Genomic DNA, 60,948 nt, shown 5'->3' with positions numbered 1-60,948 from the left:
TCACTCACAGGATAGGAATGGGTAGGAGGTAATTCATAATAACTACAGTAATTGATAATAGACTGTTGATGTACCTGTTAACAGACTCTTAAATAGCTTGTCGGTGCTGTAACTTGGTTAGCTAAACAAATTTTTGGGTTTAGTTCCTTTAGCCCATTGTGTGCCTCTGTAACCCTTTTCCATTACCACCTCACAGGATGGGAATGGGGTGCATAATATCTTAAAGTAAAAATCTGAAATGCAGATCTCAGGGTACTACATACAGATCACTAAGAAATGAAGCATTGAGACTAATCCTTGTCTACCAGGAACCAAGAATTTGGCTCTTCTACAAGGCAAGGGAAGCTTAAAATTGGAGTTCAATCTAAAACTGAGAAAAAATCCAACCAGAGAGAATAAGCACACCAAAATAAGCAAATGCATGACAACAATTGGCCAACAAGGCAAATGATCATTGCACGGGGGGAAAACGTCCAAATTGTGATGTGCCTGACCACCACATGGTGGAAGCCCAGGTCATCTGAGGCTCCAGCCAACATACCTGCCTCTTTGTGTTAAAAAGATTTAGATTAAAATTCTTGTCTGGTCTGATATTACAGCCTAGAAACTGGGCAAGACTTAATATAGATACTAAATTAGTTGATATACACAATATTTTCTATATGGGTACCGTCATGAAAATGCATTAACAAGTGCAGCAGCTAATTTTTGTTTGGTTTGTTTAGACATACTGTACTATATTACCAAACTCTTAAAATAAATTATTACTGTAAATCACTCTTATCATCATAATTATATCACCTATTTTTTTTCTTTATTTTACTGATTTCACAATAAAAGGGCAATAACACCAATTGGCATAAGCCATCAATGGAAGATTTGGTTACCAAAAATAAACACAGTACAGTATGTTATATATATATATATTGTATATTAATATTAAATAACATGTTATTTATTGTTATTTATTTATACTTGGTGAGAAGTCATCATTGCCTTGCAAACTTGCAAAATATTTAACCACTAACTGCACATAGCACCTTAAGGTGGTTGATGGGTGGAGCAAAAAAAGTTTGAATTTAGCAATATTTTAATGTTTTTTCACTCTTTTTGCGATTAGAAATTAAAATTGTTAATTTGGCAATATTTTGATATTGTTCTCACTTTTAAGTTTTCAGTAATGTTAATAACAGTAATTCATTAACAACTGCACCATGAAGCTGTCACATGAAACGGGTGCAGTGCAGGGGTTAATATTGAACCTAACTATACAAACTGTATACAGTACTAATACAATTTAGGCAATTATTTATTAAAATAAATTTTGAAGGTTTGTCCTCAATTTTCAGATTACCACAAACCATTAACCTAATGTAGAAATTTTCCATATTGATTTTGTCAAGGATTTTATGGGAAAACTTAACTGATTCAAAAAATAGGAATTTTGTTACATACAAGATTATACAATTTTTACAAAATAACCAGTTATATAATCTTTTTCAAACCAGGCCCATTAACTTCATGCCCAAAACTCTTTTTCTATGAAATTTTGTTCAAGCCTAAACCAAGCCTATTAAATAAATATTTAATGCAATATTGTGTGTTGTAATATGTTACAAGTTGTAACATATTACAACTTGTCCTCTCAAATAATACATCGTATTATACATTTGTATTATACTATAATACATTCATATTTTCTATGCATGGGTAGCTTGGTTAGGTTAGGTTTGGGCATTTTACTACCCCATTTTCTGTCTGTTGTGGCAGCTTGTGAGGATGGTCTGCATATTCACTCCCAGAATGACCCATACTCCATATAAAGAAACTCGCCGTTTTCAAATGCATTACCAAAAACAATTTTGTTTTCAAAACAGTCTCATTAGCTTTCCCCATGTCTAAATTTTTTTCTTTGACATTTCTATAAACTAGATTGGGCCATATTTGAATAAATAATGATCTAATGTCCTGTATGACTGAGTGAAACTCTTGTAATCAAGATTAAAGCTGGCCATAAATTTATATTCCAGCTATTCACAAAGTGTGGAAAATGACAGTATAAATGTTATCTCCCTTAACCCTTAGACCGTGCATATTGGGGGCCTGGTACCGAAAAATATTCAAATTATGTAAAAAATAACTTAAAAATGCTCAACATGTCTCCAACTTATTGACTTCAGTGTCGTGAAACTTTCATCAAAATATTTTCAGAAATGGATTTTAGACAAATTTTTTACAAATATAAGCATTTTGTTGATAAGGAGAACAGCTCCTAATAACTGGATCTGAAGGATTATACAGTAATAGAGATGCAAGCACCTGTCCGACGCTCAAAGAAGAATAGTAGTAAGAAGTGTCCACAAATTGGATATGCAGTTGGTGCCTTTATATCATTGCTGAGTAATACATAATAACAGAAATAATAATGAATAACTATGTTAATGTGTTCTATTGTGTTATATATCATATAAATACATAATCCCATGTTAATATACTGTATGTTACTTTCATCAATGTCACAAAAATATTTTTTAGGGGATATTTTTTTTTTTAAGATTTTAGTTTTTTCTCCTTTTGTTTATTATCTGATTTTGCTGTAACCTTTACATCCTGAGAATGCATATGGGAGAATGCATATGTTTTCCTACCTATGTGAAGATTGAATGAAATTGGTCAACAAAAAAATCGGGCACAACTCGCAAAACTTGGGACTTAATTTTTGGGGGGCCGATTTTTTCTCTGATTTCAAATTCTATTTTCTTTGTCTCTCTATGTTGTTTTGATGATTAGGGACCATATTAGGGCTTTTTCACTTATATAAAATATACCCCAAATATATTCCTTAATATAGGGATAATTATAAATATTTTTGTGTTTTTTTGGGGGGTTACTTTTTCTTGACTTCATTTCAACACATATTGACCTCCAACTTTCACATATTCGAGTATGAATGCCGAACAATGTTTATTATAACATATAATTAAATTAACAAATTAAAAGTACCTTTATTCATTGTTGATAACTTCAACTTCAATTATCTCTGAAACTAGAGTTTCAACTTTGAGTGGCTTCTAAAATCCCAATTTTTGACAGATTCTCACTATTTTGACATATTGTGTGCTCAGCTCTCTGTTCTACAATCCCATCAGAATGGTTTTTTCATAAACTTTATACATTTGGAGTTATAATTTTTTGGGGTCTAAATTTTCTGCATACTGTATTTCAAATGCCCTATTGATGATTTTTTTTACAGTAAACTGTACTGAAACCTATATTCTAATTTGATGAAAATGAAGATCATATGCTATTCTGAGAGAATAATAACATTAAATGAACAATTGTGATAGTTCATATTTTTTATTCTGAATTGAAAATCTGAAGTTTTCAATATTCAATTTTTAAAATTAGTTTTGATTCTCTTGTTTTTCAAGTTACACTGTGATCATTTAGATAAAGTGGGAGCATTTGCCTAGTTGATTATGCAAAAAAAAAAAAAGGAAGGTGTTTGTGCATGTTTTAAAAACTTATATGATTTGACATAAAATAATTTAACATATGTATTGCACAGTCTAAGGGTTAATATTCCCCTAAGTGCAGTTATAAAGATTATTAAAGATGGGTGTGATACTAGGAGTGTGGGGCTACAGGAAAGCCATTGAGCATTGATAAAACAAAGTTCAATGCTTGATTTTAATTTTTGAGTTTTTTTTGCAGTTTCATTTAGTACCATTGTCCCACAGACCCAAGTACTTTCAATGAATGATCACAAATATGTTAAGAGGTTTCAATACATAACATTGGTAGCAAAAATTATATTAAGAGATCTCAATGCATTTCCCGTTAAAGTTTGGGAGAAGAGTGTATTTGCTATCACTGAATATATTGTACACACCAAACAAAAACAAGGTGTTAACTGGGTTACCCGCTCCACACAATCATGGGCACCAATCCTGGTGCCCATTATTGAGTGGAGCGATCATAATGCAAGGACCCTGGAGACCATATGCGAGTATTTCCCAAAATATTTCAAGTTAATTATAATACAGTACTGTACTTGCAGGAGAATATTCATGACAAAATAAATTATATATTAACATATTAGTTTCCACTTTTAACAACTACGTAAACATTGAAGTTTCCAAGGGATATGCAAATAATAGGCATATAGTATTTTGCCAATGCTTAATACTCATGGACCACTATATACTGCCAAGGAAAATAATTTTCACAGAATTAAAGACAAAATAAACCACTGCAGTGCCAAGTGATGCAGCTAATACATAAACAGATGCCTTTTGCTCCTTTTCTCTACACCCAACAACACTTGAAGTTCAGATTTTCATCCCAATCAAAAGTAGTAGTTCATAAAAGAAAAAAGTTCAAAAGTAGTAGTTCATTGATTTTCATCCCAATCAAAATAAAGTAGTTCATGGCATCATTTCAGTATTTTAAAATACAAAATACAGTACATATTGAAATAATGCAATAATTTACATGCCACTTATATTTAATTGCAGTTACTACTATTGCAGTTACTTAAAGTTGTATACATGTACATTCACATAAAGTACATGTTCATCATTGATCACTTGAGCAACATATGCAATCAAGTACTGTACTTAATAAACTTCTCAATAGTAAAAAATATATAAAAATAATTTTAACAGATACATAAATAAAGTTAAATAATTTTAACTTTCTTCATAATTCAGTATTAATTGATGATACTGCATCACATGGCAAATGATGTATGATAATTTCAACATGTTCTTATGTAAATGACATTCATTAAAGATTTTACATTCAACATAATATAATTCAGGTAAATGTATTAGGTATTTTGTGTAATGAACTAGGCCCCTCCTCTAGCAAGGAAAGCTTGCCCAATTTTAATGCAAGGACCAGACTAAGGTGTTTAGTCAAGCTATTTATAGACCAAGTGAGGTTAGGCATGGGGATATAGTTACATGAGAAAGGCTCTTAACTTGCTTTAGAAGCTTAGGCTCCCTAAGACTACAAGCCCAACATGATAATCACTTGACCACGAAATCCATATATAAAGCCCCATAGGATAACCACTCTGCTTATTTACTTTGATTAGTCAGTACTGCGATGGTCTTGCATCATGCCTTATTGGCATTCGATCCTCGATGATCTAAGCTGTTGAACATAGTTCTTTCAATCCATCCTCATATCACTTTAAAGTAATAGTCATACTGACTATGCACTTTCTTCTGATAATTTCCTTACCTCAGCTACTAGCTCCTAACTACAGCCCCACATGATAACCATTCTGCCATTATACCACGCCCATAATTTATATTTAACCCAAAACTTTACACTCTTCACAAAAACTATATCAGTTTTATCACTACAGTATTATACCCGAAGAACAAATCACAATAATGTAGAACAACTCTTAACCCATTACAACAACAAAGTGATCAACTTTTGGTTTGATCCAAACCATTGTTACATTTTGACTTGATAATGGTCTAGGATGGACCAAAATGCCAATTAAATTTATCCATGAGTGGATTCATGTTTAATGTTTCTACTACTAAGATAGTGTACAGTATACAGTTTAGTTCTTTTAAGAAAATAATTTTATACCTTTGATTATGCCAACGTTCAAACATTATGCATATTTCTGTATTGTCTAATTATAGTATTTCATACTATTGTTCCTATTGATTCAATTCAACGATTGGTTCTACAGAAATTAATTTAATGCTACATGTTGTCTTTAGAATAAAGCCATGGCCAGATTTTTAATATCTCAAGAAACTTTGAATAGACAAAGCTTCTCTTCACCAGGAACTGAAAATAAACTGCACACAAAAACAACTAAAGATGACAGGCAACATATGGCACATCACCATTTCTCCAAGATTTCCTTACAAAACATGTTACAGAAGCAGAGTCTCATGTAGTTATTATGAAAATGATGCTGAACAATTAAGAATGACTGAGAGATCCATGCTTTAAGTGCCATTTCCAAGAAATAATTTATATATATATATATATACAGTGTACGCCCAACAAAAATTTAACGACTTTAAGGGTGATCCAGAAGGGGTTGCTTCCCTTATCAGAACATGGATTTAAAGTTAAGTTTCAAAACTATTTTAATAAATTATTGTGGTAATTTACTGTCTGATAGAAGAAAATGGAGCACTATATACAATTTTATTGATGCATATGATGCAGTTCTAGCAGAAAATCATAGAGATTTGTGTATGAAGTTCAGCTTTATTGATATATGAAAAAGAAAAGGTTAATATGGACAAAAAGTTAAAATTTTGGGAATGAAGACGGAGGAAACACTATACGTGAAAATAGTTAATGGATAAATGATATATTAGTTTAAACACCCAAGATGTAAACTTTATTAAAAGAAGAAGCTTTGCAAGCAAAGTTGAGACTAGAGTGAATCGGGGAAGGAAGGTGTCTGGTACAACGACTATCCAAGATAGGATAAAGAAAATACAAGATGTAGCCAGAGGAAAATGAGAGGCAATGGTGTATCATGAGGATGAAAACTAAATACAGTACATAATTGGAACAGTAGAAATGGATTGCCTAGAAAGTATGTGTGGTGAGGAGAATAGACAATCTTAGAAAGGATGACATGTAAAAATCAGTAAAACAATCTTAAGGCAAGCATGCAAGTTGTGAAATAAATAAGTAATCACCTTGGTCACTTTCACTTCTGTTTGCTACCACATTCTTTCCTCTTGTTTTTTCCCGAGGAAAAAGATTTCTAAAGTTTTAGATGCTTTGAGTGTGTCCTTCCATCTGCCCAAACAGGTACTTCAGCTGCAGTTGGCAGCTCAGGTTCTAGTTTGGTTTTAGTCCAGCCCTGTACCTGCTTTCTCAAATTCCTGGATGGAACAGAGGTTCTGGTGTGTCAGATGCCCAGGCACAAGTGGATCTGCTGTGACCTCTACTGTGTCGTCAAGGGAGCATTCTCAATGCTCACCCAGGTCTGGCGGTTGACGGGATTCATCCTGTTAGCCCTTTTGTGGTACATGCTGGAAACAGCAAAGTGGGGAGGACATCAAAGTTATTTCTGGTATGCTTTTTCCCAGGATGATTGAGCATTTCTTTCATGTGGGTATGGGGTGGGGATGATGTTTGGCACAGGTGGCTTCAGAGTGAAGTGACAAGCTGACTGGAACCTCATGACTTGGCTGCCACTCTGTAGCATTCAGGCGTGGTAGGACCAAGGTGGCAGTGATTATGCCACCTTGATTTATGATTATGAAAGGGAAGCAAGTTTACCTCATTTCCTCCACGCAGTTAATTATTTTGTTGTACTTTGGCTTTCTAAGGGTCCCCCCCCCCCATTTTTGTGGTTGATCCCTGATCCTCTTTCCTTATGGAGAGATCCAATTTCCAGCCGTGGTAGGTGACAATTGGATTTTAGAGGCCTAGTGTGTTGCATTAAGGCATGGTAGATCCAGAGTTAAGGTTGAGGAGCTGCAAAGAGGTTCCTCACAAAACAAGTTCAAAGTCCTCAGATTTAGGTATGTGTATAGATATAATTCAGCCACAACTGAATGATGATCGATTGAATAAATCTATGTATTTTAATTAAAGGGATGGAAGAGAGGAAGACCAAGAAGTTGAATAGACATGATGAGTGTTTCTGGAAGCAAGGTTTGACTGTATGAATAGAACAAGATATAGGCAAGGTCATAGCAGTTTGTGAAGAGGGAGTAAATATTAGCTTGTCTGTATATGACAACTCGTGAAGATTATCACTGCTGCTGTGATGATCTGCTAGAGTACAGAGGTATGGGTTCTCCATGATGCCAAGTGGTGCGAGAGAGGTGGTGAATAAACAGATGTCATCTTTTACCATCTTCAGAACAGTATTTTCCTCTACTGCACCCTACCTTTTATGGGATGGGATCTACCCTCTTCAATTAAACGGGATACGAGGTAATGACACTGAGGATGATATCACACGCTATACCATTCCTTGTTTTGCAAAGGTATTTTCTTCCATTTCATCAATGAACACATTGTAACAAAACTAAATGAAAATGTGAAATATTCAAACATACTCAATATTTACTGTGGTAGAATATATCCAAATAGAGGTACAGTATTTGTTTTCATAATGTATACTTAAAAATACTCCATAGTAAATGTGAGACTCGATTTGCTTAAAATGCAAAACTAGAAACAAATGAACAATCACACATCATGTTAGTTCCTTCTCTTCCTAAACTGGTATTAAAGGTAATATGTTTAACCTTGTATGATAAGTATTTGTTAATATGCAAAATCAGCAAGTAATATTAGTTTTTGGCTCATCACAATCATAGAGATGATGGCAATACAAAATATAGTATAGTAATACTTTATATAAAAATAGTTTTTTCAAAATTGTACACTTTTAATATTTTCATTTTAACATCTTATTTGTATGTTTAATATAATGAGGCACATTATATAATACAGTAATGCTAGGAAGAACAATCATTAACATCTTTACGGGAACACGAAGAGCAAAACAAGTATAAAAATAGAAATTGACTGCTGTATATAGTGTAATAGATGGAGAGTGGCATACTGCATGAATCCTCCTGCAAGTCTTACTTAATTGATTTCACACATTTTATATGATGATCAACTGATAAAAGTTGAAAGGCTAGCCATTTATCAATTACAAATTTAATAGATATCCAAACTTTTCAGACACTGAATTTATCTACCAACTTAAACTGGTAGTGGGGATGGATGTTAAAGAAAATCTACACTGACAAACACATAGTGTTTTGACAGTTTAGTGCAAGGGCTAATGATTAAAAAAAAAAAAAAAATACAAAGTCCCATACAATGTTTGGTACGCACTGGTGCTCTGTTCAGCCGCAGTGTAAGGATTGTCGTCATCCTGCGATTTTCACGCGAGGTGAAATTGAACCAGTTATAGCAGGGCACAAGAGCAAGCTTCTGTTTTATATGGTTTTGATTTTAAGTGAAGAGTTACTAAAGATTTAAAAATATATTTGCACCATTATAATAATAATTTGTAAAAATTTCAGTACAATATCTTATTTTACTCTGTATTTAATTACCATTTCTGACACAATTTACAATGGAATATACAGCTATGTTTTTAATCATGCTTAAGATTAATCATTAAGACTGGAATGCACCACTATCATTGTCCACTGTTGTGATCTATTTCTTATTTATAGAGTAACACAATATAAAATGTATATTTGTAGAAAAGCCCTGACATTGCAGCAATGAATAAATATTTTAATCAAAACTGCAACTCAAAGAAAACAATATCGCATTACAATATGAAAATATATCAAACAGTATCACAGTTTCTGAGAAGGATTACCTCTACTATTGTGCTACGTACAAATAAAGCATTCATTAATAATCATGTAAATTCAGGTAACAATAGCTAATTCATTATACAGAACTTCCTTACTGACCCTGAAAGTTTAAATGAACCAAATAAAATGTGTAGTTGATGCAACATGTAAAGGAGACATTAACTGATAAAACATTTTTTGTTCAACAAATGTTAAAACAATAAAAATTATCGTTATTTGGTCTTTCAATGTAACAACATTGAAGAGTGTTACGGTTTATACCGAGATTCACAAGCAGGGGCCACCACGAGACCTGACCTCACGTGGAAATCGAGAGATGTACAAAACATTGTGATATAGGTAACTATAATCACTTCCTCATTAATGACCCTCTGAGATTCTACTGTCATTAAATATTTAAATTTATTATTATTCACGAAGACCACATGCAATAAATTTTACGATAAATCTTATAAAGTCATTAAAAATGTCAAAGTACTTGTTAGACATATCAGTAAGTACAGCAAGTCTTGTGTTACATCTTGTACATCTGAACAAAATACAACCCTTCAAATGCCCATAACAGTCAGTAAGAAATAGCATCTAAACAGTTATTATAGTTCATTCAAACCTGTACTTTCTAATCAATTTAATATATTACATTTGCATTCCTGGAGCCAAAACTCACTGTGAGTCACGTTACATTAACGAATAGACATAATTTCAAGTACAAGCAATGAAGCATCTCATACAATAGGGTTGACATCATCATCATCATTATCTGCCAAGCTTATGTCTTGACCTCTCCTGCCAAAAATACGTAGTCGTGGAAGATTATCACACATGCCAGAAAATAAACCAAGCTTACGATGTGCCAATATTAAGGCAACCACCACGAAGAGTAGGAAAAACGTGAGGCCTAAACCCAAGGTTAATCCCAAATGGCTGCTTGCTGGCACTGGGGAGAAATATAGAGTAAATATGTACTGCCAATAAAAGGAAAAGGAATTAAATACATTAACTCATTAACCTATCACAAATATATGCTGAAAAGAAAGTTAAAATTTAGATGGAATAATAGAATTAAAATAGAGAATATATCAGTGTGCAGGTAAATTCAGAATAAGCAGATGACTATATACACAAATATATTTAGAAGTTATCCCAAAATCCAGCAGTGAATCTAGGCACATAACTATATTAGATTAAGTAATTAATAACAGAGTTCAGAATTACTGTACTGAAAAGATTGAACCCCCTCACCCTCTTTCCTAAAACTTGCAACTTGTCCACATCCAGGTCAGCATTCAATCCTCGGCCATCTAAGTGCTTGGGCAACATTTCTTTCTTCTATTTACCCAAATCCTTATCCTGATCCCTTTCAAGTGCTATATTGTTGTAATGGTTTGGCACTTTCTTCTGATAGTTCCCTTTCCCATTCCCCAATCCACATAATAATTATTCAATTTGGAAGATCACATTTTGATTTTTGTTGTTAGCCCCGCATCAAGAATTTGGGACACCAAGTTCGACTAGGACCTCACCGAGTTGATTTTTTTTGTTTGTTTATGGTCCAGCATGTGATGTGATTAGTGTAAATATTCATGAACATAGCAGACTGTGCCTTCTAAATGCATAGGCACACTGGGCAGTTGCCCAGTGGGGTCACATGGTGCCATATTGTTATTGTTTACGAGAGATCTCTTGGCAGAATGGATAATTATTTGACTTCTTGCTCAAAAAGGCCTGGGATTCAAATTCCCCTTTTCAAGTTATATTTATAATATAAATAATTTGTGCATAATTACCTGATGGTAATCCCGCAGTTTAAAGGTCGGGCGGGATAATGATCTGGTTAAAGGTCCCAGTGTATTACTTTGCCCAGGGCATACAATGATGCTAAGATTGCCCTGGTAGTACGTGGTACATGTTAACTGCAAACAAGCAGTGGAGGTGTGTATTGAGAACATTGTGTGTGTAGTGATAAGAGTATTCTCGGGATCACAAATAATGTTTTTCCTTAATTTTCTAAACTACAATCACCCCTTACAAAACATGATGAATGGCTGCAATCAAGTGCCTGTTGTTCCTGGGGTTAGATCTTATAGTGCTAACACAAGGAACACCTGAGGGAAGGAAACAAGATGCCAGATAGGAAGGATAGGAGTAAGGGGGAACCAGGGAGGACAATAGGGAAGTAATGACTAACATGATAGAAGAATGCCCAATGTACATAAGCTTGGTTATATGGAATATGTTAACATTAGAGTCCCAGTGAAGGAGCAGCAGCTTAAAAATGACAATACCATTACTCAAATAAGGAGAGTATAGAATCACTAACATGAGATGTGGAGGAGAAGAGAATAAAGGAGAAAGTGATAGGAGGGCTACAGAGGTAGCTTTCCTAGCAAGGTAACAACTTGACAAGCCACTGCATTGCTCACCTGGTTTTGGCAAAAATGTCATAGTGCAATTGTCAAGGACATATTTTTGTTGTTTTTATAAATGTTCAGGTAAACATATGCAGATGAGGAGTCACAAAAATGTGGCCGAAATATGTTGACCAAACCACATACTAGAAAGTGAAGGGATGACGACGTTTCGGTCTGTCCTGGACCATTCTCAAGTCGATTGTGGTCCAGATTGTGGTTAAGAATGGTTCAGGACGGACCGAAACGTCGTCGTCCCTTCACTTTTTAGTGTGTGGTTTGGTCAACATGTTCAGGTAAAGTTAATGTCAAAATGTTTCCAAATTCAACCATTTTCATTTCAAAACACAATGAGTGATGAAAACATTAAAAAACATTAAAATACTGTATAGCCTAATTACAAAAAAAAAAAAAAAAATAGCACAACTCTCAGAGCACTTTTAAGGCACTCTACACAGTGCAGTGGCTAGAAAGGTTTACAAATCTGTCTGTCCAGCTGTCCTCCGTTTTTGCTTCGTAGTCCTCCCAATCTATTGTAATTACCCAAGTGTAGTTACAGGATGAGAGCTATGCTCGTGGTGTCCCGTCTTCCCAGCACTCTTTGTCATATAACGCTTTGAAACTACTGACGGTCTTGGCCTCCACCACCTTCTCACCTAACTTGTTCCAACCGTCTACTGTGTGTGTACTCACCTAATTGTACTCACCTAATTGTGCTTGCGGGGGTTGAGCTCTGGCTCTTTGGTCCCGCCTCTCAACCGTCAATCAACTGGTGTACAGATTCCTGAGCCTATTGGGCTCTATCATATCTACATTTGAAACTGTGTATGGAGTCAGCCTCCACCACATCACTTCCTAATGCATTCCATTTACTAACTACTCTGACACTGAAAAAGTTCTTTCTAACGTCTCTGTGGCTCATTTGGGTACTCAGCTTCCACCTGTGTCCCCTTGTTCGCGTCCCACCAGTGTTGAATAGTTCATCCTTGTTTACCCGGTCGATTCCCCTGAGGATTTTGTAGGTTGTGATCATGTCCCCCCTTACTCTTCTGTCTTCCAGTGTCGTGAGGTGCATTTCCCGCAGCCTTTCTTCATAACTCATGCCTCTTAGTTCTGGGACTAGTCTAGTAGCATACCTTTGGACTTTTTCCAGCTTCGTCTTGTGCTTGACAAGGTACGGGCTCCATGCTGGGGCCGCATACTCCAGGATTGGTCTTACATATGTGGTGTACAAGATTCTGAATGATTCCTTACACAGGTTCCTGAACGCCGTTCTGATGTTAGCCAGCCTCGCATATGCCGCAGACGTTATTCTCTTTATGTGGGCTTCAGGAGACAGGTTTGGTGTGATATCAACTCCTAGATCTTTCTCTCTGTCTGTTTCATTAAGTACTTCATCTCCTATTCTGTATCCTGTGCCTGGCCTCCTGTTTCCACTTCCTAGTTTCATTACTTTGCATTTACTCGGGTTGAACTTCAACAGCCATTTGTTGGACCATTCACTCAGTCTATCCAGGTCATCTTGTAGCCTCCTACTATCATCCTCTGTTTCAATCCTCCTCATAATTTTTGCATCGTCGGCAAACATTGAGAGGAACGAATCTATACCCTCTGGGAGATCATTTACATATACCAGAAACAGTATAGGTCCAAGGACTGACCCCTGCGGGACTCCACTTGTGACGTCTCGCCAATCTGAGACCTCACCCCTCACACAGACTCGTTGTCTCCTGTTGCTTAGGTATTCCTCTATCCACCGGAGTACCTTCCCTCTCACTCCAGCCTGCATCTCCAACTTTCGCACTAGCCTCTTGTGTGGCACTGTATCAAAGGCTTTCTGACAATCCAAAAATATGCAGTCTGCCCACCCTTCTCTTTCTTGCCTTATTTTTGTTGCCTGGTCGTAGAATTCAAGTAACCCTGTGAGGCAGGACCTGCCATCCCTGAACCCATGTTGATGCTGTGTTACAAAGTTCCTTCGCTCCAGATGCTCCACTAGTTTTTTTCGCACAATCTTCTCCATCAGCTTGCATGGTATGCAGGTTAGGGACACTGGCCTGTAGTTCAGTGCCTCCTGTCTATCCCCTTTCTTGTATATCGGGACTACGTTAGCTGCTTTCCAAATATCTGGCAGTTCCCCTGTTGCCAGTGATTTGTTATACACTATGGAGAGTGGTAGGCTCAGTTCTCTTGCTCCTTCCTTTAGAACCCAAGGGGAGATTCCATCTGGGCCTATAGCCTTTGTCACGTCCAACTCTAGTAAACACTTCCTTACTTCCCCACTGGTAATCTCAAACTCTTCCAGTGGTTCCTGGTTAGCTATTCCCTCACTTACCTCTGGAATTTCTCCTTGTTCTAAGGTGAAGACCTCCTGGAATTTCTTATTCAATTCCTCACACACTTCCTTGTCATTTGTAGTGAATCCTTCCGCCCCTATCCTTAATCTCATAACCTGTTCCTTTACTGTTGTTTTTCTCCTAATGTGGCTATGCAACAATTTAGGCTGAGTCTTTGCCTTGCTTGCGATGTCATTTTCGTATTGTCTTTCTGCCTCCTTTCTGTGTGTGTGTGTGTGTGTGTGTGTGTGTGTGTGTGTGTGTGTGTGTGTGTGTGTGTGTGTGTGTGTGTGTGTGTGTGTGTGTGTGTACTCACCTATTTGTGTTTGCAGAATTGAACATTGGCTCTTGGACCTCACCTTTCTAGCCACCGGTTGTTTTAAGCAATGACTCCTGTCCTATTTCTCTATCGTATCTACTTTTTCAAATTATGAATAAAGTTTGCTTCCACAACCAGCTCTGTTAGCTCATTCCATTTCCCCACTACTATCACGCTAAATGAAAACTTTCTAATACTGTGGGGCCTCGAATTACGATGGTAATCCATTCCCAGAGACAGATCGTAAGTCGAAGCGATTTTTCCCATAAGAAATAAAGGGAATTGAATTACTCCGTTCCCCACCCTCCAAAATATTAACTTACAAATATATTTTATACTGAATACAATTTTGTTCTCTAACTACAATACAGTACATATGTTTATCTTACCTTTATGGAGGACTCTTGATGGGGGTATGGAAGTTGGTGATGAGGGGGGGGAGGAGGAGTAGAGGTGTTATTGTTTGGATGGGGAGTCCCCTTCCATTATAACATCAGGCAGTGATGACTTTTCTGGGATACACTATCATGTTTTGCCTGCATACCACTAGGACCTGCTTGTGGCTCACTGCTTGCTTGTCTTACTAAGAATCTGTCTAAAAACACTTGTTTTTCCCTACATTTTAACACTTATCTGTAGTAAGACATCACATTGTCATTTAAAAGGTCAATGCAACAGCCTGCTACAGTTTTATCTGGGTGAGTTTTTTTTAACAAAACTTTGCAGTTCTTCCCATACTTCACACATTTTCTTAATGAGGAAGGGATATATATCCTTTACTGACTCAACTCACAACTATTTTCTTAGGTTGAATCTTACCACTGACTTTCTTGGGACCCATGGCGTGATATATAATAATCAGTTTTATATTCAAAGAGCAAAAAATCACCACAAAAACGGAATTTCTTATAGGCGTGATCGTCACTAAGCGGGCAGCTCTAGTAAACTGAGGCAGGTTGACCCGCGTGACCGGGAACCACGGGCTCAGTCGACCCAAACGTGTACCAACAAATATCATAAGTCAACGACACTATTGTAAGTCGAATCGCATTTTTCTATCAGATTTACATCGTAATTCAAAATTATCGTAAGTTGGAGCAATCGTAAGTCAAGGTGCCACTGTATCTCTGACTCATCCGAGTCTCAAGCTTCCACCCATGTTCCCTTGTTCTATTGGTGTACAATGTGAATATTTCGTCTAATTCCACACTGTCAATCACCCAAAGTACAGTATATTATTTGTCTTTATCATGTTTCCCCCCCCCCCCTCTCCTTTTTTCTAGGGTGGACTAGTCTCACATAAGCAGTGCAAAGTGCCCTAAATGCCTCTTTACTCAGGTTCCTGAATGATGATCTAACTTTTGCTAGCCTAGAGTATGCTGCTACATCGCATCAGGCTTGGATACCCATGTGCATGGGAAATAGGCTTACAGGTTCCAGATGATGAGAGGAAATGTCAGCACTGTGGAGAAATGCCCGACAGACCACTGGAACATTATCTAACACAGTGCACAGTTACAAACTCAATAAGATTTCAAATTAGATTCAACAGAGCAGTTGTTGTTAAACACATGGGGCAAAATCTTACTGAAGCAACCATACGAGTCATAAATACTCATACTCTGCCTAAGTAAAACAGAACCAAGTAACACTCAGTGGGCCAGCCAGAGGCTTAGGGCCCGTGCAGGGGGGAAAAAAAAAAAAGACAAAAAAAGGACTTTCCGTCAAGTCCTCGTAACATACCTGGTAGCACCGATGGATCGTCCTTTTCACATTTGCCAGTTGCTTTATTCAAAACTAACTGAGACTCACACTTGCAGACACCAGTAGTACTAGTACTTGAGGTTTGTACACACACCTCATGACTGGAACATGTCAACAGAGCTCTAAGTTCACAATCCTGGAAAAGTGTAAATTGATGCATCCATAGAGCGACCAACAAACAAATACTGTACAAGTAATTTAAGCATACGACTTTCAAGATTATAAAGTATAATATTTCTGCCAAATTATAAGTCCTATAATCCATAGAAAGAAGTATTCATTATACAGTGGCGCTTCGTTTAACGTGTTTAATCCGTTCTGGCAACGAGCTCGTCATGTGGAAAACTCATCTTGCGAAACAACAACAAAACTGTCGTCGGAGGTTTCCGAGAACCAGCAGGAACGCTCGAGCGAAAGCTCGTCAGTCGAGACATATTTTCTGCGAGCAGCTTGCTCGTTACTCGAAATGCTTGTAACTGGAGCTGCTCGTCACTCGAGGTTCCACTGTATTTTCCAATATTTTTCTTCACACTAGCTACTTGCTGAATATTACGAAGAAATTCCACATCCTTACAAAGAACTTACTAGACTGAAATATAGATGTTAGGATAAAGTTTTTTTTAAATAAGTTAGCAGCATAAACCTGGGTGGCATAAAACCGAGTTTTGAACATACTGGATCAGGTTAGAACCTGCAACAATTTGTATAAGCTAGAGAAATATAATTTTAGAATGGTTGTAGGAAACTAATGCTTTAGAAATGGCTATGGTCGAGTGGAATAATTACTAACTTCCTTACTAACATTATTGAGACAAACAGTTTAACAGGTTTCAGGAATTGATTGGACATGTACATGGATGAGGGAGGGTAAATATAAATGGGTCGTGCCTAGTATGACCAATAGGTCTTTTGCAGTGCAACTTAGTTCTTATGTTCACCACCCACTGTAGAAGCTGCAGGAGTTGAGCTTTAGGGCATGGTGCCAGAGTCCAAGGATCAAAAACAACAGGTCACTAGAGCAAGAAGCCAGAGAGGCTTCTCTCATAAAGCAATGAGAGGCAGCCAAAGAACATAAGGTGTGAGGTACAGTAGGGTAAACAAACCAAGCACGAACCACAATCAGACCCCAGTAAAATGCACACGACACATTCTTGACTTAAAGGGAGGAATGAGACTGCAGCCAAACATTGAGATTGCATGGTATAAACATCAGGATGGTGCTGCAAGGCATGAAGCTCTGACAAGGTTACCAGTGGTGAGCACCAAATAAGAGGAAAGCCATTAAGAAAAAGCTTTTTGAAAAAAATGACAAATGGAAAAGGTGAAACAAAGTGAGGGCCAAATTCAATAATACTGTAAACTGAGTTCTAGGGGCACATGTACTAGGCAACTCAGATTGATAAAGGAAGAAAAAAAAGGAGATAAACACCAAAGCCCAGCAAAATAGGCTCTGCCAGAGACAATCTCTTAAGATGAAATACTGTTGGGAATGAAGCAGAGGTCTATGAACACCCATGATAAAAATGTCACTAGCACCAAAATTTAGTGCTGTTCTAAATCAACTTTGTAAGCAGGCCTTATTGGGAAAAAATCACCCCCTTTCTGAGGAGTAACTTGAGAAATGGCCGAATTATGAAGCCATACCTAACTTAAATATTAGATGCAGGCTCATGTGTAGCTGAACCACTTGGTTATAGGAAATATAAAATTTTATCACTTCCTTACTTGTACAGTACTGCTTATCCCATTGTAATTTCTAATAAATAGACAGTGGCCTGTATCCATGTTATTAAACTTTAGGTTAGGTGAGGGGTTCATAATTCAGATAATTCTTAAGTTACATTGTGTCTATTCCATATGGTTCAGAATAACACTTGTTTCAAGCCAAGTTACATTCATAAATCAATGAAACGAGTATAATAAAATTGCACAAAGGCATTTCACACATAGCTCATTTTCTAATTACAGTACAGTATTAGCATTTCATTTTGTTATGTTGTACAAGATTAGGTTATGTTGGATCAAAGTAAATCATATACACCTCCCCACCCCCCCAACAAATTGATTTGTTTAATGAAGTGACCTGCTTCCTATTGAAAATATCTATGTACAGTACTATACATTGCTTAATCAAGTTAAAATTATAGAGTGCCTCACAATTATACAAAACTGGCTCACTTCCCCCAACCAAAATAATAAATAAACTATGCTATCCATTGAGCCAGACAGAGAGGGCCTCACTTGATCAACTACAGCATACGATGAAGGCACAAGCTGCATCAAGACCAAGATGGCAAACGTGGCACACACGTTGATTCCGGACATCTTCCCAATCACCGCAGTTCTCGCCCAGTGCCACAGTTCCTCCAACCAAAATCTTTTCATATCCGGCCAGTTGACACCTGCTACGTTGACCGTCCTCTTCCTCCTCCTCCAGTGGATCAACGCACCGCTCGTAGGTGCTAGAGTGCCATTCTGGGCAGGCAGAGAGAAGAGAATGGTAACGTAAGGGCACAAAGTCAGCAGCTCGGCCTTGTGTATTCTGCTCCGTAGCCAAGTTGTTTACGAATGAGGAAGTCAGAGAAAATGGTAGTGTAGCGGGGAGCACGGGGCGTCTGAGGGGGAGACTCCTCTGTAACTGGGAGCACGGGGCGTCTGAGGGGGAGACTCCTCTGTAACTGGGAGCACGGGGCGTCTGAGGAGGGGGGGGGGGAGACTGTTGCAGGGAGTACGGGACCTCTGAGGGGAAGACTTCTCTGTTGCAGGGAGTACGGGGCCTCTGAGGGGGAGACTTCTCTGTTGCAGGGAGTACGGGGCCTCTGAGGGGGAGACTTCTCCTGTTGCAGGGAGCACGGGACCTCTGAGGGGGAGATTCCTGTATAACAGGAAACACGAGGCCTACGAGGGGAAACTTTTCTACATCAGGAAGCACTAGGGAGAGACTTCTCTACATCAGGGAGCTCGAGATTTCCGAGGGGGAAGGGGTGGGAAAGACTTCTGTAGCGGGGAACACGGGGCGCCTCAGTGGGAGACTCCTCTGAAACAGGAATTACGGGACCTTCGATGGGGAGACTTCGTTGTACTAGGGAGCACTTTGATCTCAAGTGTCATCGGATTTTTTGTATAATCCATTATCAATGTATAAATGTTCGAAGTACCATTTATTACAGTCCCCGTGGTGAAGTGGTAAGACACTCGCCTGGCGTTTCGCAAGTGCTTTGTCCTGGGTTCGTATCCTGACCAGGGAGAATTTACTAGGCGCAAATCCTTAACTGTAGCCTCTGTTTACCCAACAGTAAAATGGGTACCTGGTTGTTAAACAATTTGGTGGGGTCGTATTTCGGGGAACGTAGGATTAAGGACTTGCCCGAAACGCTATGCGTGCTAGTGGCTGTACAAGAATATAACTCTAGTATATATAAATAAATAAATAAAAAGTAAGGCAAATGAGATATTGGGATAGATTATTAGAATGAAAGGATTAGCAATAAAACACTTGGTGTTATTCTTCATCTATATCTTGATCTTGCTAGGTCCCATATTTAGATTTTATTAGATTATTGGGGACAGGCAGTCTGTGCATGTATATATATATATATATATATATATATATATATATATATATATATATATATATATATATATATATATATATACCTAGTAGCCAGAACGCACTTCTTGGCCTACTATGCAAGACCCGATTTGCCTAATAGGCCGAGTGATTTTCTTTATTTGCAATAAATTGTTTCCAATCAAGTAGTTTGCACATTCATATATAAATTTGAGGGTCCCGGTATATAATAGTCGGGTTCGTTCTCGATGCACAATCGAGAATTTCGGGTTGGAATCCTGGGCGGGACAGAAATGGTTGGGCACATTTCCTTTCACCTAATGCCTATGCTCACCTAGCAGTAAGTAGGTACTCAGGAGTTTGTTGTGGGGTTGAATCCTGGGCGGGGTCAGTAATTCAACCTTGAAGGAGAGACCTCGATATACGCCTAACGTGTATGAATACATACAAGCTTCCTGTCCCCCGACACAATGAAGTATATTCATTACCAGCGAGCCTTTCGGTATGGGAATGTTTATAACTGTGACTCGCTGGGATTGTCTGAACAGATTAGCGAACGCTCCCTAGATTAATTTGAATCGCTGATAGTGTATGTTATTTGGCTGATGGATGATACGATATGTTTACCGATTACACAGTGGGTGGGGGAAAGAAATCTACACTGACTGGCGATACTGGGAGAGAGGGAAGCTGGAGTTGAAGCTGACCCCTGCTAATCCAAAACGTGGTGGAGGGCAGGGAGTGCGGGAGGGGAGGAGATATTATTCTCTACTTCCCGAGAGCAGGAAGCCGCGCGCCGCAAATCTAAAAATTGCGCACTACAATCTCCGGACTCTGAACCATGCGCCCGAAAAAAAATATGAAAACTGCAGGCTTGTCTCCTTCCCCCCCCCCCCCCCTACTACGTTTTTTCAACTCGCGTGTCACATTCCATTTCCGTGCCTTTATATTTCCCATCCACTGTATTGTAGTGTTCATACTTCTGAAGGTGTGTTGATTAACAGGACAACACTCGAGTAATTTCTCGTTTCAGTTTCCCTTCGCTGTTATACATTTTCATATAGTTCATCACGTGGCAATTTCTTCGTGATTTACGCACACACATTGACAAAGTAGATGTAGAAGCAATGTACAAATTAAGGAACATTAAAACGAGAGGACATAAATGGAAACTGGAAACAAATGAATCATAGCGATGCCAGAAAGAATTTAGTCGTAAGTGGAACGGATTAGATGAGGAAGTTTTGAAGCCAATTCGACACAGCTTTAAATGTAAACATGATAAGAAAAACGAGTAAGAGTTACTGTAATGAACTATTGATAGTCGGAAGGTAGAAAGGCGTAAGAAAGACAATAGTCTCCAATACATGTGCTTTGCTAATATATTCATAGATTCCCTGGAAACAGAACCATTTCCCAGTACCATCCCCATCACTGTGAAGTGGCTTTGCCCTGTTGACGATGTGTTGACAGTTTCACTGTCATTCCTACCCGGATAGTTCTATGGATTGACTTAATGATGGATCTGATATATACAGCTTATAACACACACATAAAATGAGATGACTTCAGTTCCTAAAGAGATCAATAATGAACAATGTGACATATTCAAGTTTAATATTTACATCAGACCTGCCAATAAAAGCGACCTCATACAAATTTAGTCTGTTTGTCTAACAAATAAAAGCGACCTCATACAATATTAGTCTGTCTAACAGATCCTGCTAAACAATCAGTAGTCTGTTTTTTTCTCTACCAGATCTTGCTAAAGAAAGAATTTAGCAGAGCCAGACATGACAAGTCCAGCAACTGTCGATAGGCTACATACTCACCCCCAGGAATGGACGTGTTCTCACATCCACCTCATCCATCCTTGACCAAATCCAATCTAAAGCTTTTTTGTATTATCGCTGATGCAGCTCTCTCAGTTCCTCTCTCCATCAGAGTCCCGCCTAGTTTTTCTTAGCTTATCGTCGCTACCATGGTCAGAGCTCTGATGAAATGTAAACTATCATCCTGCGTCTCATCGCTCATGGAGCTGGGTATATGTACGCGCCACTTCACGGCTGGCTTTTTTATTTTTGTTGATTGTTGCCGCCGAAGGCGGCTAGTTTATTGTGCACCCCATACTCATCCTGTGAGCGGTAGGGCAAAAGCATTACAGAGGGCACAAAAGGGCTTTATCAGACCTCATCTTAGATTATTTCATAAACAGTTTCATATGGCCACATCCTGGACACACACGCACGCTCGCTCGCACGCTCTCTGTACTCATCTAGTTGTGCTTGCGGGGGTTGAGCTTTGGCTCTTTGATCTCCCCTCTCAACTGTCAGTCAACTGGTGTACAGATTCTGGAGCCTATTGGGCTCTATCAAATATACATTTGAAACTGTGTATGGAGTCTGCCTCCACCACATCACTGCCTAATGCATTCCATCTGTTATGCAACTGCCTAATGTATTTTGTGTGTGTGTGTGTGTGTGTGTGTGTGTGTGTGTGTGTGTGTGTGTGTGGTCCTCAGTGACAGGCCTGACCAAGAAGGTAGTGACGAGCAGGACTGGTGACTGTCAGAGAGCAGTGCGACACAGACGGCGAGCCAACCAGGTGATCAGACGAGAGTGCTCTCCTTGCAACACAGGTCAACCATCGTCTCGTTCACCCCGCCAATTATTGGTTATTGGAACTCATAATGGCTCTCCGCTCCAGTGGTCTCGCTACGCAGGCGACATTTGCCCTGCTGTCTTCAATTTCCATTTGCCCGGGATGGTAGGGTGTGAAGGTTGAAGGGGGGGGGGGTGAGGGAAGATGAAGTGTTGATGGTCGTTTGTAGCGTAGATATAGTGATGAATGTGTAGTGAAGATGGTGACAGTGACGAGGAGAGTGTGTAGTGAAGATGTGGCCTCCACTCCATCATATATATATATATATATATATATATATATATATATATATATATATATATATATATATATATATATATATATATATATATATATATATATATATATATAGTCTTAGAGACCAATGCTGCTATTACCACCACCAATGCTGCCATCATCAGTATTAACGCCACGGGTCTCACCCCCTCTTCGCCAGCTACCACAGTCAGGAGAACCCATTACAACTCGGCACAAGTCGATGGTATAGCAGGGAGGAGGAACAGGAGGTAGCATCTAAGTTGTCGAGGTGACGCTACGTACTGCCTTTCCCGTCTCTCCACTTTCTATAATTTCCGTCTGGGTCTTGCGGTTCATCGGTGGGTGATAACTTTGACCCCTCTGTTGATTAAATGTTAGTCGATTATGTTTTGCCTTAGTCTGGTACTCAGCAGCCAGCCGGATAGACGAATGGAGAGCCAACCAAGTAGGCCAGACACGGCGTCATTAGCTCAATAACACGTGAAGAAGACTCTTCTTCATGTCTCTTTCTGGCTCAGTGGTTGGTCTTAAACTTATCATTCGAGACGTGAACGGGAACTATTGATGATATCCACTCTTGTTGAGACAGATTGTTGTCCTGTCTCCTCGGAATTATGGACGGAAAAGCAAATTATTCGTCTTCCTGTCTTAACAAGGCAGCCGGTCCTTCCCTGTCTTAACAAGGTAGCTGGTCCTTCCCTGTCTTAACAAGGCAGCCGGTCCTTCCCTGTCTTAACAAGGCAGCAGGTCTTTCCCTGTCTTAACAAGGCAGCAGGTCCTCCCCCTGTCTTAACAAGGCAGCAGGTCCTCCCCCTGTCTTAACAAGGCAGCAGGTCCTCTCCTGTCTTAACAAGGCAGCAGGTCTTTCCCTGTCTTAACAAGGCAGCAGGTCCTCCCCCTGTCTTAACAAGGCAGCAGGTCCTCCCCCTGTCTTAACAAGGCAGCAGGTCCTCTCCTGTCTTAACAAGGCAGCAGGTCCTTCCTTGTCTTAACAAGGCAGCAGGTCCTTGTTAAGACAGGGAAGGACCTTATTTTTCTCTCCACGGGTGTAAGAGTCATACTCCCCGCCTTGTAAATACCCAGAAGTTTTAGTTTCGTTTGACAACTCCTTAAAGGAGACAAGATGCCACAAAGAGAAGAAATTTATATTTTGTTTTAAGTATAGCTAGACGCTGTACCCATTAAGGGTACAGCGTCAGGTGATGCGTGATTGGTCGGTGGCGGGGTAGACCAATCACGGAGCGCCTCTGGCGTGACGTAGTGTGACGTCAGGCGCCCTGCGGTAGAGGCGGGAAATCTACCGTCACTCGCTGCCATGGGTGAAGCCCAGCGGAGGTGCTGTTCAGAGGTCGCCAGTTCCGGAGAGGAATAGGCCTCCGGTGTATGAAATCTCGAGCAGCTCTCGTATCAGTATAGAGGAGCGTCCCGTCGACTTCGAAGGAAGTACTGTGAGGAGCAGGTCAATGAGAGATCACCAGAGGCTCGAGTACATGGAGCTCCAAGATTGTCGCGAGTGGCGGCGCTGGGGCGTTAAGGTACAACCCGCGGGCCGTCCACTACAGTGGAGCTGTGCAGAAGAGACTGGTTGCTGAGTCATGGTCAGATGTAGAGTGACCCCCACCCGCGGGGAGAAGTCATACTACAAGACTACGGAAGAAGCGGTGGACCAATATTAGAGTGTGGTGAATCTCCATGGAGGAGAGGAGAGTGAAGAGGAGACACGACGAGTCAACCACCGAGTGAGGAAATCAACGACGAGGAGACCGACTCCGTGGAAGACATCATGGAGTCCTGAGGACTCCACTACTACGACTACTACGTAGTCGTAGGAAGTCTTTTCTTTCGTAGGTCGTAGTCTTTTCACTACTACGACCAGCTGGGACTGCAGCTCTCAGGAACATTTATAAGGTAGATCATTTTGCCCTCCTCTTCCCCCCTTGTTGCTAGGAAGTACGTTATTAAATATTAAAGTACGAAGTAGAACACACAGTGTGAATTTAAATGTAATTCTTTTATGCTAGTTACTCTGATTTTATGTTATTGATTATGTAGAGATCCAATGCGCTGAATATTATTTAAATGATGTTATAAGAGGTCCATAAGCTGTAGAAAACAGTTAGAGAAAAGTGTAGCCTCGTGAGACTTAATTTGTGGAAACGGCCGAGTGTTGCCGTATTATTGTCATTAATTAATGTGAGGAGTGTTGCCATCTAATATAATAAGCGAGACTTTTCGGCCCGTGACTCATAGCCTCATTTGAGTAATAATTAATTTTATGCACATTGTAAATTTCCTCCCCCTTCATTTCTTTATATGTTGTTCTTGGGGTTTATTGAGCACCACTTACTATTGAACAAGTGCCGGACCTTTGGAATATATGTGCGGGCAAGCAAACCTGGTTGAGCCTTAAGTCTTCACGTCTGCGGGCACACATACAAGAAGACATGGAAGTGGCTGGCTTATCTTACTCTCTACGGGGGACAAGGCTGGATTCAGTGGGAACTCAACTCCGTGGAAGACTAAGGTGCTCCCCCTAGGTGGACAATGGCACCGTGGGAGGGGGAGTAAGACCCATAGGGAGAGGAGCTCTTGAGAGCTAGTGCTGAAGTACTAGGGGGCGTACTTACGTTGAGCTCCCTAGTGAAACATCAGCTCCTAATAAGGCAAAGCATCGCCACGTAATTGGCGACCTTGCCAGGATTCTTAGCGAGTGGGTCAAGCCCCGCCACACAGAGTACCGAGCGGTACAGTTTCTGATTGTGACTAAGTAGAGTTTGGAGGTGTCCTAGTCCAGCACATGTTATTGTGCTGACGAGTTTTGCTAACTTCAACTTAGTAACCTCAGAGGCAGAAGGGAAGTATATACAAAGTAACAATTTATAGACACACCATCAGGCAGTTAACTCCTGACATTTAATCTGGCACTACTCGCTCGCTCCAAAGCCAGCAGGAAGCAAGGGCATATTAAATAGTCATGGATAGGATCGGAGTAGTCTCCTGTTGTGGTGGTTGTGTTGTGGGGGAGTGGTATGGTGTTTATGGATGGCTGTAGTGATGGTGTGGGAGGGTGGTGGGCGGTGATGGTGTACGTCTTATTAAGGAAAGAACTTAGAGAGAATTTACTAACCCTTCTTTTCTGAATACAATCTTCAATCACAAGATCTTTTTAAACCGGGTAGTCATACCGTAAGGTATTCACGCGATACAGAACATAAAGCAACCAAGAAGGGATCCCAACCAGCGGAGTCAATGTTTGCTTGGCTTTACAATACACTTGGCTTGGCCAGAGATACAGTGGGTGGAGATAGTCTCTGAAGCGAGGACCCGCCAGAGGGTCTAATACACAAGGTATAGAAAGAAAAGGTAAATACAAGATGAGAAGGGAGAACTATTAAAAGAGCTTGGAGAAGGCGGATGAAGAAAAGTGCCTAGGAGTTAGGGTACATTAGTCATTGAAATTTGCACAACAAAGGGAGCTGCAGTGGAAAAAAGGCTAGCCAGACCTTAGGAATAGTTAAACGAATCTTTGATTTCAAGGAAAAGAAAGTGGTTTTTCAACTGTACAAGTCTCCTGGTGCGTTCCTATCTGGACTACTGTATCACCCAAGCATGCAGACCTCATCTTCAAAAAAGACATATCTGCTTTGGTGAAAGTTCAACACCGAGCGACAAAAATCATCCCAGAACTAAGTCAACTCTCATGCCAGGAACGGCTGAGGGCCACAGAGCTAACAACACTGCAAACAAACATGAGAGGGTTGATCTCGTACAGACCTTAAAAATACTGAACAAGCTGGAGGATATTAATCCAGACAACATCTATAAAAAATCAAATGTAACGCACACAGTGCAACAGCTTCACGATCAACGAGCCACTATGTAGGACTGGAAACAGCAGATGTTTCCCCTCCTTATATTGATATAAATCCATGGAACTGCATACCCGCCGAAGCCGTAAATGGCAAGACATTACTTCAATTCGCAATCCAGTTGGACAAAATCCTCAGGAACAGGGGGAGGGGGGGGGGGAGGTTCAACAAGCCGCTGGCTTCCTGTCCCTTTCGATGGCACTAGAGATATAGTGCCCCCCCCCTGGTAAATTCAGGATTCGACACCCATCCACTGTATTGCAACGATAACATTAGTATACTGCAATGGTAAAACAGTAATTAACAGTTATTGCATTTTCTTTTTTATTAACACATTTAGGTACATCTGCATTTGTGTAGCTGCCCTAGATTATATGAAGGGGAGTGCAGTGTGTCAAAAAACCAGTATGTGATGCTAAAACAAAACCATCACACAGGATGATTGGTCATACAGAGGCATGTGATAAGTAGTCTGCCTGGCAAACTCTGGGTGCATTATGAGGATATCATCATGAACACAGGAGTGAACAAGGTAGTAACGATACTAAAAGTCCCCATCTCGCAGGATGGTTAGTCGTACAGGGCCATATGTTCAGTAACTTGCACTGACAAATTTTGAGTGCATTATGAAGATATCCTCAAGAACACGAGAGTGAATAAAGTAATTGCAAAACTCCAGGTACCTCATGCCAATGGGGTCTGAATGGCCTGATAACTGGGCATTCGGTGATGTAGTGTGGGAGATAATGGTCCAGTCCTGTTCACAGTGCATCTGGAGTGCTCAAGATTCGGAGATCCATTACCTATAGCCACCTGCCACAGGTAACGGTAACCCAATCGGATCCTGGCAATCACTGTGTCGTACAGTCTGGTGGTCGTTTTGTGCTTCCCATAAACATAGGTTTCAGATCTGAACAAATCATAGCTTTTTATACTGGCGTCATTGGGAGTCAGTAATTTATCTCCTATCAGATCTGAGTGTTTGGAACAATATAGTTTTGACAGCACAGATATTGCAAGCAGAGATTCCTTTTGCCGCTATATTTCAGGAAATTAGGGAAGACAGACGAGTAGTCATTGATACACAAAGGCCAGAAAGCACAAGTATAAAGAGCGTGACATGTTTAGAACGGGAGAATTATATGTACGGGCAACATAAAACATCCACTAGACAGTGTGATATTGTAATTGCCAGAATTAGGATGGGATATCGATATCTATGGCAGGTGGCTGCATGTAATGAATACCCCAATGGTGAACATTCCAATTGTAAACTATGTGAACAAGAGCTGGGACATACTCTCCAACACTATATCTGTGATTGCCCTGTTATAAGTGACTTCAGACCTAATGGTATGAGGCACTTTGAGCTCTGTAATTACTTCATACACTCAGGAATATTGGAAGATATTCTTGTGCTGTACCGAGATTTTGCTAGTCGGGGCTAATATATCAATCAGCCTTACATTATATGTTCTCACCTGATTTTTAGTCAGAGTTGATGTTTATGTATTGAGGCTGGTATCTCCTCCCCCCCCCCCCCCCCATGAAGCCGTGTATGACTAACCATCCTGTGAGATGGGAATAATGAACGTGTAGCTAGTTCTTGATCTACACTGTGTAATATCTCATATAGAATAGGGTAGCAGCACATTGCTGTGTATACCTAATTTTGCTAATAAAAATAAAATTGCAATTATCAATTTGTCGAAACAAAAATATTTCTCAAAGTAAATTATTTTCACATATGAATATTTCCAGTCACACAACATCTTAATTATTTACAAAAAACAAGTATTGTAAATTTATTCTACACCAATTTCCGAAACAAGAGTTGGATGAAGCTTACCGCGGGAGCAAGCGAGAACCATTGTACCAGCCCGGGGGACCAATGTTTATGTTAGCGGGTCCCGGGGGCGACGCTCAGCACCCGCCAGTTCCCCTAACTTTTCCCCGCCATGTAAGCTTACCAACTTTGGCGCTCCCTCCAAACAATGTCAACATGCTGGCCCACATTTTTAAAACATGTGTGTTATAAGCTTGCCCCAAAGTTCCATAAATTTCACATACATTGCAAAACTGGTGTTAGTATATACAGGGGCAGCGGCCTATATATGCTGTAGTGTTGTTTTTAATTTGTTTTTGTTTTCTGTTAAACGGCATATTGTTAACTTTAGGATAATTTATTTTAGTGTGTGGTAGTGGAGCCCATTTACTCATCGTGTGAGTGGTGGTGGTCTCCAAACTCAAAATATGAGCGGAAGTGGATAGGTTACACAGAGGCACATGATGGGCTCAGGAGCTGAAACCCGATATTCGTTTAGCAAAGCTCCAGCTTTGATGATGTGCTAGTTACATAGTTTGTTAACATATACATTAGCAGCCTATTGTTACCTTCACTGTAACCCAACATCTCTGATCTTTTAATGCTTTGACGCTGAGAAAAGAATCACTGGCTTACTCAAGTTAATCTGTCTATAAAAGAAAATGTCAATCTGTCTTTCTGTAAAACTTCTGCACCCGCCAAACACACACCGAAACTACGACGTTGGTACAACGTTCGAACAAGTTTTAACACCTAACCAGTTATAACAACCAATATAGCAAGTTGTAACAACGTTCTAATACGTCATAAACACGTTAAGCCAAGATGTAACAACTTTATTACAAGTTGTAACAAGCGGAAAATAGAGACAGTTACGGTTTGTGTTTCCAGGGTGGCGGCTCAAGACGCTTGGAACTGATTACCTCACCCAACATTTCAGGATGACACATGGGTGGCATAGGACTGTCATGAGTCAATCGAAGGCCACATCTGTTCTTAATATCCCAACTTACACACGACGTTATATTACTACGGTGCTTCAAAGAAACAATTGTAAAAATTACATTGTGTGTTTGCTGGGATTGTATGTTCTGAGGCATGGGGAGGGGGAGAAGAAACAGGAACAGGGGAAAGATAAGAGGAAACGGGGATAGGAGAAGAGAGAGAGGTGATAAAAATCACGGTTTTAACATATGTGATGATGAACCGAGAGATCTATTGGTTTCGTGAGAGGCTTTTCGAAGTCCCCAGGATGCAAACCACAATAGTTGCCTAATTCCCGGGGTATCTACTTAATGATAGGTGAACAGAAGCGTCAAGTGCTATATAGGTCACCCCTAGACCAACGACTGTTCATAAAAAAATCCAACCTGTCATTTCTCATGGATTTAAGTTTCCAAATTTTATATGTAAATAAATAACTATTGCAACGGCAAGATTCGTTCTGGACATCAAAAAACCATTATCGTTTGCAATTGAAAATGCACTCCATTACGTATCTCCCAAATATCCACTGAAGTCGGCCTTGTCTGAACAAATTTTAAAGAAGAGTGAAGGTCCAGAGTGAAGGTTAGGAGTGAAGGTCCAGAGTGAAGGCTCAGCGTGAAGACCCAGAGTGAAGTTCAATGGGTGAAGGTACAGAGTGAAGCCCCGGAGTGAAGATCCAGAGTGAATGGACAGATTAAATGTGATGAACCCTAGCGCCATCTATGTTTCATGTTCTGAGTTGAGAAAGGTATACTCCCCTTTATATACATAATAATGTTTTTTTATTATTCTAGTCCGGTGCTCTGGGAGGACCGGAGGTGATGAGGTACCAGTGACGGGCAGCAGGGGGGATATAAGCAATGACTCGGTCGGCCGTAGGACGTCACCACAGGAGCGTGCTAGTGGCGCGCTGGACTACGTCACCACAGGAGCGTGCTAGTGGCGCGCTGGAATACGTCACCACAGGAGCGTGCTAGTGGCGCGCTGGACTACGTCACCACAGGAGCGTGCTAGTGGCGCGCTGGAATACGTCACCACAGGAGCGTGCTAGTGGCGCACTGGAATACGTCTCCACTGGAACGTGCTAGTGGCGCACTGGAATACGTCTCCACTGGAACGTGCTAGTGGCGCGCTGGAATACGTCACCTCAGGAGCGTGCTAGTGGCGCGCTGGAATACGTCACCACAGGATCGTGCTAGTGGGGCGCTGGAATACGTCACCACAGGATCGTGCTAGTGGGGCGCTGGAATACGTCACCACAGGAGCGTGCTAGTGGGGCGCTGGAATACGTCACCACAGGATCGTGCTAGTGGCGCGCTGGAATACGTCACCACAGGATCGTGCTAGTGGGGCGCTGGAATACGTCACCACAGGAGCGTGCTAGTGGGGCGCTGGAATACGTCACCACAGGAGCGTGCTAGTGGCGCGCTGGATAAGACTGGCAGGGGTGGAAGACTCTCCCCTTCCCTATCCATTGTTGGACTTGTGATTTTACAGTATTCGGTCTCTGCAATATATATATATATATATATATATATATATATATATATATATATATATATATATATATATATATATATATATATATAAAATTACTAGTTGCGCTTAATTAATTGGAATTGTTTTGTTGCCATTTATCCCTTGGTGACGTCATAGTATCTGCACTGAGGCTATGAGTCTCAGGGGGAGGATTAACTAGTAAAGTGAACCCGGTTAAGGATAAGGTGCAGAGTGAAGGTCTACTGTAGACTGAAGGTCAAGACTGTAGGCCCAGAGTAAAGATAAGGAATCAAGAAGTAACAAAAATATTACATTTTACTAATAAATCGCGGGACCAGGAATATAAAAAACGCTTGAGTTCGACGATGGAAACTTTGGTCTGAAAAAATTATGGTGTTGGGAAGCGTCGAGGAAAGTTTTGTTAAACCTAATGAAAACAAAAAAGCCTCGTGATAGATAAGGACACATGTTGATGGTGGATGCTGCAGCTGTGGTCGGTGATGCAGCTGTTGGTGGGTGACGCAGCTGTAGAGGAAACGGGACTCTGGGTGGCTTGAAACTTTATAAGCATCATAACTCGCACCATGTTCTCGGCTGGCCGACACCTGCTGCGTCTGTGAGGCAGTGTGTCGCCGGCCGGCCGACTGGGATGCGTCTACCAAGCCGGCCGATTGGGATGCGTCTCCCTAGCCGGCCGACTGGGATGCGTCTTCCCCAGCCGGCTGACTGGGATGCGTCTCCCCAGCCGGCCAACAGTGATACGTGTCCCCAGCCGGCTGACTGGGATGCGTCTCCCCAGCCGGCTGTCTGGGATGCGTCTCCCCAGCCGGCCAACAGTGATACGTCTCCCCAGCCGGCTGACTGGGATGCGTCTTCCCAGCCGGCCGACTCTGGTGGTCAGCAGTGGAGCACCAACGCTCCATGAGGCTCCAGACAGTCTGGTCTCTACCTCACAGTTTCAGTCTGACCAGCCATCGTATCGGAGGTAATTATCGTGTTTAATAAACCTCGCAGGCCTTCAGTTTTATACATAAATGTTTGTATTTTGTCAAATGAAAGAGCTTAGTTTAAAATGCGTTCATAACGATTCGTAAACAAATATCCTAAAATTACGATTTCTACATTTATTATATATATCATTTTGTAAATGTGTTTCTAGAAGCTGAAATTTACCATTATTTAAAATTAGCTAAGAAACAAGAATAGTATAATTCTTCCGTTTAATTGTACGTTTTTGGTGTAGATTTTTCTCGTCAAAATTTACAAATACTTTTAAATTTGCTATATTGGAGAACGTTTTATTTCGTTACAGACTGGAACTGAAGGTCGTGCAACTGATATAGTCTGGAGGATAATAGTCAACTGGATCAAGACAGGCGTAAGGTAAGTTAATTTATCAGTATCTTCGCAGAGCTATTGAGACGTACAGTTTGTTCCACAGCGGACATTGACTCACTCCTGACAGTGAGGCTACGGCCGAGCTTACAGTCAATCATTCAGAAGTGGTTAGTATTTGCTTTCTAATCTTCAAGGTTAGATTCTCTCGACTTATTCCTAGGCGAAGAATTCGATTTTTGGCCTTGATTGATCTGACGTTTAGATTACACAGTATGTCAATCATTAGGCTACGTCATAGTGTACCTCGTAAAGTGAAGAATCCTTATTGTACCTCATAAACTGTCAGTGGAGAATCCTTAGTGTACCTAGTAAACTATCAGTGCAGAAAATCTCTTGGTTGATTCATTCTTAACAAAGCAAAAGGGTCACTTAGAATACCTAAACGATAAATAATTTTTACTGCTCATGAATTTCATGGTGAATTAATTTTTAATTAAGTATTCAGTGTTGTTAAGTATAAAGCTCAAGTGAAGAGACGAAGCTTAGTAATTATTAACGTCATAATAACGTTTGCTGTAATAAATCCTTATTACTCTTCTCAAGGTTATAAAGCCTCATTAATCTTCTCATTGTTAAAATGAACCATCGTTACTCATTTTAAATTTATAAAGCCATTCAGGGCAGTTATTTACGAATGTTCATTTATTTGTATTAGTATTACAAAGTTAATTATTATGACGGCTCTGTTATTGCTAATAATGTTTTATGGGTATTTTGTGGTGGGACTATATTCACTGAGAGTTATTACGAACGATTGAAACTGTTATTGAAGGAATATGTATAAAATGGGATTTTCTTCTTGTTTAGTATTGTTCTAATTCTCTGGTTAGTTTAATTTAAAGTTTGACAGCTGTAATTGCACTTTTTCTGTACAATTGTTTATTATTAATTATAATTATTATGAAAGAAGTAGAGAAACATGACAAAAAGCCATAGGGTACATGGAAAAGACATATAATGGAAGACCTATCGGTCCACGACTGAGTTATCTGGCATTAAAGAAGATAAACTATCTCCACTACATATATCTAGATAGAGGGGACTAGGATTGAATACTCCCGACAGGATCCAAATTACGAAAACGGCTCCAGGTCGCGGTGACAAATTGTTCGGGAATTTGCCAGGAAAAGTGGAATGATGAACCTGTCTTGCTACTGCTATTATTAATGACAGTGCTGCGCCTGCAGTCAGTCGCTACTGAGAACGACACAAAACTATTACAATCTGCCACTTGGTTTTTCTCTGCCGGATTCCATCCTATCACGTAGTCATGTGGTTGTGAAGGTTAAATAATTCGTTTAACATGACTAGTTTCCTCAAAACGTCTGTACAAGCCGTTTAAAAAAGGGTTGTACTACATTCGTACCTCTGCATCACCAGGCATTTACGTCTGCACCAGCGCATAGTTTAGTGTGATTTGACTCTGTTGGCAAGGTCTCTTTGTCCCATGATTTGCCTTGCACCCTTGAGTGACATGGTAGTATTTGTCATATTCCAAACTGCGAAAGGGCCCTCACGTTTGATTGTATCGAATTTCTTTAGTATCTTAAAAGTTTCTATTAGATCTCCCCGTAGTCTCCGCTTCTTTAAAGGAAACAAGTTTACATATTTAAGACTTTCCTCGATGGGTGTATTTCTTAATGGTGGTAATTGTCTTGTCGCCCTTTTATCTGCACTCTCAAGATGGTCTTAAATTTTGTTAATTAGATGAAAACTGCACCTGAAAATTCCAGGTGAATTTAGCCATTTGATTGTGCTATCGGTTCGGTCTCTTGTGTTTTTATACAACTTCCTGTGCGTGAAACCCAGCATTCTGTTGGCCATGTTGGTTGTTAAAAATTGCTTTATTTATTAAAGATTGCCACTGAGATCAGTCACTCTTAATATTGTAAAGTAGTTTCTCATTTTGTATTAATTATCATTATTGTAGCCTCGGTTCATTATTTAACATTCGTCCTTATTACAACTAATTTTTAACGTCGCCAGAATTTGATGAAAAACTGTACCCAAATGGATCCATGAGTGTCGTCGGGGGTTGATCAGTCAGGGAGCTTAGTTAATGAGCACCAGGACTGACCAATCCTTATGACAATCATTGGTGCGGTGGTCACGGTACTGTTTACGGGTGATCCTGGACGGCATGGGTTCGAATCCTGGCCGGGTCAAAGAGTTCTTAGTGATTATATATATATATATATATATATATATATATATATATATATATATATATATATATATATATATATATATATATATATATATATATATATATATATATATATATATATATATAATAGTGTATTTTGGTAGCAGTCTTTCTTGTAAACATATGTTGTTGAATATGACCGAAAGGGTAAGATTAATGATTCTAACAGGAATCTTCTCAATATTTCTTATGTCTCTCTTCACTGTCCATGGTAGTTGAAAAAATAACTCCAAAAGTTCAATATCACACTTTATTTATGGTCTGACGCCTAGAAGAGTTTCGCAAGACACTTCTTACATTTTCAAAGACAATTTTACATGCTCTGTTAATGCTTATATTCGCTTGGGGTGAGGTGATACAGGACATGATTGAGATGAGGTGATACAGGACATGTCTGAACGAATGAATCAATGGGTACACCAGTGCGTGTTCTATCTTCTTGCTTCCGTGTTGGTTCAGGGTCTTGAAGTGGGTAGAATGTAATTATGTGTTAATTACCTGTTGATTGCTGGTTTTGACTTTTTGATGTATAGGGCCTCGCTGATGTCGAGTCTCCTGTTGTCGTTGTATCTGTCGATAATTTCAGTGTTGATTGTTAAGATTTCTCTGGTGATGGTCTGATTGTGTAAGGAGTTCTCCTCACACAATCTCCAATAAATGATAATGAACAATGAAATCGTATTAATGTAATGAATCAATGTGAAAATCAGTAGGAACCGTGAGGATTCGGATCCGCTCACTTGGCACTACCAAGGTAACGCCGTAAACCACTACATGGTAATAACAAAACAAAAAATGCAACCTGGGATTCAACTGAATCCTCTAGGAGGAGGGGGGGATCCCGAGGCTTGGAATCCCTGATTGGGCTTAGGACCCCTAGAGGATTCAGTTGAATCCCAGGTTGCATTGCTTTTTGACCATGTTTTGGGCTTGGGGGTACCTAGTGTGCGGGTTCGAATCCTCCTGATGGCTCCTACTGATTTTCTCTAATAATAATTCGAATAAGAAAAAAAATAAAGTACGCTAGTTGAGACGACCAGGATTTGTTGGCTGTGAGGTCTCCTCTCCTCTCTTCTCTCCTCTTGATTCCTCATCTTATGCTCCTTCTATCTCGCGTCTCTTCATCTTATATTCCTCTCCTCGTTCTCTCCTCGTTCTCTCCTTATTCTCCTCTTACCCCGACGTCGTGAGACCGCTTCAACGTTCTTGAATACAAGACGAATGGTCTTGACAACACTAGCTGATACGCCATCCCTCGCCTACGCTGGCTACCCCCTGACCAGCCTCCCCTGACTAACCCCTAACCAGCCCTTGATGAACCCCTGACGAGTCCCTAACCAGCCATTAATGAACCCCTGACGAGTCCCTAACCAGCCATTAATGAACCCCTGACGAGTCCCTAACCAGCCATTAATGAATTCCTGACCAGCCTCAGACCAGCCCCTACATCGTTCCCAGCTTTTGACAAAGTTGGTGAATATAAGAAGACTTGATATGAATATTGGAGGGCATGAAGGGTAGGGAGCGGTGGGGGTAAAGAGGAGGGAGGGAGGGGACGGAAGGGAGAAAAGAGAGAGAGGGTCGAGGAAATTAAGAAGGAATCTTCATCGGTAAAATTAAAACAATGTTTGATTGTTGTCAGTGCTGAAGGTCATTATCCCTAACGCTGGAGGTTCCTTAACTAGTCCATTAACTTCATTAATGTAGCCACATAACTGGTCCACTAACTTCACCAGGTGACCCCCTTAACTCGTCCATTACCTTCGTCAGTGGAGTCCATTAACGTCACTAGTGGAGCCCAGTAACCGGTCCATTACCTTCGTCAGTGGAGTCCATTAACGTCACTAGTGGAGCCCAGTAACCGGTCCATTACCTTCGTCAGTGGAGCCACATAACCGGTCCATTGACTCTATCATTGACACCCAGAGCCTCGTGCATAAAATGCCTCGCCGGGCTGTTAATGCTGGTCTGTAGCCTTTGAAAATTTCCAGCCATTTATGACCTTAATAAACGTAATACCTAATATTTTTTTATGGACGAAAGTGAACCTAAAACACACATTATATGCCTGTTTATCAAACGTTGTGTTCTGTCAGTAACCCTCTAAGTTCCGATAAACTGATGCGAATATGTGCATAACACACACAAACACGCACACACATATGTTTGACAGTTGAGAGCCGGGACCAAAGAGCCAGAGCTCAACCTCCGCAAGCACAACTAGGTAAGTACACATCAGTTCATACATATTTACCTCCCTCACTGCGCATTAGTTTTTTCGTAATAGTCTGACTAATTTACATCTCCGAATGCCACCCTTGTCCATTTGTTCAATTTTATCCTAATTCGAAGAGGCTATCCTTTGTGTACCATGCCTATCCCCCTCAGTATATTGATCGTAGTCATCAGTTCCTCTCTAATTCTTCTCTCCTCTAGTGTGCTTGTGTGTTCTTCCATCATGTATGACGATCAGGTAACCAGAGCTCATGATTACCTGGTTCTCACTGTCAAAACTTTTCTTTCAACGGATAATATACCCGTTGCCAGTGCTGTTGATTGCCTCTTGCGTTCGTGAGACTTTCCCTTCCATGAATATCCCACACAAGTTAGGTTAGAAAACTCGATTATCCAATCCCTGGAACACTCTCCCTCTCTCGGAAGATTGTTTCCAGCCCGCATTCACCAATAAGCAAAAATCCAGGACCGCCATTATATCCTTAGAGTCAGAAGGAGTTTGTTTGACTAGGTGCCCAACGCTTCTAAACATTAATTGTAATTTTAGAAGATACGGCTTCTGCTTCGGTTGACTTCATAGCCTATCGATTACTATTTTTTTTGCCACGAGTGAGGAAACTATGGGATCAAAAGGAAGGTTAAGTGTGACTTAACTTCCCATGTTGTTAACCTCATGTCAAGGGGGGGGGGGTTAAATGTGACTTGTTCCTGAGGGCTTTCATAGCTTGGAAGTGCTCAAGCAGGAGCACCTCGCCACCACCACACGGGGTCACTACAAGAACACATCATAGCAACATAGAACACTCTACCACCACCACCACACTGGGGAACACCACCACCACCACCACACTGGGGAACACCACCACCACACTGGTGACCACCACCACCACCATCACACTGGGACACATGAAACTGCATGTTATAGGGCTTTAGCATGTAAGAGCATAAAATCCAAGTTTAATAGATTACCTCATTTAGTATGCAACCTATTCCAGTTCTGTGGGAGGTAGTGGGGGACCCCATACCCATCCTGTGGGCGGGAGTGGACCCCATACCCATCCTGTGGGGGGTAGTGGAACCCATACTTATCCTGTGGGGGCAGTGAAGCCCATACCCATCCTGTGGGGGTAGTGGAACCCGTCCTGTTGGGTGTTGTTGTGGAACCCATACCCATCCTGTGGGGGTGTAGTAAAACCCATACCCGCCCTGGGGGGGGGATAGAAGAACCCATACCCGTCCTGTGGACAGTAGTGAAAAAAGGTAACAACTATAGGAGAAAGAATTTTTTTTACTGGATGATCCATAGATTAGGGATTTTACTTGCATGTCGGTTTGATAAATGGAATTGCAAGTGTAGATTTCAATTTGTCTTGGATTTACAAGGTTTTCTTGACGTTCTTGATGTATTATTGTTATGTTATTTATAGGTTGTTGTTGTTGTTGTTGTTATAGATTCAGCTACTCGGAACAAAAGTTCAAGCAGCACGGGCTATGGTGAGCCCATTGTGGACCTTGATATAAAGTAACAAATTAAAAGTTTATAGGTAATCCAAGATTATAGTCGACTCCTTTGAAGACGAAGTCTTTGGTTTAACAGTTTAAATCATGCATTCGGAGGCCAACATGAGATGGAAGCCACATGAAATGGACTTTGTCTGAGGCTAAAATCCAGGACTAATTCGTACATAGAGACGTGTTCCCAGCCCATTATTTTCCACCCATCTGTGTCGAGGTATTTAGGGCTGTTTTCAAAACAAGACTAATGGACAATGGGGTCGCTACGCCCTTAAACAATAATAACACAAACGTATTGAAATTAATGGTAATGTAATAACTTAAAACTCAACATACTTCATATTTTATGTCTAACGAAAAGTTACGCCTCACGAATCTCCATTCAAACAAAATGAACAAATAAATGTACACAAAATGCAGCGCAAAAACACACACACAAACATGGAGAAAGCTTAAAAAAAATGTATATATTAAAAAAAATGAGTTATGTTGTATAACTAAAATATTTCTCCTTGCAGGCTTTTCCATACTACTAAAAAAGAAAAAAAAAAGTCTACACTTCCTTCCTCTCCATATTTTGCCTCCAACGCCACATTTTCTGCCCATCTCCGCATCTCCACATTTCCTGAAACCTAGCGCCCTGTGTGCGGTCTCCAGGGCGTGTGTGGTGAGGGGTGGTGAGGGGTGGTGAGGGGTGGTGAGGGGTGGTGAGGGGTGGTGCTGTGTGGTGAGGGGTGGTGCTGTGTGGTGAGGGGTGGTGCTGTGTGGTGAGGGGTGGTGCTGTGTGGTGAGGGGTGGTGCTGTGTGGTGAGGGGTGGTGCTGTGTGGTGAGGGGTGGTGCTGTGTGGTGAGGGGTGGTGCTGTGTGGTGAGGGGTGGTGCTGTGTGGTGAGGGGTGGTGCTGTGTGGTGAGGGGTGGTACCTGGCCTGACCCTCTTCCGTCTGGCAGCCTTGTGTTCTTGCATATGTTTGTAATTATACCTGCCAACCCCCCTCCCGCCCCCGCCGCCTGCTACACACACACACACACACACACACACACACACACACACACACACACACACACACACACACACACACATGTATGCGTGAGCTCTTTCATCACCATATAAGCGAAGCCGGGTTGCCACATCCCGCGAGGTCGGGCTGCCACACCCCGCGAGGTCGGGCTGCCACACCTCGCGAAGTCGGGCTGCCACACCCCGCGAGGTCGGGCTGCCACACCCCGCGAGGTCGGGCTGCCACACCTCGCGAAGTCGGGCTGCCACACCCCGCGAGGTCGGGCTGCCTCATACCACCAACCCCTAAGAGCGGGAGAAGGTAGCTCTATCAACCATGCTGTGAGCAGCCACAATAAGAAAGGACTCCAGAAGCACCAAGCTGCTGCCCAACTGCAACTTTAAGCCTCCACAGGGCCGTCGCTTGAGCATAGAAGAATTAGGTGATGCACGCCCCAGACATATCAATTGTTAACCACAATAAACGTGGCCGGCGGTTCGAGCCTCCTAGGGGCCCAAGTGAATGAAATGCATATGTAATATAAAGGTGTTTAAATTTTGTTGTATTTACCTCGTGGGAGACGGTACAGAGGGTAGTAAAATAACCTCATTCATTCCCCCTGGATGAATGAGGTAGGATGAGGGTGGGGAAGGGGGATGAATGAGGTAGGATGAGGGTGGGGAAGGGGATGAATGAGGTAGGATGAGGGTGGGGAAGGGGGATGAATGAGGTAGGATGAGGGTGGGGAAGGGGGATGAATGAGGTAGGATGAGGGTGGGGAAGGGGGATGAATGAGGTAGGATGAGGGTGGGGAAGGGGGATGAATGAGGTAGGATGAGGGTGGGGAAGGGGGGTGAATGAGGTAGGATGAGGGTGGGGAAGGGGGATGAATGAGGTAGGATGAGGGTGGGGAAGGGGGATGAATGAGGTAGGATGAGGGTGGGGAAGGGGGGTGAATGAGGTAGGATGAGGGTGGGGAAGGGGGATGAATGAGGTAGGATGAGGGTGGGGAAGGGGGGTGAATGAGGTAGGATGAGGGTGGGGAAGGGGGATGAATGAGGTAGGATGAGGGTGGGGAAGGGGGATGAATGAGGTAGGATGAGGGTGGGGAAGGGGGGTGAATGAGGTAGGATGAGGGTGGGGAAGGGGGATGAATGAGGTAGGATGAGGGTGGGGAAGGGGGATGAATGAGGTAGGATGAGGGTGGGGAAGGGGGATGAATGAGGTAGGATGAGGGTGGGGAAGGGGGATGAATGAGGTAGGATGAGGGTGGGGAAGGGGAATGAATGAGGTAGGATGAGGGTGGGGAAGGGGAATGAATGAGGTAGGATGAGGGTGGGGAAGGGGGATGAATGAGGTAGGATGAGGGTGGGGAAGGGGGATGAATGAGGTAGGATGAGGGTGGGGAAGGGGGATGAATGAGGTAGGATGAGGGTGGGGAAGGGGGATGAATGAGGTAGGATGAGGGTGGGGAAGGGGGATGAATGAGGTAGGATGAGGGTGGGGAAGGGGGATGAATGAGGTAGGATGAGGGTGGGGAAGGGGGATGAATGAGTCCATATATTAACCCGTTCTCGCACTTTCGTATAGTCAATATTGACTTATTAAATACGTGCATATGTGACATACTAAACATACTAGTTTACCTTGAAAAGCTTCATAGAAAACATCGACCTTACCTAATCTTCTTAGTATGTTAAGATAAGCATCTTATTGCTTATACTAAGAAGGTTAGGAAAGGTCGGTGTTTTCTATGAAGCTTTTCAAGGTAAACTAGTATGTTTAGTATGTCACATATGCACATATTTAATAAGTCAATATTGACTGTAAGAAAGTGGGAGAACGGGTTGCATATATACCTCACCCATCATGGCGCGTGAGTGTGCGCTCCGAGGCCGGCGACCTTATTAATATTCACGGCAAGTCTTTCTTCTTATCGCTACCGCCAGACTAAGTATTTTCCAGCTGGGTAAGTAGGGAGGCGGCGTGACCGTAAGTGGCCAGTTGATGTAAGGGAAATAATAACCAAGGAGCAGAATGAGGCAACGAGGCACACGCTGGTTTAGGCGTTACGCCAGACTCTATTGTTTGGTCAACCCTCTCACGCTAGTTATGTAACTGTATCGTAGACGGGACTCCTCCTAAGGTGCCACAACGTTAAGAAAACTGTCAATTTAAAGTGTCTTCTCTCAACCTACCAGAGGACCCAAAACAGAAAACGGGACAGTACGTCACTTTCGCCAGCCGCTTCCATTTTCTAGTACGACAATTTTTGGTTTTATGTGACGCCTACGAGCGAAAAGCGATGTTTTTTTTGTAGGACAGGTTGGGTAGGCTCCCAGATATATGGAGGCGACCTTTAAAAGCGTTCTCAGTCGTGATTAGCACGAGTCTGGAGTGAATGCAATGTTTTTCTTGCAATGTATCTGTTATCATTTTATTAATTTTGCTAGAATTTACCTACTTAAAATTATCTGTTAGATTAAGGACCTGCCCGAAACGCTGCGCGTACTAGTGGCTTTACAAGATTGTAAATACTATGCTACGTAGCCTCACAAACCCAGTGTACCTTCTTGTATATAAATAAATAAATAAATAAATAAATAAATAAACGACCCCTCGTCATACAAGGGAGAAGAGGGGGGGGGGGGATGAGTGAAAAATGTACTCCAGGAGGAGACATTTTTCACAGGTCGGCGTTCGATTCCCTCCACGGTCCAAGTGGTTGGGCACTATTCCTACTATCCATCCTATCCCAGATCCTTGTCCTCACATCACTTTCAAGTGACGGATAGTCGGACTGGCTTAGCGCTTTCACATAAATTCGTTCCCTTACCTCAAGATACCTTAGTGGTGCTCCTGGGATGGTCCAGAGTCTCGGATGGGTACCTATTAGGTACTTCTGAAGTTCTTCCTTATTGTGAGTCTCCAGGGTGTGATTGGTAGGACAACAATACCGTGTTTTTCAAGTTCGAGTTCGAATCTCTGATAATATTAGTGAATGAAACATTATTTATCGTAGAGTGATGTATACACCAACACACTGGCTAGTGTATACACTACACTCAAGTGTATACTTGTGTATAGCCTGTCAGGGAGTTTCTCATCCTTTAAAGAAATAACCTTTACACAACCTACAGCAAATCCATTGGAACATTACAGGCTGAGCCGCCCAGCTCTTCCCAATAACTATTTTCAGTTGTGTCTAGAATTCCCTGTGTTAATTCCCTGTGTTAATCCCGTGTGTTAATTCCGTGTGTTAATTCCGGGTGCTAATTTAACACTGTGTAATAACCATGTAATAACCACTGACCACATATATAAAGTGCTTAGCGTCCGGCTGGATGAAGTATAGTTTACCGATGCCAAAATAATTGCGGCCAGTGAGGACGCTGGTATTCCCAGTGTAAACTCGCTTTACATTTAAGAAAGATTTGTCGAAGATAAATTTACACTTCGTGAGAGATTTACAATGATTAAGTAAGTGACTGAGTAAGGCGTGGGTCAGGTGGAACACCCCTGAGTAAGGCGTGGGTCAGGTGGAACACCCCTGAGTAAGGCGTGGGTCAGGTGGAACACCCCTGAGTAAGGCGTGGGTCAGGTGGAACACCCCTGAGTAAGGCGTGGGTCAGGTGGAACACCCCTGAGTAAGGCGTGGGTCAGGTGGAACACCCCTGAGTAAGGCGTGGGTTAGGTGGAACACCCCTGAGTAAGGCGTGGGTCATGTGGAACACCCCTGAGTAAGGCGTGGGTTAGGTGGAACACCCCTGAGTAAGGCGTGGGTCAGGTGGAACCCCTGAGTAAGGCGTGGGTCAGGTGGAACACCTGAGTAGGAGTCAAGACAGGGAAGAAAAGTGGGTACAGAAGAGTGAGGGGAGAGCAGGGAAAAAGAGGAGGGAGGGAGGGAAGGAGGAGTGAGTGGCTGATGAAAAACGGAAAAACACAGACAGGGGGGGGCCGCCCCCGGGCAGCGCCGGGAACCTTCTCAATTATGTAATAAACTTCGATAAACATGTTATGCCCAGAGAACATGGACTCGTGACCACATGCATGGATTTGTAGATCATATACATACATGTATTCGTGGATCATGTATATGTAGAACATGAACATGTATATCATGTAGTAGTTGTGGTAACAGTAACAATAGTGGTAGTAGTAGAAGTAGAAGTACTAGTAAAGCTGCTGGTGTTAAGAGGGAGTCGAGAAGGAAGGGGACGCAGCCCCCCCACTGCTGCTCCAACAAGCCACCATTACCTCGAGTGGATGACAAGTTGCTCCGGTTTTGACCTACTCGCGCTACAATTACCCTCATTTATATTTTCAATAGCGACTCCAATTTGTATTTTGAATCGGTCTGTTGTGCTTCTGTGCGGAGCTCAATGGACCGGATGTATGTGTGTGTGTGTGTGTGTGTGTGTGTGTGTGTGTGTGTGTGTGTGTGTGTGTGTGTGTGTGTATTCACCTATATGTGCTCGCAGGATCGACCTAGGCTCATAGCCACGCCTTTTCGAACGCCTTTTGTGACTCATTTCCTTCTAGTTTCCATTCTTGATCTCTCGTTCCGCTGTTCATAACTTTGAACAATGTTGATTTGTCTGCTTTGTCAATTTACATTTGAGTTTTATGTTATCATGTCTGCCCAATCACTCCATTTCCTCAGGTTCATCAAACCCATTTCTCTCAGTCTTTCCTCATAGCTCAGTCCCTTCAGCCCAGGAATATTAGGGCAAGTGGCCTGCACAAAGCTTCAGCTGCCTCGTTTAGTACCCCGGGTGATATTGTGTCTGGTCCCACGGCTTTTGTCACAACCAGTTCCAGTAGTTGTTTATTTAATTCTTGTGTCAGTGTTATTTCAGTGAGGCTTTCCTGTGGAATTGCACGTTCAGTTTGAGCTCTAAACTCTAGTGGCAAACTTAAATACGTTCAAGCTTAAACACTTCCAGAAAGCGTTGGTTAAGTTCTTCGCATACCTCATCATTTTTCGTGTGTCCTCCCTCACTTTTGTCAAGGATGATAACCTGATCATTCACAGTCATCTTCTTCTTAATATGACCATAGACCAGTTGTGGCTGGCACTTAGCCTTGTATGCTGTCATTCTCGTACCGCTTCTCTGTCACTCTCCGAGTTTTTGTGTGCTAATTTTTTGACCTCTTTGTATTCATTGTGATTTCTTTTTGTTCTGTGTTCTCTATTTTTCTTTCAAGCTCTTTTGCTTCTCTTTGCGTCCAGACACTGCCTGTTAAACAATGGGTAATGCTCGTCCTGCTTAGCTTGACCCGTAGTGCTGGTATAAATCTTTCTTCAGCTACTTTGAGTTTGTTCGTTAAATAGTTGATTATAAGTAATGGTAATGTCTTTTCACAGACATAATAACAGGACAAAAACCTACACTTATGTATTTGTGAATTTGATGTAAAGATTTACACGAAGTCTTTCACACTCTCCTGAGAAGTGTGAAAGTCTTTGTCACCCTCTGAGAATGTGGTTAGGACGAGTCATGCATCTCGTACATGGCATTAGTCGTTGAGATTTAAGTCTCGTCCTAACCACACACTCAGACCCTGACAAAGCACTCGGGAGAGTGCGAAAGACTTGGTGTAAATTCCTTACTTCAAATTCACAAATACATGTGTGGGTTTTTATCCTATATAGTTGATTATGTCCTATGTTGATTTTCTTTTGATTTTTCTTTTGATTTCTATCCCCCTTCCCCCTAGGAATTCTCTGACCTTCTGGTATTTTCCTCTCCTGTATGCTATCCTTACACTCTCCTCCTGCTTACGTCTTTCTGTGGTCTTCATTGTCACTATGTATTGAAAGACTAAAACACTGTGATCACTGGCTCCTATTGACATTACATTGTTAATATTTTCAATGTCTGTCATTGTGTGTGAAGATCAGATCTAGCCTAGCTGGTTGATCACCATCCCCTACTCCTTGTTTCCTCCCACACATGTGCTGGTTGATCACCACCCCTACTCCTTGTTTCCTCCCTCACATGTGCTGGTTGATCACCATCCCTACTCCTTGTTTCCTCCCACACATGTTGCATGAGGATGTTTCTCTCTCATGCTTCTACAAGATTTGCTCTCAATGTCTCATTTTCTCCTCTTGAGTTCATTGTTTCTATGCCAACTTGGTCAGGGTTGAAGTCTCCCATTACCAAGAGCTTTGCTTTCAGTCTAAAGGCTGTGTGTGTCACCCCTTGGAGGATAGTCTGTGGTTCTCTGGAGGGTTGTAGACTACAGCCACAACCACTTTCTCACCATCCAATGAATGACTCCCACGATGTAGTCCCTATAGTTGTTAGCCACCTCAGAAGAAATTCATTCAAATCTCCAGTTTCTTTTTACCATCAGTGCCACACCTTCTCCTCCTCCTTCTCTCCGTAGTATTTCACTTCTAAATATCTGGGAATATACCCTTGGGAATACTGCATTGTTAATGATGCTAGTTAGTTTGGTCTCTACTAATGCTATTACATCAGGGTCTGTTTCCTCAGTCCTTCCATTAACTTCATCTGCTTTTTTTAATAATCTATTAGCTTCCGAGTCTTCATTTTTGTTCTGCTCTCTTGAGTTGTTAGTTTCCTGTCTTGATATGAAGTTAGGTTTGGGTGAATTGGGAAGTTGGCATGGGAATGGGTTTGGGATGTGAAAGGGAGCACTGGAGTGGATATTTATTGATTGGGCATTGGATTGGAGTTAGTGTGATAGAGAGGGATTTGTGGGTCTTAGGGGGATGGGGTGGAGGTGGGGAAGTGGGAGAAAGTAGTGATTGAGTTCCGAAGGGAAATGTGGGAGGAAGTATGGGTGGTGATTGATGATTAATCCCAGGCACTTGATGGTCGGAGGATTTTTATTAATGGGAGAGGGGAGCTGGTGCTACTGGGATGAGAGGATGTTGAATTTCTGGCGTGTTCGGTCTGGGGAAGGATATGAAGGTGCTCTTTTTGTTTATTGTATGTCAGGTCTGGGAACCGTTTCCTTCTACCTGGAGCTCTGGCTGTGTGTGTACTCACCTGTACTCACCTAGTTGTGCTTGCGGGGGTTGAGCTCTGGCTCTTTGGTCCATCCTCTCAACTGTCAATCAACTGGTGTACAGATTCCTGAGCCTACTGGGCTCTATCATATCTACATTTGAAACTGTGTATGGAGTCAGCCTCCACCACATAATTGCCTAATGCATTCCATTTGTCAACTACTCTGACACTAAAAAAATTCTTTCTAATATCTGTGTGTGTGTGTGTGTGTGTGTGTGTTTATATGTATGTGTGTGTGTGCACTCACCTAGTTGTGCTTGCGGGGGTTGAGCTTCGGCTCTTTGGTCCCGCCTCTCAACTGACAATCAACTGGTGTACAGGTTCCTGAACCTACTGGGCTCTATCATATCTACATTTGAAACTGTGTATGGAGTCAGCCTCCACCACATCACTGCCTAATGCATTCCATCTGTTAACTACTGACACTAAAATGAGTGCGAATGTGTGTTCGTGTGTTGTGTAAATGTAGTGATGAAATGGAAAGCCTAAGAAGAGAAGTAGTTGAGACTGTGTATAGCTCTATTCACTATAGGACTATTGAGACTTTGGGACAATAAGGTATTGCAAAACCCAGTTGGCTGGGAACTACTAATGTTAATACAGTGAGGATTAAGTGGTGGGTACAAGAGCTGAAATTCAACCTTCTAAGCACCGCTAGGTGAGCAAGGTTAGAGAACGGACACAGACACACACACACACACACACACACAAACACACACACACACAAACACACACACACACAAACACACACACACACACACACACACACACACACAGACACACACACACACACACACACACACACACACACACACACACACACACACACACACACACACACACACAGACACACACACACACACACACACACACACACACACACACACACACACACACACATACACACACACACACACACACACACACACACACACACACACACACACACACACACAGAAATAAGAATCTTCTCCCTAATACAAGAATTTCGTCTCGAATATTGAGGAGGACAGATCCAAATATTTAGAGTCTCAGACAGCAGGTGGGGTGCCTGTGCCCATATTACAGCCGTCTACACTACCACCCGTCTTGAAAAACATTCTCAACCAATATCTTACCCAGACGACCTTTCCCGAGGATGGGATGGAGGTTTTTTCTCTCACGGGGACACGGAAGGGAAGGGAAGGGAAGGGATGGGAAGGGAAGGGAAGGGATGGGAGGGGGGAGTCATTTGAAACAGTTTGTGCTGTGTGTTGTGAGCTCATGGTAGGCAGGCGATGTGGGCGTGGGGCATGGGTGGAGAGGCTTGGACGGTTGAAGACAGTGGTGGAAATCTTTTATAGAGCTACGCAGGGATAGCCAGAGCGAGGTAGCGATAACCAGAGCAAGGGAGAGATAACCAGACCGAGGCAGGGATAACCAGGGCGAGGCAGGGATAATTATAGGCACAATGGGAGCCGGTCGGCCGAGCGGACAGCACGCTGGACTTGTGATCCTGTGGTCCTGGGTTCGATCCCAGGCGCCGGCGAGAAACAATGGGCAGAGTTTCTTTCACCCTATGCCCCTCTTACCTAGCAGTAAAATAGGTACCTGGGTGTTAGTCAGCTGTCACGGGCTGCTTCCTGGGGTGGAGGCCTGGTCGAGGAACGGGCCGCGGGGACACTAAAAAAAAAAAAAAGCCCCGAAATCATCTCAAGATAACCTCAAGATAACCCTGTGGATCGACCATAAGCTGGGTATCAGTCCGCTCTAAGTCACCGGGGGGGGGGGGGGGGGGGGGGATGTAGAGCCTATTGGGCTCCGTTATATCTGAATACAAGACACAAATGTGACCACCTCGCCTCAGACCAAAATGCTACTTCCGCTGGCTACTGTGATGGCTGTATGTTAGTACACGAAGCCTGGGTGTTTTCAACAGGCCACCGGAAGCCCCTCCTGTTATCAATAATGTCCTGTTATCTCATAATGTCTCGATTACTAAGGTCTCCTTTCGGCACGTTGAAGTGATAGCTTCCCCTAGTGTGAGGTTTATTCTCTGGTGCACTGTAGGGACCACTGAGGTCCGTACAGTCAGTACCGGGCGGGGACACCAGATCATCTTGCCTTGGGGGAAGATTTTTTGTTATCACGTTGGGGTGTGTGCGTCAGGACGGCGGCTTTGTGGTCGTATCTGAGTTTCCAGCCCATTGCTTATATTGCTTCTCCTACTGCTACTGCTGCTGCTGTTGCTACTGCTGCTGTTGCTGTTGCTGCTGCTGTTGTTGCTACTGCTGCTGCTGTTGCTACTACTGCTGCTGCTGTTGCTACTGCTGCTGCTGTTGCTACTGCTGCTGCTGTTGTTGCTACTGTTGCTGTGGCTTCTGCTACTGTTATTGTCACTGCTGTTGCTACAGATGCAGCAATTCGTAATTACTCGGTTTTTGGTTCTCCAATGAATCAGGCTACGAATTTGAAGCAATAAATAATTACATTGTGTAATATGTTTTGCAGACAGTTAAGACAGGCACGAATGCACTGGACTCGACGACAGGAATACCTGTATCACCACATTGCTGTCCATATTACTCGGAGCACCTGACATAGCCCTAAGGGAGCCTAGCGAGGGGCAAGCGGCTTCAACACCCACCTTCCTCCTCTAGGACATACCCTCAGGTCTGGTCTCTCGCTATCATCAATACCATCACCTCTCGTCTGATTGGTATATGCCACGCGATGAGCCTGAGTCTCAGAATCACCTCTCAGGCTCCTACTATGGCAGCTGTAAGCCGTAGAACATCCCATCGCCTCAACTTACCAAGTTTAAATGGAACAGGAGTTTGTTGCTGAATGTCGAGGCGGTTAACTGAGATTCTCAGTTGAACTAGTCACCCCTTGTCTGCTTTATCTGTTTGTTTAGTATTAGTGCTGTTATTGTTAGTTTCAGTTGAACTAGTCACCCCTTGTCTGCTTTATCTGTTTGTTTAGTATTAGTGCTGTTATTGTTAGTCTCAGTTGAACTAGTCATCCCTTGTCTGCTTTATCTGTTTGTTTAGTATTAGTGGTGGCGTGGTGATCAATTCTTTGTGGGAGAATTGATCACCACGCCACCAGTTGTGAGTCGTGTGTAAACAGTTTCTCATGCTTAAACAGAAGGTTTGGCGGCTGGATTAACGAGCCGCCAAATGATGAGGACGGGCTGATGTGAATGAAGCATTGAGAAAAGTGGGATTCGAACAGAGGACATGAACGAATCACTGCTCGAGGGAGGACTCGCGAGCATTTGGTGCTTGTTGATGACGGTTGGGCACGTTAACAGGATCACAAGGGCCGAGACTTAACAACTATTGACGCCAATATTGAATATTGTGGGGCTACTGGAACCTCCCCCCCCCACCCCCGCGGTAAATCACGTTCAATGACGATAATGTAACATTCAACATTAATAACGTTGATCAGATGTTGACCTAACGTTGACAATACATTCATTTAACGTTGATAATACATACATTTAACGTAGACTTTACTTTGATTAAATACTGATTTAACGTTACTCGAGCAAATTTGGATTAAAATGAACCCTATCCTAAGATCTAAATTTGGCTGTCATATTATTCGTTTTGATTTGTGTGTTGGAGATTAATGTGGTGAAGCAGGAGAGACTAGTAAGCAGTGTATATATATATATATATATATATATATATATATATATATATATATATATATATATATATATATATATATATATATATATATACTGGAAGTAACTGCAGAGGGCATATTGGCCCATACGGTGCCTTGAAGTGGGTAGAATATAGTTGTGAATTAATTGGCTGTTGATTGCTGGTGTTGACGTTTTGATGTGTAGTGCCCCGCTGATGTCGAACCGCCTGCTATCGCTGTACCTATCGATGATTTCTGTGTTGTTTGTTAAGATTTCTCTGGTGATGGAAAGATTTCTCATTACAGTATATATATATATTGTGACGGTAACGCGTTGGTGTTCGGCTGTTTCAAAAGCTAGGGGTATGGCCTCGTCACATATAGAAACAAAAAGAGAAAATCTGGAACTTCGTCTGTGGTAAGGTAATGGGAAGACACACAAAACACAAGTAAATTTAACAATGAGATTTTAATTACGTTAGAAAAGCAAAACATGAATAAAATGGACATAAAATTCGTATCATAAAATCAATCAATCAAAATAATAAGAATAATCAAATGACAAAAATGAAAAGTTACGTTAAGACAAGTGAGTAATAACAAGTGAACAATATACAATCAGATAGGTATAGGTGCAGGAATATTGGCTTTAAGCTGCCACCTCTCTTAGTACACGTAAGCCAGAGCTTAGTCTACCAACGAGACGTGTTAACTTGTTGAAAGCACTGGATATTCTGAGGTCTGAGGTCGTGGTGGCCCCAGACATCAACTAGTGTGGCGGTGGAGAAGCAGGTGCGACTGACCACCGGCCAATCAGCGATGAGCAGGCGACGGACAGGTAGTTTGGTGGTTCGAGTGGTGGGGGGAGCAGGTGTTCCTGGTGCTGAATACGTTTGCTCTCTGGCAAACCTTGGTGTTGTATTTGTTGCATATTTTTTCCATATTAGTTGAATAGGGATGTATAGCAACGAACTTAGGAGGGAAGAGCAGGCTCAATCTCTCTTGAAGGAGATTATCGTCACAATATATATATATATATATATATATATATATATATATATATATATATATATATATATATATATATATATATATATATAAATATATATATATATATATATATATATATATATATATATATATATATATATATATATATATATATATATATATATATATATATATAGTGGTGGGAGCGGTGGTGGGGCGTTGAGAGGTCAGGTCACGTCAACAACACAACTCTTGCTCGACAGTTTGTGAGAGAAACATAAAGTGAGAGCACCAAGGCGAAGCCAGTGTAAATATCACCAGAAATACCAGAGTTTGAGTGTGTTTGAAAGTGTGTATCGAGTGTGTGTGTACCTTTAATGGGTTTGAGCATGTATATTGAGTGTGTGTGTGTGTGTGTGGAGCGAACAGCTGGGGTGCTTTTTGTGTGGGTATTGTTGCAAGCAGAGGCACATGGGTGAGTCTCCCTCGGGTGTTGACGCTGCACATCAGAAGGCATTGGTTGTTTCAGAGGTGTGTGTTTGTTTAGGTCGAGTGTGTGTTTGTTTAGGTCGAGTGTGTGTTTGTTTAGGTCGAGTGTGTGTTTGTTTAGGTCGAGTGTGTGTTTGTTTAGGTCGAGTGTGTGTTTGTTTAGGTCGAGTGTGTGTTTGTTTAGGTCGAGTGTGTGTTTGTTTAGGTCGAGTGTGTGTTTGTTTAGGTCGAGTGTGTGTTTGTTTAGGTCGAGTGTGTGTGTGTATCTGCAATTTAAGTGTGAACCCGCCAAACACACTGAAACTACGACGTTGGTACAACGTTCGAACAAGTTTTAACACCTCCTAACCAGTTATAACAACCAATATAGCAAGTTGTAACGACGTTCTAATACGTCATAAACACGTTAAGCCAAGATGTAACAACTTTATTACAAGTTGTAACAAGAGGAAAATGGAGACAGTTTCGGTTTGTGTTTCCAGGGAAGTGTTTGTAAGTGTTTGTGGCCGTGCGTGAACTCATGTTTGTGTTCTGAAGGGTGTTGAGCTCTTCAGAGCCGCTTCTCAACCTTCAATAAACCCGCGTTCTTGGAACGTGTCGATTTTGTCAAATCTTTATTTGTTCCATATATGAAGTCTTCCTCCACCACTTCACTTCCTAGTTTATTCGATGTGAACATCAATCAGGTTTCTTTCATTTCAAATAATGTCATTGTTTATCCTGGTAATATACCTGAGTATTTTGTATGTCGAGAATATGTCTGTTGTACCTTCTGTCTTGTAGCGATGTGAGGTGAAGTTATTTTTTAGTTTTTCTCGTAAACTATCCATCTCAGCTATGTGACTTGTCTCATGGCATTCTTCTTAATTTCCTCCAATATTGTTTTCTGTTTGTCACGATATGGATTCTTGCCTATGCTGCACATCACAGAACTGGTCTGGCATACGTGGAAAACATAATCATGAATTAGTCCTTGCTCAACAACATTGTATATGTAGGTAATATCCCGTCATTGTGTCTTACGACACATGTCCAGTGTCAGGTTATGTCTTCCCATTGTTAGGGACAGGAAGCCTGTTAAGGTTATCGAGGTCCACCTAAGCCAACGATTGACCTTCCCCTGGATACGACCCACAACAACTTCCTAGATCACAGGTACTTGTCAGGTGTATGTAAACGTTCCCAAACGTCTCGCCCTGACCGGAAATCGAATCCCAGGATCATTCGATTGTTTGCCGGTTGCGCTCACCACTACGCTACTGGTACGGGATCACCATAGCCCGTGCTACATGAACATTTCGTTCTGAGAAGCTAAATCTAAAACAACAACAACGCTACTGGTCTTTTAATCTCTCCTACTTAAGGGGAATTTGTCCTCACTATGTGATGCCTGATGATTGGCTTCGTGTCCCCAGCACCTGTCTCCATAACCTTGCACTTGCTCAAGTTAAACTCTAGCAGGCACTTCTTTGACACATATTTTTGTCAAGGTACTCGTGTTGTTTCTCTGTGCTTATTCTCTTCATAAGATGTGCCTTGTCAGTGAAGATCGATACGAAGGCGTTTGTTCCTTCTAGATCACTCACCTTATTCAAGAATAAAAAAGTGATACTGACCCCCTGCGGGACTCCGCTTGTCTGTTGTCACCGCGTCCCTCCGCTAATAACAACTTCTCTGTCACTTTCCCCCCGTTTATTGTCCCCCGCCTTCCTCTGTCTCGCCTGTCCCTCCTGCCGGTCCTTATGTGTGCATCATCCACCAGGCATCCATCAAGGGCAGACATCCACTCCTGAAGGCCGAGCGTGTGTGCCTCTGAGCCTCGGAGGGGCCAACGCGGCACCACAGCTTTACTCTAAGTGGCACAACAAGCCCCAGGTAATATTGTTAATTAATTCAACACCAGCTGAGGCCGCCGGTACAAACCTCCGCCATCCACCCGGACGAGAGAGTCTGTGGCGCAAATATTGTTGGTAAGGCTCTTATTCCTCTTCACGTGGTCAGGGACCCGCTCACAGAGGAATGGAGCCAAGCGCAATGTTTATCTTTTATATTATATCGATGAAATTGTTTCTGATTCACTGGAGGTATTGGGTGATGGCGTCTTTTGATGAGAGGGCCAGACGACCGGTGTTCCAGGTGGCGCTGTAAGATCTACTCCCTGGCTGCTGGATATTGTGTTTTGTTATGTGGCATCGGCAGGGGATTAAATCCTGATTCACGGACTGCGGCTCACGAACGCTGTCTGCTCGGCCGCGAGACGCTGTGTGTGTGTGTGTGTGTGTGTGTGTGTGTGTGTGTGTGTGTGTGTGTGTGTGTGTGTGTGTATGTGTGTGTGTGTGTGTGTGTGTGTGTGTGTGTGTGTGTGTGTGTGTGTGTGAGTGTACTTACTTAGTTGTGTTTGCGGGGGTTGAGCTCTGGCTCTTTGGTCCCGCCTCTCAACTGTCAATCAACTGGTGTACAGATTCCTGAGCCTACTGGTGTACACATTCCTGGGCTCTATCATATCTACATTTGAAACTATGTATGGAGTCAGCCTCCAAAACATCACTACTTAATGCATTCCATTTATTAACTACTCTGACACTGAAAAAAATCTTTCTAATGTCTCTGTGGCTCATCTGGGTACTAAGTTTCCACCTGTGTCCCCTTGTTCGTGTTCCACCCTTGCTAAAGAGTTTGTCTTTGTCCACTCTGTCAATTCCCCTGAGAATTTTGTAGGGGGTTATCATGTCTCCCCTTACTCTTCTGTTTTCCAGGGATGTGAGGTTCAGCTCCTTAGGCCTTTCCTCATAGCTCATACCTCTCAGTTCCGGGACAAGTTTGGTGGCATACCTCTGAATCTTCTCTAACTTCGTCTTGTGTTTAACTAGGTATAGACTTCCGGCTGGAGCTGCATACTCCAGGATTGATCTGACATAAGTGGTTTACAGGGTCCTGAGCAATTCCTTACACAAGTTTCTTAAGGCAGTTCTTATGTTGGCCAGTCTAGCATATGCCGCTGATGATATCCTTTAGATGTGGGTCTCTGGAGACAGGTTCGGTTTGATATCAACCCTCAGATCTTTCTCTCTATTTGACTCTTGCAGGATATCACCTCCCAGATGGTACATTGTGTTCAGCCTTCTGTTCCCTTCGCCTAAATTCATTACTTTACACTTTCCTGAAATGAACTTTAGTAGCCATTTTCTAGACCATTCCACCAGTTTGTCCAGGTCGTCCTGTGTGTGTGTGTGTGTGTGTGTGTGTGTGTGTGTGTGTGTGTGTGTGTGTGTGGAGATAAATATATGTAGTGGATATGATTGAGGAAAAAATAGGTCGAGAGTCATTACATTAGATAACTGACAAGGCGAGCCTGCAGGCACAATTAGTAAACATACCCATATATATACACACACACACACACACATACACACTTTATCAGATACGATAGAGGCCAATAGACTCAGGAACTTATACACTAGTTGGTTGACAGTTGAGAGGCGGGACCAAATAGGTGAAGCTCAACCCCCTGCAAGTACAATTAGGATTGAACTAGGTACAGCAAGGTACACACACACACACCGTGAGTAGTTAACGGATGGAATGCATTAGGCAGTGATGTGGTGGAGGCTGACTCCATACACAGTTTTAAATGTAGATATGATAGAGCCCAGTAGGCTCAGGAATCTGTACACCAGTTGATTGACAGTTGAGAGGCGGGACCAAAGAGCCAAAGCTCAACCCCCGCAAGCACAAATAGGTAAGTACAAATAGGTGAGTACACACACACACACACACACACACACACACACACACACACACACACACACACACACACACACACACACACACACACTAGCGGGGGTTTAACACACATAACTCACTCTTTTTACCCTAATAGCCGCCAATTTGTTGCTATGAAAAACAAACACCTAACCACGCACGGCTACACCAATTTGTTTGCACGGTTAAATTTGCTGCACCTCTGGAGTTTGATGGCCTAGGGGAAGGGGGCTCGAACCGGAAGCTGGCGAACTAACCCAACACTTACCCCATTACCCCACAGTGCTCTGAAGGTGAATAATGCATGAGGCTTATTATTATTCTGACGACACTGAGATGAGAGAGAGAGAGAGAGAGAGAGAGAGAGAGAGAGAGAGAGAGAGAGAGAGAGAGAGAGAGAGAGATAAACATCTACTTCAACGATCTACTACACCTCCTCCCTGAAGCTCAGGCTTATGCTGACGAATGCACTCTATTCTTTATAGATGAACAAGAAGAAATACTAACTGCTCCAAGGTTCATTAATCACAAAGTTACAGCAATGTCTAGATGGGGAAGTCGATGGTCATCATTTGCAGCAGGAAAAACACAGCCGATGCTCATAACTAGACAGCATGATATTACACACGGGACAGGAATACAACTGAGTGGACATACCTAGTGTGGCATACCTAGTGTGGCATACCTAGTGTGACATACCTAGTGTGGCATACCTAGTGTGGCATACCTAGTGTGGCATACCTAGTGTGACATACCTAGTGTGGCATACCTAGTGTTCAGTGACGAGGGTGGCATTTTGGGAATGCAGTCTGACTCTCCATCGACCAGGAAAAGTCACATGCTTCACCTAGTAAGTAAGGCATCCAAGAAACTGGCTGCCTTGAGACGAATCTCACACCGTCGTGACATCAGGGGCGGCAAAACCTTACATCCAGTACACGTTGGCTCCCATCTTGAGTACGCACTACTCTCCTGGCAACCTGTACTCTTACAAATTGCGGCTGAATTGGCCGTTTGGCCGTATGGCCGAAATTGGACGTAATTTGAAAATGAAAAAAAAAATGAAAATAAATTTTGGATTTTTTTTCCAAAACAGTAAGTTAAGGATCCTCTGGTAGGTTAGGTGCGCAGGAAATTCTCCTTAAGTTTCAAAACGTCTTGAAAAATGTTAATTGAATGTTTCCTCTCCTAACCTTTCCGAGTAAGCCAGAGGACTCAAACAGAAAACGAGACAGTACATCACTTTCGTGAACCAATTTCATTTAAAATTACGGCCAGTTTTGGCCATAGTGCGCATACCAGTGTTGCCGGGGATTGGTTAGTCATGGCTCCATGGCTAACCAATACTTATAGATGATCGCTGGAGCAGTGGTCAGAGTACCAGCGCTGTTGATGAGGGAAACCCCTGGCGTCCTGGGTTCGAATCCTCTGAGGGGGCCATAGAGTTGAGCTCAAACCATCCTCCTGTTTACTTAGTACTTTTTGTAACTAGTTGGACCATCGTACATATATTTCAACGTAATGGACAATTATATAATAGAATTTAGTACTATTCATTCTCTAGATTTCTGAAAAAATGAAATTAAAAGCCAAACTGAAATATTCTTAGGCCTAGTATAGCACATATATGTATTATATTAGACCTAGGATGGTTACGTTACGTTACGTTAGTTTTATCAGCAGCACAAATACAATACCTTTTCTAGTTTCTCTAAATTTAGTAGTATCAAACTCTACTTTCTAGTTGTGCTTTCTCCCTCTTTCCCCTCCTCTTCCCCCTCCCCTTGGTCCCTAACTTCGTCCTCCCCTCTTCCTCATCTCTCTCCCCGCCCCTCCTTCCCCACCTCCCCGTTTCTCCTCTCGGAAAATTTATTATTACAAAGCACTGACAAATTCTATGGGAACACTCCAGATATTTCATACTTGACTCCATAAAAATTGCATGAGTATTATTATAAATGCTAATATTTCTTAAAGTTAAATACTTAGGTCTGCCCCGCCCAGCTTATGTTCGTCCAGTACCACATTCCATTCCCCCTGCAAAGTTGCGCGAGGCTAGCCCTAAGCGTCTTGCCTCCAGCCTTAGATACTGCAATACCGGGCCGATCCGCGGCAAAGGTGGAGCAACCTCATAGCACTTCGCCATGTTGCAAAAATCAGTTTAATATCGAGGATCCCCTTAGATAGACATTCTTGAGGTTATCTTGAGGTTATCTTGAGATGATTTCGGGGCTTTTAGTGTCCCCGCGGCCCGGTCCTCGACCAGGCCTCCACCCCCAGGAAGCAGCCCGTGACAGCTAACACCCATGTACCTATTTTACTGCTAGGTAACAGGGGCATAGGGTGAAAGAAACTCTGCCCATTGTTTCTCGCCGGCGTCTGGGATCGAACCCAGGACCACAGGATCACAAGTGCAGTGTGTTGTCCGCTCGGCCGACCGGCTCTTCTATAGATGGGAGACATAATTAACTTCTACATGTTCTTAGGCAAACGGTAGCGCACACGTGCGCCTTAAGTCCACTGGTGGAGTGGGATAGGCAGCCTAGCCCAGGATAAAACAAACAACTTTGTCCCACGCTGAGCAAAGTAGTTAATTATTGAGTAGCAAATCACCAATTATACCCTAAAAGGGATGTGGGTAATGAACCGCGCTGTTTGTCAGGTGCCCGTGATGGACGGCTTCTCTCCTGACGGTCGTTGTTATATATATGTTGGCGACGACTTGTGCGTGTTGGGTCGAGCTTCAGTCCTTGGACCCCGCCGTTTCTGCTGTTGTTTGTGGCAATGACCTACATGGCTTGCAAACAATATGCTCCACTTACATATGTGTTTTAACTTAATATTTGATGCCTATGTATAACCAAGGAGTATACATTATTATTCATAATATAAAGTGAGTTAGTGGTTCTCTGTGCTGCCACCTGCACGGTAAGCTTAACAGTTAGTGAAGAATATCATGCTTTTTATATATAATGTTGGCTGGTTCATTGTATGTTGTCACTCCTTCACTCAAACTACCCCTGCCACCCCTCTGCCTACCCACGCCTCCAACTCCACCCTCCCCCCACCTTTTCCCCCACCACCTCCCCCCCCCCACCTTCCCCGACTCACTGGCCAGTGGGCAGCTTGGATAATTACATTAAGAGTAATTAGCAGCGGTGCGAGCGGCCAGACTTGTATAATTAAAGCCAACGAGAGTAAAAGAAATGCAATTATGACAAAATAAAATTAAAACATCCTCAAACTTCCGTTATAGCGGCAATAAGCACAGTCCCAGGATGATCTGGGACACCAGTTGGGACCCAGAGCCACTTAACACAGTCCCAGGATGTCCTGGGACACCAGCTGGGACCCAGAGCCACTTAACACAGTCCCAGGATGATCTGGGACACCAGTTGGGACACATAGTCACTTAACACAGTCCCAGGATGTCCTGGGACACCAGCTGGGACCCAGAGCCACTTAACACAGTCCCAGGATGATCTGGGACACCAGTTGGGACACATAGTCACTTAACACAGTCCCAGGATGATCTGGGACACCAGTTGGGACCCAGAGCCACTTAACACAGTCCCAGGATGATCTGGGACACCAGTTGGGACACATAGTCACTTAACACAGTCCCAGGATGATCTGGGACACCAGTTGGGACCCAGAGCCACTTAACACAGTCCCAGGATGATCTGGGACACCAGTTGGGACACATAGTCACTTAACACAGTCCCAGGATGATCTGGGACACCAGTTGGGACACATAGTCACTTAACACAGTCCCAGGATGATCTGGGACACCAGTTGGGACCCAGAGCCACTTAACACAGTCCCAGGATGATCTGGGACACCAGTTGGGACACAGAGCCACTTAACACAGTCCCAGGATGATCTGGGACACTAGTTGGGACCCAGAGCCACTTAACACAGTCCCAGGATGATCTGGGACACCAGTTGGGACACATAGTCACTTAACACAGTCCCAGGATGATCTGGGACACCAGTTGGGACACAGAGCCACTTAACACAGTCCCAGGATGTCCTGGGACACCAGCTGGGACCCAGAGCCACTAATCACACTACCTGGGACCATCGGACACAATCCCACGGAGACTTCGGACATAATGAACAAATCCACAAGGGCCGTGATGAGGGTTCGGACCTACGTCCGAGAGGATTCGGACGTAACAACAGCGGGTTGTGAACATGTGTTATGAGGGAGGGAAGGTTGACAAGGCTGTCGAGTCGTTAGAGCTGCGACAGGCAAGCTCATTAAGGGCGCTAATGGCTCATCGGGTGGCAGCTCCACAAACACCATTTAGAGGGGGAAAAAAACTCATTTTCTGTTTTGTGGGTCTTCGCTTATCACAGAATACTTGTTTTGCCTTTTTTTATTATTTTCAAGTCTATGTAAAATAATCTCATTACTGGAGATTATTACTGAGGATAATTTTCATGTTTTGTTTCAGAAATTATATATATATATATATATATATATATATATATATATATATATATAATATATATATATATATATATAATTTTAGTATATTTTGGAAGCAGTCTTTCTTGTAAACATATGATGTTGAATATGACCGAAAAGGTAAGATTAATGATTCTAACACGAATCTTCTCAATATTTCTTATGTTTTTCTTCACTGACGAAGGAGGTTGAAAAATTAATTCTCCAAAGTTCATTTTCACATTATATTTTATGGTCTGGCGCCTAGAGATGCGTTTCGCAAGGTACTCCTTACATTTCCAGAGACAAATTATTCTCCATGCTCTGCCATAGCTTATATTCGCTTTGGATGAGGTGGTACAAGACGTGATTGAGATGAATAAGTGGATAAATGGTATAATGGATATTAATAGCCCATTAAATCCCTATGTTCTTGCTTCTACTGCTCTGTGTTGGTTCGGGGTCTCGAAGTGGGTAGACTATAATTGTGTTAATTGGCAGTTGATTGCTGGTCTTGACTTTTTGATGTGTAGTGCCTCGCTGATGTCAAGTCTACTGGTGTTATACCTGTCGATTATTTCAGTGTTGCTTGTTAAGATTTCTCTGGTGATGGTCTGGTTGTGTGTATATAACGCACACAACACATGTTCCGTACCTATAGCAGTAAAGGTTCCGTACCAAATACAGTTAAGGACACATGTTCCGTACCTATAGCAGTAAAGGTTCCGTACCAAATACAGTTAAGGACACATGTTCCGTACCTATAGCAGTAAAGGTTCCGTACCAAATACAGTTAAGGACAAATGTTCCGTACCTAAAGCAGATTTGGACACACATTCTCGCTATATCCAAAATTTGCTTAAAACAGACAAAATATATAATACTACAAAAATAATAATCTCCATCATTCAGTAAAGTCTATGCCACAATTCACATATTGTGCAGCATTTAAAAACCAGGAATATCCAATTTTTGAAATTCATACACATTATATTTTAGTTACACCCAGTGTTAAAAAAAAAATCACACATTGTTTTGTAAATGAGGCGACTGCAATATTCAATGATACACTACTATGCCTAGCAATTGCAGTACAAGTAATGGTTATGTAACAGTCTATGTAAATTTAATATAATGCAACGTCAGACATCATCATATGAGTAGGGGGGGGAGTCTGATTTTAAGTCATTTTACGCCCACTGAAAGCCTTTTACGATATATATATATATATATATATATATATATATATATATATATATATATATATATATATATATATTATATATATATATATAATATATATATATATATATATATATATATATATATATATATATATATATATATGTATATATAT

General features: G+C 42.0%; 1 protein-coding gene across 1 annotated transcript; it reads right to left on the bottom strand.

The window, feature by feature from the left end:
- Positions 1 to 8,385: 8,385 nt before the first annotated feature.
- Positions 8,386 to 18,829, bottom strand: LOC123759454 (uncharacterized). The gene is made up of 3 exons (XM_045744545.2): positions 18,431 to 18,829; positions 16,169 to 16,325; positions 8,386 to 10,299 (listed from the first exon to the last, which is right to left on the bottom strand). The coding sequence occupies exons 1-3, from the start codon at positions 18,572 to 18,574 to the stop codon at positions 10,088 to 10,090; spliced, it is 513 nt and encodes a 170-aa protein (XP_045600501.1). The 5' UTR covers positions 18,575 to 18,829; the 3' UTR covers positions 8,386 to 10,087.
- Positions 18,830 to 60,948: the final 42,119 nt, after the last annotated feature.

Source organism: Procambarus clarkii, chromosome 32, assembly GCF_040958095.1.
Source record: "Procambarus clarkii isolate CNS0578487 chromosome 32, FALCON_Pclarkii_2.0, whole genome shotgun sequence".
NCBI lineage: Eukaryota > Metazoa > Arthropoda > Malacostraca > Decapoda > Cambaridae > Procambarus > Procambarus clarkii.
Note: the sequence above shows the minus strand (reverse complement) of the source record. Positions and strands in the feature narration are given on the sequence as shown.

What these genes read in the sequence shown, in the direction of transcription:
- LOC123759454 (XM_045744545.2), bottom strand. Translation starts at nt 18,574, where the DNA reads ATGAAAAGATTTTGGTTGGAGGAACTGTGGCACTGGGCGAGAACTGCG. An exon ending in CGTATGCTGTAGTTGATCAA is followed by an intron (nt 16,326 to 18,430) that starts GTGAGGCCCTCT and finishes ACACTTTTCCAG; the next exon opens with GATTGTGAACTTAGAGCTCT. An exon ending in CGATCCATCGGTGCTACCAG is followed by an intron (nt 10,300 to 16,168) that starts GTATGTTACGAG and finishes ATTTCTCCCCAG; the next exon opens with TGCCAGCAAGCAGCCATTTG.